The 72,089-nt window shown below is 39.3% G+C and overlaps 5 protein-coding genes across 7 annotated transcripts; 4 read left to right on the forward strand and 1 right to left on the reverse strand.

Moving 5' to 3' along the window:
• The first annotated feature begins 16,070 nt into the window (after nt 1-16,070).
• On the forward strand, nt 16,071-18,899 carry LOC104228312 (protein IQ-DOMAIN 11). Its single transcript, XM_009780752.2, has 5 exons — nt 16,071-16,796; nt 17,067-17,432; nt 17,547-17,762; nt 17,987-18,118; nt 18,210-18,899. The coding sequence occupies exons 1-5, from the start codon at nt 16,722-16,724 to the stop codon at nt 18,807-18,809; spliced, it is 1,389 nt and encodes a 462-aa protein (XP_009779054.1). The 5' UTR covers nt 16,071-16,721; the 3' UTR covers nt 18,810-18,899.
• Nucleotides 18,900-21,509: 2,610 nt separating this feature from the next.
• LOC104228313 (geranylgeranyl diphosphate reductase, chloroplastic-like) lies at nt 21,510-23,370 on the forward strand. The gene has a single exon (XM_009780754.2). The coding sequence runs from the start codon at nt 21,749-21,751 to the stop codon at nt 23,108-23,110; it is 1,362 nt and encodes a 453-aa protein (XP_009779056.1). The 5' UTR covers nt 21,510-21,748; the 3' UTR covers nt 23,111-23,370.
• Nucleotides 23,371-30,396: 7,026 nt separating this feature from the next.
• Nucleotides 30,397-33,941, forward strand: LOC104236597 (uncharacterized). Its single transcript, XM_009790552.2, has 2 exons — nt 30,397-30,692; nt 32,249-33,941. Exons 1-2 carry the CDS (start codon nt 30,593-30,595, stop codon nt 33,445-33,447), a joined length of 1,299 nt encoding a protein of 432 aa, XP_009788854.1. The 5' UTR covers nt 30,397-30,592; the 3' UTR covers nt 33,448-33,941.
• A 777-nt stretch (nt 33,942-34,718) lies between these two features.
• LOC104236599 (pentatricopeptide repeat-containing protein At4g20740) lies at nt 34,719-40,183 on the forward strand. Of its 3 annotated transcripts, XM_070155876.1 has the most exons (6): nt 34,719-35,281; nt 36,234-37,984; nt 38,414-38,529; nt 38,780-38,835; nt 39,487-39,866; nt 39,987-40,183. In XM_070155876.1, exons 1-2 carry the CDS (start codon nt 34,855-34,857, stop codon nt 37,970-37,972), a joined length of 2,166 nt encoding a protein of 721 aa, XP_070011977.1. In that variant the 5' UTR covers nt 34,719-34,854; the 3' UTR covers nt 37,973-37,984; nt 38,414-38,529; nt 38,780-38,835; nt 39,487-39,866; nt 39,987-40,183. The 3 variants fall into 3 exon arrangements, with proteins under 3 accessions (XP_070011977.1, XP_070011975.1, XP_070011976.1); XM_070155874.1 differs by lacking the exon at nt 38,780-38,835 and having other exon boundaries at nt 39,477-39,866; XM_070155875.1 differs by lacking the exon at nt 38,780-38,835.
• Nucleotides 40,184-40,495: 312 nt separating this feature from the next.
• Nucleotides 40,496-49,643, reverse strand: LOC104236598 (uncharacterized). The gene is made up of 2 exons (XM_009790553.2): nt 49,266-49,643; nt 40,496-40,936 (listed from the first exon to the last, which is right to left on the reverse strand). The coding sequence occupies exons 1-2, from the start codon at nt 49,554-49,556 to the stop codon at nt 40,805-40,807; spliced, it is 423 nt and encodes a 140-aa protein (XP_009788855.1). The 5' UTR covers nt 49,557-49,643; the 3' UTR covers nt 40,496-40,804.
• Between the last annotated feature and the right edge of the window lie 22,446 nt (nt 49,644-72,089).

The raw sequence follows: 72,089 nt of genomic DNA on the forward strand, positions 1-72,089 counted from the left end.
ATAGAGGCCCAGGATTCGTAATTGCGAGGCATTTGTTGCATTTTCTACCCTCGCATTTGCGAACCTGGTGTCGCAAATGCAACATCAGAGGGCTGTGTCCAGCATTTAAAAATGTGACTTAGGCCATTTATTTCATTTCACTTCTACACTTGGGCGATTTGGGAGCTTTCAAAGAGGGGATTTCAACCTAGCATTGTGAGATAAGTTATTTCTACTTAATGTGAGTTTAATTCTTGGGTTTGGGGTAGATTAACACATAGAAATTAATGGAAATCCTGGAATTTGAGTAAAACCTAGGGTTTTGATAAAAACAAGAATTAACCACGAAATTTGTTATGGAATGGAGTAAAAATTATATATTCTTGATCTTTAGGTTATAGGTAACAACTTTCTTCAAAAAAAATCGGAATCTGGGCACGTAGGCCCATGGATGAATTTTAGGAATTTTGCATTTAGGGTTGGGAAATTACTCTAATAGCTAGAATATGAACTCTTGAGCTTGTATTGGCTAGTTCTTACCCTATTTGATTAGTTTTGGATCGTTCGGCTCCGAATTGAGGGTTTTGGACATGTTCTTGAGTTTGGAAGTAAGCTTTGGGGAAAGGTGAGTCTCCTTTCTAACCTCGTAAGAGGGAATTAAACCCCTAGGTGAATTAAATAAAAGTATGTAATTGTCTGTGGGGGCTACGTACGTACGTGCTGATGAGAGTCTGTGCGTAGCTACTATTATGCTAATTGTCCGGGTAGCTTAGGACGTGTTAGGAATTGAAACTAAATATACACGAATGTACACATTTACTTGAGAACTGTATGAATTTATTTGGCTATAAATGCGCCTTTATGTGCCTTCTAGAAGATAATTGCTATTTGTGGATCGGGTCGATCGCCTCATTAGAAATACATGCATCTATAGTTCGCGTCATTCGACCCTATGGTAGTGCACAATTATATTTATGTTGGACCGGTCCCTACGACCTCGTCATAATGTGCGCATTTTATTTATGTGGAATTTACCCATGACTTACTCTATTTAAATGCTTTGAAATGCAAATCATTATATGATAGGAGTGAAATTAATTTATTGTTCTTTCCTTGATTCTGAGATTGATGCTATGCTTATGCTATCCATGCTTAGCGAGATCCTTAAATATCATTGATATTGACCCTAGTAAGTGTCAAGTCGATCCCTCGCCACTACCTCTTAGAGATTAGACTGGACACTTGCGGGGTACATGTTGTTTATGTACTCATACTACACTTCTGTACTTAATTGTACAGGATCTGAGGCAGGTGCATCTAGCTATCCGGCCGGCGCGCACCTATGATACTTGATCGAGATTTCACGGTGAGCTGCCCCTTCTGAGCCGTTCAGCAGCATGCCGGAGTCTCTTCTCTTCTTTTTGTTATATTTGTCTATCCTATTCTAGGTAGTAGGGTAGTTACATTCTTTTGTACATTCTACTAGTTGCCCTAGTACTTGTGACACTGATTCCTGGCACATACATTGGTAAACTATTATTTTGGGTTGTATATCTCTTATTATGGATTGAGTAATTTACCTCTTGTTTTAAATATAAATCGAGAACATGTTGGGATTATTTGGTAAAAGTAAATGAGAACTCACTAGTTGAATTTGAGTTGGCTTGCCTGACAACGTTGTCGGGCGCTATCACGACCTATGATGGAATTTGGGTTGTGACAGTTATAGAGGGATAATTTTACCCAAAAAAATATAAGGTTATAAAAATGATTGTTGGTGTTATAGGTAAATAGCCATTATGAATAGGTGAAATATAACGTATAAAATTAATTTAGAAAATAACTTAATTGTATAGTTAAAGATGGTTATAACTTTTAAAGAGGCTTAACTGTATATATTATAACAAAGCAAAACTTATCTATATTAATTAGTCTTCAACCAACGAGGGACAAAGTTCCATATTTTCCTCACTTGCACATTCACTTGAGTTTTACCTCTTTGACTCTATTTCTAACATATTTTAGAGTACTTGGAAAGATTCTTGAATCTAACATGACTGCCTCTAAAGCTTCAAGCTCACGAAAATAAATGATAATACTGCTTATCTTAGTTTTTGGTCTGATGCTACTCCCTCCCTCCTCAAAATCTCTGTCCAACTCTTTGCTTATAAAGCTCAAACATATTTTATAAAGGTGATAATCAGGGGCCGATCTAGTGAAGGAAATACGAGTTCATTCGAACCTAATAACTTTGACATAATCTTTTCTGTGTTTAAAAATTATACTCTTCTCGTCCCAATTTGTCACAACCCAAGTTCTCCATCCGTGAACTATCATGATGGCACCTAATCTCTACAACTAGGTAAGCCTAACAAATTGCGGAAAAAGAAAATGAAATACGAAACTAGCAAGTTACGGGTAAAAACATAATAAAAGAATTTTAAAATGCCGCTCGGCATATACAATACATACTCTCAAAACTGAATCAAAATCCCAAAACCCGGAATCTCATGAAATCACAAGCTATAGAACTACATAGTGTTTTAACTCGAGAATGTCTAATAAAAAGTAAATACAAGAAAGTCTAAAGCTAACTGGAAGAATAGAAAGGGACTACTAGGTCTGCGGACACGGCAGATATACCTCGAAATCTCTGATATCACCCGCCTCACTAATAGAACGGCTAAGCAGAAGAACCTGGATCTGCACACAAAAAACATGTACAAGAAAGGGCACGAGTACACCACAGCGGTACCCAGTAAGTGTCAAGTCTAACCTCGGTCAAGTAGTAACAAGGAAGGTCAGGGCCCTACTGGTTACATATATATAACAAATAAAGCAGTATGAAGTGTGACAGTATAACTAAGATACTAACAGTCGGTAAAAACAAAGTCACAGAGAGAAACAACTCAGAACATAGAGATAGCAACAGGGATCTCCCAGGATATCGTCCCGTAGTCCCAAACGTAAATGTGTAGAGGATTTCTCGGGATATCGTCCCGTAGTCCGAATCATAAATATGCAGGGGAGTCTCCCAGAATACCATTCTGTAGTCCCAAAGTAAATATTCAGTATATGGGAATATCCCGGGATGTCGTCCCGTAGTTCTAAATATAAATGTTCAGGGGGATCTCCCGGATTGCTGATCCGTAGTCACAAAGTAAACATATAAGAGGATCTCCAAGGATATCGTCTCGTAGTCCCAAAGTAAGCACACAACAGTCTCAAGAAAAAATCTACTGTTCTATTCAAGTTCACACCAGAAAAAGTAGAGATTTCTATTCTAAACATGCTGCACATAATTCAAGTAAACAGTTTAAGCAGATAGAACATCTAAGTCACTTAAGCATGCTTTAATAAGCTAAACAGTAGGCTTTAAAATAAAAATAGTGTTCAACAAAAAGGAAACACAGATATTTACTTAATGAAAACGGGGTTTTACAACAATTAGCACATGTACGTACTCGTCACATCACGTGCACGGCATTCATATAACAATAATACCAAATCCTAAGGGGAGTTCCCCCACACAAGGTTAGGCAAGCCACTTACCTCGAACCAGCTCAAAATCAATCCGAAATCACGCTCTTGCCACGAGCATCCAACTCCGAGTGGCCCAAATCTAATCAAATCAATTTCATAATGTAAATATAACTACAATTAACAAATTTATCTAAAGGAATCAAAGCTAGAGTAAGAAAATAGAAAAACGCCCAAAAATCCTCCTCGGACCCACGTCTCGGAATTGGGTAAAAGTCATAAATTATGAACACCCATTCACTCACGAGTCTAACCATACCAAAATCACACAAATTCGATACCAAAATCTCGATCAAAATCCCAAAATTCGGCTTAAGAACTTTTCCCCAATTTTTCCCAATTTTTCATCCAAATTCCGAAATTGAATGATAAAACTTACAATATATCAATGTATTAGAACCAAATTAGAGTTAGGATTAATTACATAATCTTCCTCCTTCAAAATCTCCCCAGAAATCACCCTCCACCGAGCTCCAATTAGATTTTCCAAGTTATGAACTCAAACCCTCGATTTTTCTCTTTTTCTTCCTAGCGAAATCCACTTCTACGAGGGGTTAACCGCACCTATGGTCCTGCTTTTGCGTCCAACACTCCGCACCTGCAGATTTTCATTAAACGACCAAATTCCGCACCTACGTCCACTTACTCGCAGATGTGGTCCGCTTCTGCGGTCCTTGGGCCGCATCTAAGACCAACTTCACTTATGCCTAAGACCGCACCTGCGATTCCCAAACCACTTCTGCGTCGCCGCACCTACGGTCCAAGCTCCGCAGGTGCGAAACCAACAGGTTCAGCAAACTTCAGCAATTTCCTAAGTCCCATTCAACTTCCATTAAGCATTTGAAACTCACCTGAGGCCCCTGGGACCTCAACCAAACATGCCAACCAATCCTAAAACATCATACGAACTTAATTCAACCCTCGGATCACATCAAACAACGCTAAAACCACGATTCACCCTCCAATCCAAGCCTAATGAACTTGAAATCTCAAGAATTCTACAACTAATGCCGAAACCAACCAAACCATGTCCGATTGACCCCAAATTTTGCACACAAGTCACATTCAACACTACGGAGCTATTCCAACTTTCGAAATTGGATTCCGACCCCGATATCAAAATCTCACTATCGATCCGAAAATTTCAAAAATTCAACTTTCGGCATTTTAACCCTAAATAAGCTACGGACCTCCAAAACACAATCCGAACACGCCCCTAATCCCGAAATCATCCAACAAAGCTAACGAAATAGATGGAATTCCATTCTAAGGTTGTCTTCACACTATTCCGACTACGGTCCATATTCTAAAGCTTAAGCTCTCATTTAGGGACTAAGTGTCCCAAAACACTTTGAAACTCAAAATGAATCTTCCCGACAACTCACAATAGCAGAAACAAACACAGGGAAAGCAGTTAATAGGGGATCAGGAAGTTAATTCTCAAAACGAGCGGCCGGGTCGTTACATCATCCCCCTCTTAAAATATTCGTTCGTCCTCGAACGAGCATAGAGACATACCTGAAGTGGTGAAAAAATGAGGGTAACGGCTGCGCATATCCTGCACGGTCTCCCAAGTTGCCTTCTCGACCAGCTGACCCCATCACTGAACCTTCACTGATGCAATATTCTTTGACCTCAGCTTTCGAACCTGCCTGTCCAATATCGTCATTGGCTTCTCAACATAAGATAGATCCTTGTCCAACTGGACTGAACTGAAATCCAACACGTGTGATGGATCACCGTGATACTTTTAGAGCATCAAAACATAAAATACCGGATGAATTCTTGCCAAGCTGGGAGGTAAGGCAAGCTCATAAGTAACCTCCCCAACACGTTGTAATACCTCAAAAGGACCAATAAACCTCGGACTCAATTTCCCCTTCTTCCCAAATCTCATAACGCCCTTCATAGGAGAAACCCGAAGCAAAACCCGCTCTCCAACCATATAAGAAACATCACGAACCTTCCGGTCCGCATAACTCTTCTGTATGGACTGGGCTGTAAGGAGTTTATCCTGAATCACCTTAACCTTCTCCAAAGTGTCCTGAACCAAGTCTATGCCCAATAATCTAGCCTCACCCGGCTCGAACTAGCCCATCGGGGATCTACACCTCCTACCATACAAAGCCTCATACGGTGCCATCTGAATGTTGGACTGATAACTATTGTTGTAGGCAAACTCCGCTAGTGGAAAGAACAGATCCCAAGAACCTCCAAACTCTATCACACACACGGAGCATAACCTCAAGAATCTGAATAGTGCGCTCGGACTGTCTGTCCGTCAGGGGGTGAAATGATGTGCTCAACTCCACCCGAGAACCCAACTCATGCTATACGACCCTCCAAAACCGTGATGTGAACTGAGTACCTCTATCTGAAATGATGAAAATTGGGATACCATGCAGACGAACAATCTCCCGGATATAAATCTCTGTCAACCGCTCAGAAGAATAGGTAGTACATACAAGAATAAAGTATGCGGACTTGGTCAGCCGATCCACAATCACCCAAATGGCATCGAGCTTCCTCAAGGTCCATCAGAGTCTAACTACGAAGTCCATGGTGATACGATCTCACTTCCACTCCGGAATCTCTATCTGCTGAAGCAAACCAGCGGCCTATGGTGCCCATACTTCACCTGCTGACAATTGAGGCACTGAGCTACAAACCCAACTATATCTTTCTACATCCGCCTCCACCAATAATGTTGTCTCAAATTCTGGTACATCTTTGCGGCACACGGATCGATGGAATACCGCGAACTATGGGCCTCACCTAGAATCAACTCCCAAAGCCCATCAACATTGGGTACACATACCCGACCCTGCATCCTCAATACCCCGTCATCACCAATGGTCATATCTCTGGAATCACCATGCAAAACCTTGTCCTTGAGGACAAGCAAATGAGGGTCATCATACTGACGCTATCGGATACAATCGAACAAGGAAGACCGAGAAATCACACAAGATAGAATCCGACTGGGCTCCGAAAGATACAATCTCACGAACTGGCTTGCTAAGGCATGAACATCCATCGCCATGGGCCTCTCCGCTGCTGGTAGATAAGCCAAACTCCCCAAACTCTCCTCTCGGAGACTCAAAGCATCGACCACCACATTGGCCTTGCCCGGGTGATACAAGATAGTGATATCATAATCCTTTAGCAGCTTTAATCGCCTCCTCTGGCGCAAATTTAGGTCCTTCTACTTGAACAGATGTTGCAAACTCCGGTGATCAGTATAAATCTCAAAAAGAACACCGTACAAATAATGATGTCAGATCTTCAAGGCGTGAGCAATAGCAGCTAACTTGAGATCATGGACAGGATAATTCTTCTCATGTACCTTCAACTGTCTGTACGCGTAGGCAATTACCCTACCATCCTGCATCAATACCGCTCCAAGTCCAATCCTCGAGGAATCACAATTGATAGTATAAGACCCCAAACCTATAGATAATATCAATATTGGGGCTTTAGTCAAAGCTGTCTTGAGCTTCTGGAAGCTCTCCTCACACTCCTTTGTCCACTTGAACGGAGCACCCTTCTAGGTCAGTCTCGTCATAGGTGTTGCAATAGATGAAAATCCCTCAACAAATAGACGGTAATAACCTGTCATGCCAAGAAAACTACGGATCTCTGTAGCTGAGGGTGGTCTGATCCAACTCTGCATTGCTTCCACTTTCTTCAGATCCACCTTGATCCCTTCATTCGATACCACGTGACCCAAGAACGCCACGGAATCCAACCAAAACTCACATTTTGAGAACTTCACATATAATTTCTTTTCTCTCAAAGTCTGAAGCATTGTCCTCAGGTGTTGCTCATGGTCTTCCCGACTCCGAGAGTATACCAGAATATCATCAATAAAGACAATGACGAATGAGTCAAGATATAGCTGGAACACGCTGTGCATCAAATGCATAAAGGTTGTTGGGGCATTGGTCAGCCCAAATGACATAACAAGGAACTCGAAATGACCATACCGAGTCCTGAAAACAGTCTTCGGGATATCTGGCTCCCGAATCTTCAACTGATGATAACCTGAACGCAAGTCAATTTTAGATAACACTCTGCACCTTGTAACTGGTCAAACAGATCATCAATACGAGGCAAAGGATACCGGTTCTTCACTGTAACTTTGTTCAACTGGCGATAATCAATGCACATACGCATAAAACCATCCTTTTTCTTTACAAACAAGACAGGAGCACCCCAAGGTGATACACTGGGCCGAATAAAACCTTTGTCAAGCAATTCTTACAACTGCTCCTTCAACTCAGGAGGAGCCATACGATAAGGAAGAATAGAAATGGGATGATTAGCCGGCAACAAATCAATGCCGAAATCAATATCTCTGTTGGGTGGCATACCCGGAAGATCAGCTGGAAACACATCAGGGGAATCTCGTACTACTGGGAATGAATCAACTATAGGGGTATCAATACTGACATATCTCACATAAGCTAGATACGCGTCACACCCCTTCTCAACCACTCGCTGAGCTTTAAGAAATGAAATAACTCTACTGGGAGTGTGATATAAAGTACCCCTCCATCCTACTCACGGTACACATGGCATAGCCAGCATCATAATTTTGGCGTGACAATCAAGAATAGCATAATGGGGTGACAACCAGTCCATGCCCAAGATAACATCAAAATCTACCATACTGAGCAATAATAAATCGGCTCTAGTCTCAAAAACACTAAGAGCAATCAAACACGGCCGATAAACATAGTCCACAACAAAAGAATCTCCCACATAAGTAGAAACATAAACAGGGGAACTCAAGGAATCCCAAGATATGCCCAAATGCGGGGCAAAATAAGAGGACACATAAGAATAAGTGGAGTCTGGATCGAATAAAACCGATGCATCTCTATGACAAACCATGACAATACCTGTGATAATAGAATCAGAGGTGATAGACTTAGTACGGGCAGGAAGGGCATAGTATCTGGTCTAACCTCCCCCTCTAGGGTGACCTCTACCTCCCCGACCTCCACTCTAGCTGGCTAAGCAGGTGGGGTAGCAACTGGTATTGTAATCATAGCTTAGGAACTCTGCGGAGCACATTGTGGCTGAGAAGTCTGTGGAGGTGCACCCCTCCTATGTCTAGGGAAATTCCTCACTATATGGCATGTGTCGCCACTCAAAACAAGCTTTGGGAGGACGTGGCGGGTGTGACTGGCTCGGGCCAGGTCTACTGGATTGACCACTGAAAGCACCTCGTGCAGGAGGCGCACTAGATACTAGAGATGCATAATAAGGCTCCTAAGGTCTACGAGAAGCTGGAATACCACTAGTTGTTGGAAGAGATGAATGAACGGGGTGACTCATATAACCCCTACCATGACGAACTACAGTTGGGGCATGGGCACCAGAATAATAGATCGACTCTCGAGACATCTTGGCCTCCCTCTCCTCTCTATCCCGAGCATGCATACCCTCTACTCTCCTGGCAATGCTCACCACCTGCTGATAAGAAATATCCATCTCCAACTCCCGAGCCATACTAGACCTAATGCTGGGAATGAGTCCTTCAATAAACCGGCGAACTCTCTCACAAACTGTAGAAACCAAGGCCAGTACATGCCTAGCCAAGTCAGTGAAACGGATAGCATACTCTGAAATAGTCATAGTACCCTGGTGCAAATGCTCAAACTTTGCGCGTCATGCGTCCCTGAGGCTCTAAGGCACATACTCCCTTAAAAACATATCGGAAAACTAGGTCCATGTAAGGGAAGCTGCCTCAGTTAGGCTGTCCAACTCATAAGTACGCCACCACTGATAGGCTACTCCTTGAAGTTGAAGGCAGTGAAAGAAACCCCACTCGTGCGGAGGATTTAGTAGCACTCCTCCAAAAATCTCAGAGCATCATTTGATGCTAGACCACTAAATATAGGAGGCTTGTACTTCATGAACCTCTTGAGCCTCCACAGCTCATCCTCTAAAGTTGTGGCCTTGTCCTCAGGCTGAATTAGGGCTACAGGCAGTACCGGTATAACCTCTAGGATCTGATCAACCTGGACCCGCTGCCCTGGGGTGCAGGCGATGGGAGTCTATGCTCCTCCCCCGGCCTGGAATGTTGCTGCAGCAAGAGGGATCAACCCTGCCAGAGCTAGAGTGGTTTACATGCTCACGAACTGTGCAAGGGTCTCCTGAAGAGCTGGAATAGTAGTAGCAATAGGTGTATCAGGTGCCTGGGCTCCGGCTGGAGCTGCTGGTGGCACCTCTGTGGTAGCTCGTGCGGGTGCTCTAGCTGCACCACGTGTGCGTCCTCGGCCTCTACCCCGGCCCCGACCTCTGGCAGCTCTAGCGGGGGGGAGGGGGGTAAGGGTGCCTGGTCATCTCCGGTAGCATGTGTCCTCACCATCTATGAGAGAATAGAAGATAGAGGTTTATAAGTTCTTTTGATATCAAAATCTCGCACAACAAGGAAACTAATTGAAGTGGAATTTTCCTAACAGTTACATAGCCTGTCGAAGATAAGTACAAACATCTCCGTACCGATCCGCGAGACTCTAATAAACCGGTTTGTGATTCATGACTCCTATGAACCTAGAATTCTGATACCAGCTTGTCACGATCCAAGTTCTCCCTCCGTGAACTGTCGTGACGACACCTAGTCTCTACGACTATGTAAACCTAACAAATTGCAGAAAAAGGAAATGAAATACGAAACTGGCAAGTTACGAGTACAAACATAATAAAGGAGTTTAAAAATTTCGCTCGGCATATATAATACATACTCTCAAAATTGAATCAAACTTCCAAAACCCGGAATCTCATGAATTCACAAGCTATAGAAAACTACATAGTTTTCTAACTCTAGAATGTCTGATCAAAAGTAAATACAAGAAAGTCTAAAGCTAACGGGAAGAATAGAGAGAAACTTCTAGGTCTGCGGACGTGGCAGATATACCTCGAAGTCTCTTATATCGCCTGCCTCACTGATAGAATGGTTGAGCAGAAGAACCTAGATCTGCACACGAAAAATATGTGCAGGAAAGGGCATGAGTACACCACAGCGGTACCCAGTAAGTGTCAAGCCTAACCTCGGTCGAGTAGTGATGAGGAAGGTCAGGGCCCTACTGGTTATATATATATATAACAGCTAAAGTAGTATGAAGTGTGACAGTAATAACTAAGATACTAACAGTCGATAAAAACAAAGTCACAGAAAGAAACAACTTAGAACATAGAGATAGCAACAGGGATCTCCCATGATATCGTCCCGTAATCCCAAACGTAAATGTGGAGAGGATCTCTCGGAATATCGTCCCGTAGTCCGAATCATAAATATGCATGGGAATCTCTCGGAATACCAATCCGTAGTCTCAAAGTAAATATCCAATACAGGGGAATCTCCCGGGATGTCGTCCCGTAGTCTCAAATATAAATATGCAGAGGGATCTTCCCGAATTTCGATCCGTAGTCCCAAAGTAAACATACAGGGGATCTCCCGGGATATCGTCCCGTAGTCCTAAAGTAAGCACATAACAGTCTCAAGAAAGAATCTACAGTTCTATTCAAGTTCATACCAGGAAAAGTAGAGATTTCTATTCTAAACATGTTGCACAGAATTCAAGTAAATAGTTTAAGCAGATAGAACAACTAAGTCACTTAAGCATGCTTTCCTAAGCTAAACAGTAGGCTTTAAAATACAAGTAATGTTCAACAAAAAGGAAACAAATATATTTGCTTAATGAAAAGGGGGTTTTCCAACAATTAGCACGTGTACGTACTCGTCACATCACGTGCTCGACATTCATATAACAATAATACCAAATCCTAAGGGGAGTTCCCCCACACAAGGGTAGGCAAGCCACTTACCTCGAACCAGCTCAAAATTAATCTGAAATCACGCTCTTGCCACGAGCATCCAACTCTGAGTGGCCCAAATCTAATCAAATCAATTTCATAATGTAAATATAACTACACTTAAAAAATTTATCTAAAGGAATCAAATCTAGAGTAAGAAAATAGAAAAACGCCCAAAAATCCTCCTCGGGCCCACGTCTTGGAATTGGGTAAAAGTCATAAATTATGAACACCCATTCACTCACGAGTCTAACCATACCAAAATCACTCAAATTCGATACCAAAATCTCGATCAAAATCCCAAAATTCGGCTTAAGAACTTTTCCCCAATTTCTCGTCCAAATTCCGAAATTAAATGATAAAACTAACAATAGATTAGTGTATTAGAACCAAATTAGAGTTATGATTCATTACCCAATCTTCCTCCTTCAAAATCTCTCCAGAAATCGCCCTCCACCGAGCTCCAATTCGATTTTCCAAGTTATGAACTCAAACCCTCGATTTTTCTCTTTTTCTGCCAGCAAAATCCGTTTCTGCGAGGGGTTAACTGCATCTGCGGTCCGGCTTCTACGTCCAACACTCTGCAACTGCGGATTTTCATTAAACGACCAAATTCCGCACTTGTGCCCACTTACTCGCAGATGCGGTCCGCTTCTGCTGTCCTTGAGCTGCATCTCCGACCAACTTCACTTATGCCTCAGACCGCACCTGCGGTTCCCAAACCGCTTCTGCGGCGCCGTACCTGCGGTCCAAGCTCCGTAGGTGCGAAACCAACATGTTCAGCAATTTCCTAAGTCCCATTCAATTTTCGTTAAGCATCTGAAACTCACCCGAGGCCCCTAGGACCTCAACCAAACATGCCAACCAATCTTAAAACATCATACGAACTTAATTCAACCCTCGGATCACATCAAACAACACTAAAACCACCATTCACCCTCCAATCCAAGCCTAATGAACTTGAAATCTCAAGAATTCTACAACTGATGCCGAAACCAATAAAATCATATCCGATTGACCCCAAATTTTGCACACAAGTCACATTCAACACTATGGAGCTATTTTAACTTTCGAAATCGGATTTCGACCCCGATAGCAAAATCTCACTATCGATCCGGAAACTTCAAAAATTCAACTTTCGGCATTTCAAGCCTAAATAAGCTACGGACCTTCAAAACACAATCCAAGCACGCCCCTAAGTCTGAAATTACCCAACAGAGCTAACGGAATCGACGAAATTCCATTCTGAGGTTGTGTTCACATTGTTCCGACTACGGTCTAAATTCTATAGCTTAAGCTCTCATTTAGGGACTAAGTATCCCAAAACACTCCGAAACTCAAAATGAATCTTCTTGGCAACTCACAATAGCAGAAACAAACACGGGGAAAGCAGTTAATAGGAGATCGGAGCATTAATTCTCAAAATGATCGGCCGAGTCGTTACACAATTTATGGGGCATTGCTCGGATTTCAAGAGTCAAATTTCTTAATTTTAACGATAAAGTTAGACATAATATCTTTAAGTTGTTGAAATAAAATTTACATATTTAAAAAAATATAAAAGTATTGTAAATAATAGAAACAAACAATTTAAAGTATTTAAAAAACATATGAAAAAATAACGGCTAAAGAAAAACAAGTTTGACTCTCAGCATCTCAATGGTGCCACATGAATAGAGAAGAAGAGAGTACTAAATAAGTACAAATAGTAAATTTTAAACTCAATAAAGTAGACGGAACGTGGCACGTACCAAATCCAAACTAATAAAATTCAAATCTTAAATTCGCATCTAGAAGGAGAGTCGGTCTTGGAGCAGCGGTAAAAGTTATCTCTGTGTGAGTTATTGGTCACATATTTAAGCGGTGGAAGCAATTTAAGCTATCTACATCATAACCTTTGAGTGAAGCCCTTCCCTGAACCCTGTGTGAATACGCGATGCTTTGTACAATGGACTTCCTTTTTTGCCCCTTTTCCGGAATCTACATTAATACCTGATTCAGTATATTATCTCAAACGGACCCGCCCGATACATATATTAGCACATGTTATCCCCTAAAATATAAACCTTAATGCCCTTATTTATTTATGATTTTTTTAGAAGCCATTAATTTACTGAATTGAGTAGAAGTTGGCATATGTTGGGCAAGACAATGGGGCCAATAACAGGCTGTGTATTCCTTATTACCACTTAAGGCTGCTCTGTTTTCTTCTTCACATTCTCTATCTTGTTGCACATTACCACTACCCTACCACCTTCAATAATGCTTCCAAAAACAAAAGGTGATTGTAATAATAGTTACCTTGAATATAGAAAAAATGCTTTTCATATTCATCAACATCTCTACTCACTAGTACTGTAGTAGGTCACATCTACATGTCAAACTCATGCAACTCACTAGACAAATTCAGTATTTGAAATTTACAAAAACTCATAGCAATCTTAAGTTAATAGTATATAATACTAATAAATAAGTTCACAATCATAGTTGATTACCTAATATATGTAAGGCTTGAGCAAAAAATGATAAATTTATGTGAACTCATAACCTATAATCTACATCTGTCCTATATGCAAGAGGGGACTAGTCATAAACCCCAACCTTCTCTCTTCCTTTGATTTTGGATATCCAAGGAATAATCTTCTCTCAATTAAAATAAGTGTGCAGTACTAGTGGCGTATCATATCTTAAGTAATACTCCTATTAAGGTAGCACTGGCACATCAAAACTACCTTTGCATTAAGGATAGGCAGAACATCAGTGTCACTTATCAGAATCATCATAGTACATCAACAACAACTATGACTCTATTTCAGACTAACTGAGAAATGATCAGAATCATAGTAGTAATTATTCATTTCATGAAAAAGTTATCACAACTCTACCAAACAGGCCTTTACTGCAATTTACAATAAATAATATGAAAAAGGAACTCCAATTCACTCTTCCTCTAAACAAGATTTTGAACATTTAATAAAAATTTATTGCAAATTTTGACATCATCCATGGCTAGTTAATCACAACATTGGAGATATAAAAAAGTGATTATGAACCTATTTGTGACAACTTGGTATGGGCTTAAAAAAAAGTGCATGTAATATGCTCCCAATACAATATCTTTCTTTGTTTGTTTTTATGATGATAGTGTAAAATTGGCTAAGAAAATAATTAGCTGTGACCATTAAATATGTTTCTTTAGCTTGGGGAAGGAAGAAAAAAATGACATTCTTCTAGGCAAGAAATCCCTTCTCATTAATATACCCACTTTCCGTTTTCTCTTCCATTCCTTTCCTCTGCCCACTTCCCAAACAAAGTGAAGAAAAAGTAGCAATTAATTATACTATTATTGTCAGATATCTGAAAATAAGAACATGGTCCATAGTCCATACCACATGTCTTTCTTTATTCCTATATTAACCCCATAAGGTCTTCAAATCTCTTTCAGTAATTCAGTACCCTCATCCTATACTGAAGAAGAAGAAGAAAAGTCAGTCCAGTTAGTGCACAAAATATTTCGCGTTTATGCAGATTTTGGGAAAGAGTCACACTCCAAGGGAGTGTATGTAAACAATTTACCATAATACAAGCATCAACAGTTAATTCACGCAGTGCCGGCTCTAGGGGAGGCCACTAAAGCAATTGTTTTAGGTCCCCTAGCATTGAAGGCCCCAAAATTTTCAAATTGTATACTATTACATATTATAAAATTATTAATAAAAGATACTAGTTAAATTTTACACTTTTTTGTTTGGAATGTGATAGAGGTTATTCAAATGAATAACTTGAGTTAATGAATATGTAATACATGAAAATAAATAATTTGATGACAACTTTGATAATTAAAGAATGAAGTACCTTGTAGTATCTTTTAGAGTTTATTATTTCGTATAAAGAATGGATTATGCCATTTGTTTTTTCAAAATAGACTTTAACTATTTTAAATGTATGAAATTATATTGATATCTATCTATGATACAAAATTGAGATTATTAGATTATGAGAATTTATAAAAATATTATCTTAATTGTCATTATTGTTTCTTATAAAATATTATGCAGGTGTTAATGAGTAGAATTATCAAATATTTGCAATGATAAAAGCTAGCGAAAAATGAATGAATGATCAAAACACGTACAAGATAGTCGGTATATCGTCATTACAAAAAATAAAATTAAAATATTAAATATTCTTATATAAATTTAAGGCCTCTAATTGAGGTTTGGCTTTAGGCCACCAATATCGTTGAGCCGCTCCTAATTCCCCGATTCGAAGTCATGACCCATATATCACACAGATATAATTTTATCGTTGCTTCAAAGCACCCTTCAATACAGAAAAATCCATATGAAAAATAAAACAGAAAAATAACCTCTGTTTTAAAAAAAAGTCCTAGATCTTCCATTTAATATTGTAATGAATGAAGAAACATTTGATCAGGTTTGGTATCTGTACTGTACCCCACTGGCCTAAGTGGTAGTGTCAGGAGGTCCAACAAACATTCGAACATGTCAATTGTAGTTGAAGAAAACAAAATAGCAGCTGGAAAAGAAACTCATACCCCATAACCTCATAAAGATTCTCATAATTCATACTCCATCAGGTTTCCCTCCATCAATGTGAAAGACACCTCCCCCTAACTCCTCTGCACAGTTCTATTACTTAAAAAGGCCCACATGTATTTTCTCTTTTTAATTAAATCACCTGATATATGAAGTCTACTAGTCCGGTTAATTCATAAAAAGAAAAGCAATCTCTATCAGAATATTTACTATTCTTAGGATTCAAACTCGAGATTTTTTATTAGGATTAGGGGTCTCATCCAAACACCCTTAGTGGTGGAACACCACATGTTGAAACAGAAGGAACTCATCTTATCAAGAAGATGAGAAAAGAAATGTGAATTATTGAATAGAGAAAAATGATACCCATGTTGATCATATACACCTTATTCTAAAGTCTTTATTTCCACTGTTTCCATCTGAATCATTGATAACCAGAGCTTCACTTATTTATTATTATTATTTTTTGGTGGGGTACTTATGACTGAGTTCTAGTTCATTATAGTTGCTTACTTCAGAAGATTTTGGATATTTTTAGAAATGAATGAGGAAATCTAGGATATCTCTTGTGTAGGCTGCTTACTAATCTTAGCAAAATCCTCCTGAAAATATGCTTCAATTCCCAAGGGTACTGATACCAATAGATCGTCTATTCTAACAAGGCAACTCACTGAAACTTCCTTTTTTGTATTCTTATGTTTAAATTACTCACAAAAAAATCTTCTTGCTACACCCAAGTGTCATTCTAGGCTTTCCTTTGCTACCCCTTTTTAGTTCAAATGAGCTTTATGAGTTCCACTTGAGGTAATTGTAGCTATGGCAAAGAAGAAGAGCTGGTTCAACTTGCTGAAGCGGATTTTCGTTTCAGAGTCTGAATCAAGATTAGAGAAGGTAAATGATTCTACTTGTGTGATCAACTTTGCTACATTCAATCTCTAGCAGATCCTTAGCAATTTTTAGATATTTGTATGAAGAAACCATACCATTCCTCCCCGTTTCACAAAGGGCAGATTCAGGATTTAATGGTTATGTGTTCAAGGTTCTGACTTTGAACCTTGAACTCATGTCTTAAACTATACATTTGCATCTGAAAGGTGATTTTTGTCAATGTTGAACCTGTATCCAAGTTTTAGTGACATTGCATAGTTACTGTATCAATAGGCAAAGAGGAAGAGATGGGTATTTGCAAGGCTAAAGATCAGGAGATTGGCGGCGGCGTCCTCGGCCTTGTCACCACCAAGGGAAAGGAGACACCAGAAAGCAGAAGAGAAGCAGAGTAAGCCTACTATAAATGTTGATGTTGAAAGAATTGATGAAGCTAAAGCAGCTGCTAAAACACCAGAGGTTGAAGCTGAAATGGCTTCCTTAAAAGAAGGCACTGAATCTATCCATGAGCCCAAAAATGAAACTCTTGGATTGTCAAAATTGACTCTTCATGGCCAAGTGCCACAGTACTTCTACCTCTATGAGAGAAAGATTGAACATCTTGCTGCCATCAAAATTCAGACAGCTTTTCGTGGTTATCTTGTATGTTTTTCTTCCCAATCTTTTGTTTTCCTCAATCTACTAAACCTGACCGTTTCTTCTGTATCTCTGCATTCACAAGGAAATGTTTTATTTAACCAATGAATTCAATTTCAGGCAAGAAAAGCTTTGAGAGCACTAAAGGCACTAGTCAGGCTTCAAGCTATTGTTCGCGGAAGGGCTGTTCGACGTCAGGCTATTGCTACCCTTAAGTCCTTGCAGTCAATTGTAAACATTCAGTCAGAAGTCTGTGCAAAGAGATGTGATCTGGTGAAAACCACGGTACATTGTCAAGAAAACACGTTGCTGGATGTGGGAGAGAAAGATATAAAGGTATCACAAATAACATGGCGATATAATATTTTACAAATATAACTATAATCCGATCACTTTCAGAAATTCTGCAGAAGAAAAAAAAAATGCAGTATAGAACATGCTTATGTTATTGATCCAAGTGTAGAACCAAATCGTTATGGTGATGAGAGTAGTATTTACTAGATAATCATCTCTAACTTAAGGTATAATAACAGCTTAGTCAATTCTTTTACAATTTGCAGATTGATCTAAACAGCCAGAGAAGGTGGGACAATCGATTTTTATCTAAGGAAGAGACAAACAAGTTGTTCTCAAGCAAAAGGGAGGCTGCTATCAAGAGAGAACGTATAAGAGAATACTGGTTAAGCCATCGAGTAAGTATCTTATAGTTTGATTTCTGAAATCCTGATCGCATTTATCACAGACTATGATTTATTTCGCAAGGGGTATTCTTTCTACTTGCAGAGGTCAACAGAGACAGAAATAAATGGAAGACGCCGATACTGGTTAGAACAATGGGTAGATGCTCAGCTGGCCAAAAGAGATGACCTTAAAAACTTGGATACACTTTTCTCAGCAAGAAACAAAGAGGAATGTGAGAGAAAAGATATTAAACCGAGGACTTTACCAAAACAATACCATACAGATCAAGAATTGGTTTCTCCAATATATGTTCCAAGAAGATCATTTCACCACAGAAGACAGCACTCGAGCGGAGATGATAATTCTTTCATGGGCTCTCCTGCTCTTCCAACATACATGGCAGCCACTGAATCTGCAAGAGCAAAAGCAAGATCATTGAGCTCACCAAGGCTAAGACCTCTTAACACCGATGTTTACTCGGAGATTAATTCTCCCTATAAGTACAAGCTATCTCCCATATCTTCTATCAACAGTGATGTTACAGTAGCAAGTAGGATTGGAAGTGTTACTGGGTTCTCACAAAGATCACCATGCTTAAAAGGTACACCTGGTCCGATAAAATCAACCAGGGGAATTAAGGACCACAACTTTGAGTCAGATGGCTCCTTTACAAATTGGGATCGGATCGGTGCCTGCAGATGATTGATTAGAGTGAAAATTATAGATTGTAATAGCTGGGATGCTTTAATTCCACAAGCTAATGTTATATCTATGCTAATAGTTTGTGTGAAATCAGTTTCTCTTGAACATTTTCTCATTGACAACCAAAAGGATCATTTCAATACGAGCAAATCTCAAGGAAGGAAACTTCGATCAATTTGTGGAGGTCACCTCATGTTTAACTAAAGAAATCAACTAATTAGTTACGAGGCAATAACATCTATTTTAATAATCTGATACAAGTAATTAATGACTGATGAACTTTGTACCAATGGAAGTTACATATATATTTGGACCATACATGGTACAACATGCAAGTTGACATAAGAACTGTTATAGTATCCTAAGAATTGTTGGAGAATCACAATAATCATTGAAGCTTGAGGCATGTAAAGCTTGATCAGCATCTACTGATAGAGCTGCTCGCTTCTTATTAATATTTCTGTTCGATAAACTAGCCCGTCTACTAAAAGAAATTCTCACAGCAACTCTTCATATGTGACCCCTCCCCCCCCCCCCCCACATACAAAAAAAAACGGGAAAAAGAAAGAAACAAGGAATTTCTCCGATAACCAGCTACATTTGCTATATAGCATTTTCAAGCCATCAGTGACATAAGAAATGGTGTTTCCATTTCCTGAACTAAACGGGTGCCAGTTGTTAGATCACATAGGGATGAGAAAACATATATGTACAAAGGAACATCATCTGTTCAATGAATGAGTTTTCATGGTATACAATGGTGTGATATCCATGTTCATTTGACATAGTATTGTGTAAAGACACCTATGATACAATTTCATTCATTGGATGTACTTGATTGTTGTAACCTTATGCCTAGTTGTTGATGGCTTTTATTTACTTTTAACTCGCACAATTTTTGAAATTAATGTATAACGTCCAATATATAAGTTAAAATAAAAGGCAGGAACAGTAAATGATAGAATCCCCAATCACAAACCAAAATTTCGCTAAATGGCTTCACATATTCATTCATTTTCAACCCAATTGTCTTGGATATTTCTATAAATACAAATGAGAATCCATCCATGTCCCATCTCATATGGGAGTTGAGTTCTGACTTCTCATTATAAGCAAGCTAGGAGAGCTTCATTGGTTGAATGCAAAAATTTTCTTACAAAGGAAAAGAAGAAAAAGGAGCTAGTAAGTCCAAACCTCAACATTATGGATACTGAATTTTCAAAAGTGAGAATATGGAGGCACCTCTTTTGCTAATGCATTTGATTGTGCATATAGAAAACCTCATATTGGTCTAGAAAGTCCAAACCTCAACATTAATATCCACTGGCTTGATCAATACAAGGAAACTCTAAAGTCTAAATCAAGAACCACCATAGAGAGTTTACAATGAAGAATTAATGGCTTTTTTTTTTAATTAGTGGCTTCCATTGACTAACAACTAACAACATTATTATCGTAGGTCCTGGAAACTCCAGTGTTGTTAAAGGCGCGCTTAAGCCCTGAAGCGAGGCTCAAAACATGTTGAGCGCTTCGCCTCGCTTTGTGGGCGCTTTAGTATCGCATCAAGGCTCCAAGACATACTTTTCCTTGCCAATGAGTGTAATCCTGAAAATGCGACATTAAACAATTGATATTTCACTTTATCATAATTTTTTTTTTCAATTTCTTTGTCCATATACTTGTTAGCTTATAATCTTTAGTCTTAGACTACATACACATATTTTTACTTTTTCTCCAGTTGCGTCTTTTTTCATTAAAGTCCACGCTTTATTTGCGCTTTAAGCTTAAAGCCCCAACGGACATTAGAGTTTTTTTGCGCTTTCGCCTTTGATAACACTGGCAAACTCTAAATGGAAGTTGCTGCAATAGCGTGAAGCTCCACACATTTTTATTATATCATATTTGTTATACCATATTGGTAAAGTCTTACTATTTGCCACTTTCGCTAGTATAAGCCACACTGTTTTATTAACAGTACAGCGCGCAAAATAATCAAATGTATCGACATCAATGCATTTAGCAGAACAAGATTCAGAAGGGAAGCATGATACACAGTAAAAAACTTGAAGGCAATGATCTTACCTCTTCCAAATTTGTTGCTGAAAGCAGCTTCTTCCCGGAAAATTATACTATGTTTTACCAGACAGTGATCTCCTTAATTCTCTCAGAGACCTGAATATGCATTTCTTTTACTGGAAGAGCAAGAGGAGAGGACCATCAAAATCAAAACAGATATTCAAATAAATACATGTGCAATGATCAAGCTACAGAATAAGATTTCCCATAAAAGTCTACTTATAACATCACTAACATACTACAGCAAACAGCATCAAACCCCAAAGCCAAAACTCTACTTCAATATCATTAACATATAAAGCAAAATAACATGTAAACAAAGCCTCTACAACCTATTTGGGAGGACAAAGCAAGAAAGAGAAATCTCATTGTGTAGTACCAAAGCCAGTCACTTTCTTTTAAAAATATCTCTACTTTTTACAAATGAAGGCAGCATGATATTGACATACTAAAAAACTATGAGCAATCAATCCTCGATTGAAGAAGACAGCAACAAGAAGTCCTTATTCTCACTCTATTGAGACATCAGTCACTATCCAACTCTTAAGATTCTACCATTTTCTACTTCACAAACAACAAAAACATTGCAAACATTAATTATAATTCTTCACTGAGTATAAATATAATAAGTACACATATACCAATTGATTTAAATTTTAAACAATCAAACTTGTTTGAGAATTTACAAAATTACCCAACCTTTCCACCAACGACACCTGCTAAACTGCTTTGAACAAAACCCAAAGCATTAAAATAAACCAAAGTTCAGAACTTAGCACTATCTTTACCATCTTTAGCTTAATTATATATAATCTCATTATAACCTACCAAACATTAATCCCTTAAAACCCTTTTAATCAAAAATGGCCGCCCAAACACACCTTCTTCACCCTCTTCACTGTCTTCCAGTTTCACTCAAAACCCAAAACCCACAAAAGCAATACCATTACTTCAAACACAAACCCATAAATCCAGTTGTCTCCAAGCTTCGAGCAGCCGTTATAGGCGGCGGCCCAGCTGGATCTTCAGCTGCAGAAGCTTTAGCCAGCGGAGGAGTCGAAACTTTCCTCTTCGAACGCAGCCCAGCTTCGGCCAAGCCATGCGGCGGCGCCATTCCTCTTTGCATGCTCGACGAGTTCTCACTACCTTATCACCTCATCGATCGCCGCGTCACTCAGATGAGAATCATTTCTCCGTCGAATCTCGTCGTCGATTTCGGCAAAACCCTAAAACCTCACGAGTTCATCGCCATGCTCCGCCGTGAAGTTCTCGACTCGTTCCTCCGCCGCCGCGCCGAGTCTAGCGGCGCCACTCTCATGAAAGCACTCGTCACTAACCTTGTGGTCCCTACATCCTCGCACGAGCCGTATGTGATTCATTACACTATGGATAATTGCCAGCGTCAGCTTGCCGTCGATGTTATCGTCGGCGCCGACGGAGCCAATAGCCGGGTGGCTAAATCGATCAAAGCTGGAAATTACGCTACTGCCATTGCTTTCCAAGAGAGGATTAAATTGCCCGAGGACAAAATGGGGTATTACGAAAATTTGGCTGAGATGTACGTGGGGAATGACGTGTCACCCGATTTTTACGCGTGGGTGTTTCCCAAATGTGACCACGTGGCAGTGGGGACGGGCACGATGTGCTCAAAGTCTAATATCAAGTTATTTCAGCATGGTATCAGAGCCCGAGTCAAATCAAAGATCGACGGCGGACGAGTGATTAAAGTGGAGGCGCATCCAATACCGGAGCATCCGCGCCCGATTCGGGTACGTGGACGAGTTGCTCTAGTAGGAGATGCGGCAGGATACGTGACAAAATGTTCAGGCGAAGGAATATATTTTGCAGCAAAAAGTGGAAGAATTTGTGGGGAAGCAATAGCGAAGGCCTCAGAAGGCGGAGAGAAGATGATTAGTGAAGATGATTTGAAAAGGGAGTATTTAAGAAAGTGGGATGACAAGTATTTCACAACTTTCAAGTTTTTGGATATATTGCAAAAAGTGTTTTATGGTAGCAATGCAGCAAGGGAAGCATTAGTGGAGTTATGTGGAGATGAGTATGTCCAAAGGATGACATTTGATAGCTACTTGTATAAGAAATTAGCTAGTGGCAATAGATTGAATGATGCTAAAATGGTGATGAACACAATTTCAAGTTTGGTTAGGTGTAATATTATGGGACGAGAAGTTGAAGCATCTGCCCAAAAAATTCTCTCACGAGTATAGGTTATCCTAACAGTTAAATATTTCAATTGGTTATGTTTAGTATGTCATTTGTTGTATGTGTAACCAAGTCAACCTCTATGAGCTCTATTTTCATTAGGAATCTCCTCGAAATAATTTCATACCATAGATGTTTGCTTACGACAGTGTGTTTAACTAGTTGGGGGTGGATCTAGCTCCTCTTCCTCCTTTTATTTTGTATCATATTCTTTTGGTATTGGTATAAGTAAGTCTGAATTGAATCATTAGTTCATTCTACTTCAGCATTCTTTATCCCATATGTTATTTCCTTTTTTATTCAATGTGGAAGGAGATAAGGAATATGCCATTATATTTTAGAAAGGCTAACAAATAATATATAACACGAATAATTAAAATAAATAGTAGGAACAAATGTATCAAATTGACGAAACTAAAAATAATGAAAGCATTAATTGAAGTTGAGCTGATCCACAAATTTAGATCTCCAATCACCAAGTTGAGAGACTAAAATTATTGATATCCTGAATTGAGAGGCGGAGTTGTGAGACTTTTAGAGAGAGTATGTGACAGTATTTATGTGAGAAACGTTGGAAATAAAGAGGGGTATTTATAAGTTTAAAAGGGGCATTTGCATCTATACCCGCATATTGGGTCACGTTTTAACTTGTGTCCACTTTGCAAAAAAAAAAAATTGCAAGCGTACCCACTTTTTTTGCGTAACTTCAGCATACGGGGCTAAAGTAGCAAAGACAATCACGCAAAACTTCAGCATTCTAGTAGACGAGACTGAAGTTTTTGTTTTTGTAACTGCCGAACTTCAGCTCTAGAGCTGAAGTTTTTTGTTTTGTAACTAGCAAACTTCAGCTCTGGAGCTGAAGTTTTTATTTTGTAACTTATTTATGGTTTTCATGCTTCCCAAAGACTTAAACTAAACCATCCATCAAAACAGATGATGTTAAGAGATGGCACAAACAAAGGGGTTTTCGTTGTGATTCAAACCAGTTAGTCTCAACATAAACAGATTAAAAATTTGTGCATTTTTTTCTACAACGAAAAGTTTTCAACGCACTTTATACAGATTTATGATAAGCTGATTTATTTATTCAAACCTGTTGGTCTCAGTTAGTTGTTGCTTCTATAGTTTCAGTTAGCTGTGTTGAATTTGACAAAATGTTTGTCCCACATCGGTGGGAAAACAAAAGTTGGGGGAATTTTCCCCCTATAAAAGAAGGCTTAATGTTTAGGTTTTAAACACACCTCTCATTTGCCTTCTCATCTGTTTAAGGCATTTGTATCTTCTCTCTTTAGTATTATTTCACTTGTATTTTTGGAGTGGAATAAAATATTGGTTGTGTCCGAGGAGTAGGCAAAATTAGCCGAACCTCGTAAATTCTGGTGTTCCCTTTATTGTTGCTTTGTTGTCTTATTTATTATTTGGTGGCTGTCATAAATTTTGGTATAGTAGTTGTGACTTATTCACACTCTATACATTTGGCTTCCGCAACAATTGGTATCAGAGCCAAGGTACTGTCTAAGTATGCTCTGTGGTTGCAGCATAGTCTGATCTTCCACATCAGAAAAGATTTATCTTGGTAACTGAGTCAAGGTTCTGTCTGAGTATGCTCTGTAGTTGCAGCTTAGTCTGATCTTCTACATCAGAAAGGAAATAATCTTGATTTGTGTCGTCAGCTATTAAATAATATTTGTGTCAAATATGGGAGATAATAAACAAGAAGAATCTACATCAAGTGTCAACAATACGTCATCATTGGCATCTTCGCTTATGACAAGAATTGTGTCAAATGCGAAATTTGCGGTAGAAATTTTTGACGGGTCCGGGCATTTTGGGATGTGGCAAGGCGAGGTTCTAGATGTCCTTTTTCAACAAGGGCTAGATCTGGCCATTGAAGAAAAGAAACCAGATGTTATTGGAGAAGAAGATTGGAAGATTCTCAACCGTGTTGCTTGCGGTACCATTCGATCCTACCTTGCTAGAGAGCAGAAATATCCATACACAAAGGAAACTTCTGCAAGTAGATTATGGAAAGCACTGGAGGATAAATTTTTGAAGAAAAACAGTCAAAATAAATTGTACATGAAGAAGAGATTGTTTCACTTCACCTATGTTCCTGGTACCACGATGAATGAACATATCACCAGTTTCAATAAGTTGGTTACAGATTTGCAAAATATGGATACAACTTATGATGATGGTGACTTGGCCTTGATGTTGTTGGCGTCACTTCCTGATGAGTACGAGCACCTTGAAACTACTCTACTCCATGGAAATGACGAAGTTTCTCTCAGAGAAGTTTGTTCGGCTTTGTACAGCTATGAACAAAGAAAGCGAGAAAAACAGAAGGGCGGAGAAGGAGAAGCACTATTTGTGAGGGGTCGTCCTCAAAATCAAACGAGGACAAAGAAGGGAAGATCCAAGTCAAGATCTAGACCCAGCAAAGATGAATGTGTCTTTTGTCGAGAAAAAGGGCACTGGAAGAAAGACTGTCCGAAGTTGAAGAATAAGGCCAAATATAATAATGGAAAGGCCATTATGGATTCAAATGTAGCTGATTGTGATGATTCAGACTTCTCATTAGTTACAACAGAGTCATTAACATCATCAGACATATGGTTGATGGACTCGGCTTGTAGCCATCATATGTGTCCCAACAGGGACTGGTTTGTGGAATTTCAAGAAGGAGAATATGGAGTCATCCACACAGCGGATAACAGCCCTCTTACCTCATATGGCATTGGTTCAATACGATTAAGGAACCATGATGGAATGATCAGAACATTGACAGATGTTCGATATGTACCGGATTTGAAGAAGAATCTCATCTCTGTGGGAGCCCTGGAATCAAAAGGGTTCAAAATCATTGCAGAAAATGGAGTGATGAGAGTATGCTCCGGTGCACTAGTGGTAATGAAGGCTAATCGGAAGAATAATAATATGTACCGCTATCGTGGCAGTACAGTTATTGGGACAGCGACAGTGACATCCAGTGACGACAAAGAGGCAGAAGCAACCAAGCTATGGCACATGCGCTTGGGACATGCTGGAGGAAAATCCTTGAAAACTCTATCAGATCAAGGATTGTTAAAAGGAGTAAAGGCTTGCAACTTGGAGTTTTGTGAGCATTGTGTCAAAGGGAAACAGACAAGGGTTAAATTTGGTACAGCGATCCATAATACTAAAGGCATTTTGGATTATGTACACTCTGATGTTTGGGGTCCTTCCAAAACACCTTCATTGGGTGGGAAGCACTATTTTGTAACCTTTGTTGATGATTTTTCCCGAAGAGTATGGGTGTATACAATGAAGAGCAAAGATGAAGTGTTGGGAATTTTTCTCAAATGGAAGACGATGGTGGAGAATCAGACAGGCAGGAGAATCAAGTGTATTCGCACAGACAATGGAGGTGAATACAAAAATGATCATTTCAATAAGGTATGTGAAAATGATGGCATCGTCCGACACTTCACTGTTAGACATACACCACAACAAAATGGAGTGGCAGAACGTATGAACCGGACCTTGCTGGAGAAGGTACGGTGTATGTTGTCCAATGCTGGCTTGGGCAAAGAATTTTGGGCTGAGGCAATTACATATGCATGCCACCTCATTAATCGCTTACCATCTGCTGCTATTGATGGCAAGACACCATTTGAAAAATGGTATGGAAAACCTGCTGTAGATTATAACTCTTTGCACGTGTTTGGCTCAACTGCATATTATCATGTGACGGAGTCAAAATTGGATCCAAGGGCAAAGAAGGCTATTTTTATGGGAATTACTTCTGGAGTCAAAGGATATCGCTTATGGTGTCCTATGACAAAGAAAGTAATATTCAGCAGGGATGTTACCTTTGATGAATCTGCTATGGTAAATAAGGTAACAGAAGATACCAAACAAAATAAAGGTGCTTCTAAGCAGGTGGAGTTTGAGGGAAAATTTATTTTTCCTACACAAGAAGCAGAGGAGGAAACAAATGAAGATTATCCTCTAGAAGGAGAGCCAGTAGAGGAGATTCCAACTCAGGAACCTCAACAACAACTTGAATCAATAGCAACCAGCAGGCCAAAAAGAACAATAACGAAACCTGTTCGTCTCATAGAGACGGTTGCTTGTGCAACCTCAATTGTAGCTGATGATGTTCCTACTACTTATAAAGACGTTGTCCAAAGTTCAGAAGAAGATAAGTGGAGGATTGCCATGAATGATGAAATACAGTCCCTTCATCAGAATCATACATGGAGATTGGCCAATCTCCCGAAGGGAAAGAAAGCAATTGGGTGCAAATGGGTATTTGCAAAGAAGGAAGGATTTCCTAACCAAGTAGATGTTCGCTACAAAGCAAGATTGGTGGCCAAAGGATATGCTCAAAAGGAGGGAATTGATTACAATGAAGTGTTTTCTCCAGTTGTAAAACATTCCTCCATTAGAATTATGTTGGCTTTAGTAGCACAATTGGATTTGGAACTAGTTCAGATGGATGTAAAAACTGCGTTTTTACATGGAAACTTGGAGGAGGAAATCTACATGACTCAGCCAGAAGGATTCAAAGTTGCTGGAAAAGAAAATATGGTGTGCAAACTTGAAAAATCGTTGTACGGATTGAAACAATCTTCTAGACAATGGTACAAGCGATTTGACGAGTTTATGTTGCGGCAAGGGTACAAGAGAAGCAAATACGATCATTGTGTGTATTTGCACAAGCTTAAAGATGGTTCCTTTGTATATCTTCTCCTATATGTTGATGATATGTTGATAGCTTCCAAGAATTTGGAAGAAATTGATAAGTTGAAGATTCAACTGAAGAAGGAGTTCGAGATGAAGGATTTGGGTGAGGCAAAGAAAATTCTTGGCATGGAGATAATTAGAGATAGACGTTCAAAGAAACTCTGTTTATCTCAAAAGGAATATTTGAAGAGAGTACTTCAACGTTTTGGCATAGATGACAAGACTAAGCCAGTTAGTACTCCACTTGCTTCCCATTTTAAGCTAAGTACTACTATGTCGCCAATGGATGAAGTTGAACGAAAGTATATGTCAAAGGTACCATACGCAAATGCTGTTGGTAGCTTGATGTATGCAATGGTTTGCACAAGGCCTGACATTTCACAAGCTGTTGGAGTTATTAGCAGATATATGCACAATCCAGGGAAGGAGCATTGGCAAGCTGTGAAGTGGATTCTACGGTATATTCATAATACTGTAGATGTCGGGTTAGTTTTTGAGCAGGAAGACAATCAGTCTGTAGTTGGATATTGTGACTCAGATTTTGCGGGTGATCTGGACAAACGAAGATCAACTACTGGTTATGTGTTTACTTTTGCAAAGGCACCAGTTAGTTGGAAGTCTACTTTGCAGTCAACAGTTGCTTTGTCTACAACAGAGGCAGAGTACATGGCTATTACAGAGGCTGTGAAAGAGGCAATTTGGCTTCAAGGATTGCTAAAGGAGCTTGGTGTTGAACAAAAAGGTATCACAATTTTTTGTGATAGTCAAAGTGCTATTCAATTAGCGAAGAACCAAGTTTATCATGCAAGGACGAAGCACATTGATGTTCGGTATCATTTCGTACGAGAAATCATAGAAGAAGGTGGAGTCACAGTGAAGAAAATTCATACTACGGAGAATCCTGCTGATATGCTGACAAAGGTGGTGACTGCGGTCAAGTTTCAACATTGTTTGGATTTGATCAACATTGTTGAAAACTGAAGATTGAAGATGAAGACACAATCAAAATTTGTTATTGAGAGAAAATTGAAGATGTGGAATTTTGCCAAGGTGGAGATTTGTTGAATTTGACAAAATGTTTGTCCCACATCGGTGGGAAAACAAAAGTTGGGGGATTTTCCCCCTATAAAAGAAGGCTTAATGTTTAGGATTTAAACACACCTCTCATTTGCCTTCTCATCTGTTTAAGGCATTTGTATCTTCTCTCTTTAGTATTATTTCACTTGTATTTTTGGAGTGGAATAAAATATTGGTTGTGTCCGAGGAGTAGGCAAAATTAGCCGAACCTCGTAAATTCTGGTGTTCCCTTTATTGTTGCTTTGTTGTCTTATTTATTATTTGGTGGCTGTCATAAATTTTGGTATAGTAGTTGTGACTTATTCACACTCTATACATTTGGCTTCCGCAACAATTGGTATCAGAGCCAAGGTACTGTCTAAGTATGCTCTGTGGTTGCAGCATAGTCTGATCTTCCACATCAGAAAAGATTTATCTTGGTAACTGAGTCAAGGTTCTGTCTGAGTATGCTCTGTGGTTGCAGCTTAGTCTGATCTTCCACATTTTTACAGTTTAAAAGATGTAACTAAAAGAACTTTTAAGAAAAGGAAATTTGTGCTTTTATTTCCTCAATCAACGATAAATTCTGATTTTGTAATGTGCATATAACTTCTAGTAATTGAAATGTGACTTTTGATCCCTTCCCTTGTAACTCTTCACAAATTTAACAAATTATTAACCATTTACTATTTAATTACCCATATTATGTTAAATTTCTAATATTATTCCATATATAAGGTAATAAATGTAAAAAAAAAGTCTAAATGTAACATATTTTCTATAATAAAGGACCAAAAAAACATATTTTTATTAATCAAAGGTTATAATCATATCATAAGGACTAAAATTAAAATTTACCGATTAAAGGGATCAAAAGCGCTACTATCCCAAGAAGAAAGGGGGGCGGGGGGCGGGGGGGGGGGGGGGAATATGGGGTGATGTGGCATACTGTTCCAAAAAGAAGCTGTTTACAAAAGGCAATATAGCAACTTCCAACGAAAAAGGACAAAATACAAAATTATAAACTATCACCTGAAACTAATTATATTTGCTTGTCGAAAAGTGTATAAAATATAAATATATTTTTAATATAATACGTATATATAAAAATATATTTGTATCTGTTATTATTTTTTAGAGTGGCTAAAACTTATACATTTCGCAACGAAAAAAGAAGAATTAATCTAAATAGTCGTCAACCCAACTGTTTGAATTAAAAATAGCCGGAAGATGTAATATAAGTATAATTCAAGTACAATATATGTATAACTATGTATAATCTATGTATGCCGGCTATGAAATGTAAACAATAAATATATCGGGTTATTTTTGTAAAGATTCCACGAAACAAGGACCGTTATGAAGCTCTTTTTGGAAAATGTTACCAGTCCCGACTCTCCCATTCTAGTAGCCCTGTAGGCTAAGCCCATAGCCTATCGAGTCGGTTTAGCCCATCAATCCTGTTTCTTGATTACAAACTCATCAAATCAATCACCTATGTCAATTCAAGCATGTAATCTGTGTGCGATAAAGCAAGCAACTCGTCTCGTCTCGTCTTCCCCCATTTATTATCAGTAATGAAGTAAAAAATAAATCTGAGTGTTTCTATCGGCAACCCTTACCGACTTAAAGAAAGAAACTCCTGTTTTTCTTCCAAGTCTTTTTTTTTTTTGGGTGTGTCTAATAAGTGGTTTCAGAAGAAAATGGGAAATTGGAACAGAAGATGGATACCAAGAAAAAAGTACAAGTACGAAGATTTTCCCCCTTCTCCTCCATCCCGTTACAACCAATCTCATTCTCCTGGTACTTTTCTCTCTTTTAATTTTTCCTTTTTTTTAATATACTCATCTTTTGTTTTGGTTACTGTGTCATGCTATTTTTCTGATTAGGCATTTTTTGTGTAATTATTAATGATTGTGATCCTTTTATTGATCCATTTTGGTGGAAATTTCTGCTTTTGTTTTGTTTATTTTTTTCTATTTTTGGTGTTTTGATTATAAATTTGAATTTTAGTGAGATGGTCCCTTGTATATTTTGAGAGGATCCATAAAAGTACCCTCTTTACTGTTTATATGATGATAAATGTCGTGTTTCTTTGATATATTCTTTGCTTACTTATTTGGGTTTTTCTTAATCCCTGATTGTTTTGTATGAAATTTTGAGCGAGTTTAAGACTTTAAGTTTAAAATTACGAAAATAATGACCCCTGATATTTGTAGGCAGAGTCCACTTTGACCTGCTACAATTGGTTTATAGCATGGGAATTTCACTTCAGATAGTAATGTTATAAATGTAGTAAGCTTTTTGTCCCTTTTTGAAAGAAATTTTGATAAAATTGTACATTAATCTGTATCCTATAGGATTAAACTTGTCTTTCTCGAGTCTCTCCAGTTGCAACTAAGAATTTAGAATGACTCGCCCTGCTTAATTGGGACCCCATCCCATGTCAAATGATTAAACTGTTCTATCAGCCTTTTTCTTTGTGAATGAGCTTAGCCTTTCCAGAACGCTCGCTTGTCATCTTATCTTTTGAGATAGTTATTGCTGCAAGGTCTGTCATGCGCCCTTTCCGAACTGTGATTATGCTGGGAAGGTAAATATCTGAATCAGAAGCATTTGAGGTGCACTTCTAGGTGAGCGATATAATATGAAGGAGAATTTCCCAAAGGGACCTAGCTGAATCTGTAAATAGGGAGCCAATGTGTACCTTCTCTGTAAGTAAATTGTTTCATGTTTAGATTTGTCACTGATTTGAGTTGGAACATAACAAGCATTGAACAGCTGTCCCATAATTTAATGTCTTGTACGAGTAGTATTCTTTCCCCAGAGCTTTAGTTCGGGGGAATAGGTAGTACGGCTAGAGATCATGGTAGGCTCAAGTCATGAGTTCGAATCCTATTGGTGAACCAAGTCTGGTGTTTTAAGTGGAGATGGTAGAAGGTCGGTCCCATTATCTACTGATTTTTGAAGCAGGAAATAGCGAATTTCTCCGTTACAAAAAAACAATTTTAATCTGTTGTACTAGGAAACTTCCTTTATCGGAAGAATCTCAGAGTGTTGAAGCCAGCTGCCATGTTGGCTTAGCCCCACTCTCTCCCTAAAATTTTTTGTACCTAGATGTATAAAAGATCGTGGTGGACACGATTGGAATTCACTATTGTGGATGTTTTGTCATTTTAATCAGAGATGTCTCTTCATATATTTCCCTCAGTTTCTTTATTTTTTAAAAATACTAGTTAGTTTTTCTTTGCATAAAAAATTGTCATCTTATGTCCTGTCATCTGCACACCTGCTTGAAGGCTATCAAGTCTTGTATTACCTACAAAATCTGATAACTTCTTCATTTTCACTTTTTAAAGCTATCCAGGAAAATAGTGCTCCATCATGGGAAATAGATTTCTGCAGAGCAGCCGGGATACCTTGGCGCAAGGTTGTGAGTGCAAAAAAATACATTTACTGTTATGATAATGTGGTCAAGTGGGATGACTCTGCAGGTCAAGAAGCATTCAATGATGCAAAAAGGAGATATTGGGCTGTTATAAGTGGTCTTCCTCCTCAGAGTCCTCCTCCCGATCCAGATATGTACATTGATAAAGTTGATTGGGACTCAACTATTGATCCGGAGCTAATACTAGATTTGGATAGAGAATATTTTAATCCTAATGAGGTTGATAACACTGTCAAGTCTGAGAACAACTTAGTTTCTGGATGCACCCTGGTATGGGAGGATAAAGCTGCTGATGATGGTGAAAATCCTTGGGAAAGTGGTAATGTGCAGGGCTCTAAAACTTTTGAGAATGTGGAGCAGACTTGGAATGAATGGGATAACCCTTCAAATATCAAAGATGATGATCCGTGGGAAAGGAGTTGCCCCAAGGCCCAGGAGACGTTGAAGAACTCTACTGCCTGGGGAGGCCGAGGAAATGAGGAGCAGACTTGGAATGAACGGGATAACCCTGTAGACATCAAAGATGATGATCCGTGGGAAAGGAGTTTCCCTAAAAACCAGGGGACCTTAAAGGACACTGCTTGGGGAGGCTGTGGAAATGAGTCGTGGGGTTGGACCACGGGGTTGAATTATGAGAATGGATCTGCTTATGTTGATAACACTTTCAGCAATTTGTGGCATCAAGGTGGTGAAAGTTTTGCTGGTGCTAAAGGAAACGAATGGGTTGATAATAGAACTGGTTCCTGGGGCCGAAACCATTGGAATACTAGGGGGCATGAGCAGTGGAATTCAGACTATGGCTCTCGTTGGAATAGGAACCTTACTCGAGGTGGTGGAACAACCTCAAAAGACAGAAGATGGGGAGAACCTGAGTTCACATCTTGGGATTGGCAGCGATTACCAAGGCAGAGTAATGAGAGAAATATGGATTTTGGAAGACCTAGCAGAGGTGATAAAACCTTTTATACTGGTTCTCGTAAGAGGGAAGGTCCTTCACAACATATGTCGAGGTACAAAAGCTCCAGGTTTCAAGGTGATGAACAGAGGACCACGTACAATTGGAGAGAAGAAAAAACACAGAAGAGGGTTACTTTTAGTTTTAATGAATAGTGACCAACTTCTGGATCTTTTATATCTTATTTAACATCTTTGGATGTTACCACTTACCATGATTCTACAGAGGGTTGGAAGAGAAAGACAGCAGGTTTGGAAGGCAGCTCTCTCGTGCCTATGGAGTTAGATGAATAGGAGATTTTTTTTATGGCATCGGGTGTGACGTGTAACATAAAAAAGCTCTTTTTTCCGTTCTTTTATATATTTTGCTTAAAAAGAAAATACCTGCTGGATAGATAGTTGGGTAGGTTTTTGATAGATGAATGATATGAAGGGCGGCTCCATCCTTAGGCTAGTAAAGCTTTTGCTTTAGGCCCCAATGATTCATCACAGTAAAATATGTGATTCAAGTAACTGTAGTAGTTCTTATTAATGAAGTAAATGAAATAGAATCGAAGGAAAGTGAATGTGGTAGAGATAAAATATGTGATTCAAGTAACTGTATTAGTTGAATTCCAAGTTTTAATGCAAAATTTCACTACTTCATTGAATGTTTTTTTCTTTGTCGCCTGATCCTGAATTGTTGATTGGAAGTTTTAAGCAAGAAGCTCTTTTTTGAAGATATCATTAGAATGTATTGAGCGTGGTGGAAAACTCTACATTTGGCACATCGTTGTGCCTGTGTTAGGATTTTGGTCTTAGCAGATTATCTGGAAACATCTCTAGATTCTCACCTGTGGTCATAACTCATAACTGCCTTTGGACCGCCTAGAGATCCAATGCAGCCATATCGAACATCACTCACGTGTCATATGTACACAAGTCTCGTCAATGTACGAAACAGTAACGCCAACATGAAGCAAATAGATGTCATACATTGTTCCCAATAGCTTGTCAGTAGGGGGTGTTTCATTGATGTTCACTCAAGTTCGACTTGGATTATGTAACTTCTTTGTTAACAAAATTATCTTGATAAATCGCTCAACTAAATAAAATGGCCATGTATGACCACTCATAGGATCAAGAAATATCAATCTATCAATATAATGTATATTACAAAACTAAAATATTTTTCTACTATGTCTTTTAAAATTTTAACTTGTTAAATATTTAAAAAAATTATTTGAATTCCACACGTTGATGCAGTGTTTTTCAGACAAACTCTACTTCCTCTATCATTTTCGTTATTGTTTATATACTAGATATAAATAAAAGATATTGTGAAAAGTCAATGTCCAAAATCAAATCAAAGGGATAAGTAATTTGGTAGTACTCGCTATTTTTAATTTCACTTTTATTCTTTTACATTTGGTTACAGACATAAGCTTTTAACAATTTTAGTGTTACAAAAAAAAAGTTTGCAACTCTAGCACATCAACATGTCTGTGGTAGTTCATTCAAGTTTCGCCGCTTTCAGTTTCTGAAGAAGAAGAAGAAGAAAAAACACTGAACAGAACCTCAAAAATGCCACCCAAATCTGCAGTACTACACAAACCATATTTTTTCTACGGCCACCGTAAACCGACTCAGCATCGGCCTACAGTACAAGGCGGCCTTTTCTCCAATCGCCAAACGATAAACCCCAATCACCCCACCCCCAAAAACTCACCTTCTTCTTCTGCTAATTTTGAGCTTCAAAAATGGGACCCAGATGGAAATTTGGGCCTAAAATCCGAAAAAGACTCATCTCATGAATTTTTCTCTTTGGCTCAACGCTTATCACCAATTGGTAGGTATATAGTTGATTCATTCAGGAAACATAAGAGTTGGGGCCCACCCCTTGTGGCTGACCTTAACCGTCTACGGCGCGTCACTCCTAAGCTTGTAGCTGAAGTTCTCAAGCACCCTAATATTGATCCTAGAATTTCCTCCAAGTTCTTCCACTGGGCTGGTATTAAAAATTCACTCTTTTTTGCCTTTTTGAATTTTGTTACTTTTAATCAATGAGGCTTCTTATTGTTTGTGGTTTTTTTTCTTGTCTGCAAATTTAATGTGCTATGTTGTCACTTTGAAATGGGAAAAGTTTCAACTTTTAATGCTGAGCACTTTGTTGTGTATTTTAATTACATTTTAAAATATATTGAATCTGTATAAAGAAGGGCAGCTTGGTGCACTAACCGCGGGGTTGGAGGAAGGCCGGACCGCGTTGGGTCTGGTCTACCTAGCCTTACCTTGCATTTCTACGAGAGGTTGTTTCTGCCACATGACGGCAACTTTTACTATTGCGCCAAGGCTTCCCTTCGTATTTAATCTGTATGCTACTACTGTTTAAGTGCTTGCTCTTTTTTTGCGAAGAACGTGACATTTGAGCAGCAATTTTATTTTTATGACATTAAAGTTGCATACTTGTAGTAATATTTTTCTACAAGTTGTTGAATATATATGAATTATTTTTCATTTTTTAGTCTAAAAATGGGTCAAGCTGACTCCAAAAAAATGAAAAGGGAATTTTTTTATGGGATATAGAGAGTATGCAGAGCCGAGGGTGTACCGGAAACAACCTATCTACCTGCACAAGGTAGGGGTAAGGTTGCGTACACACTACCCTTCCCAGACCCTACTTATGGGATTACACTAGGTTTGTTGTTATTGTAGAGAGAGTATGTAGATACAATCCTGTAATTTTGAGGCAGTCAACGGCCGCGATTGTCATGGTTTTGATGTTTTGACTGATTGCTATGGCTTAAATCGTTCTACATACAAAAAGAGGAAACCCAAAATTATGCATTTTGTTCTTATTCTCTATGGATGAGAAAAAATGAGTATAAGTAATAGACAAACGAATAATAATCAGCATTTTTCTTGTATGTGTATCTGCTTATTCTTATAGTGTATCTTAACAGGAAAGCAGAAAGGTTATAGGCATGATTTCTCTTGTTACAATGCCTTTGCTTATGGTCTGAATCGGGTGAATCATTTTCGGGCAGCTGATCAGGTTCCTGAGCTGATGCATATGCAAGGAAAGCCGCCTAGTGAGAAACAATTTGAAATCTTGATCAGAATGCACAGTGATGCTAACAGGGGTCTTAGAGTATACTATGTCTATGAGAAAATGAAGAAATTTGGGGTAAAACCAAGAGTTTTTCTGTATAATAGAATAATGGATGCTTTGGTTAAAACCAATCATTTGGACCTGGCTATGTCAGTTTATGATGATTTCAAGAAGGATGGGTTGGTGGAGGATAGTATGACTTTCATGATCTTGATAAAGGGACTATGCAGGTTAGGGCGGATGGATGAAGTGTTTGAGCTTTTGGGTCGGATGAGAGAGAATCTTTGCAAACCTGATGTGTTTGCTTATACAGCAATGGTAAAGATATTGGTTGCAGAGCGGAACTTGGATGGTTGTTCAAAGGTTTGGGAAGAGATGCAGCGGGATGCAGTTGAACCCGATGTTATTGCTTATTCAACTTTTATTAATGGTTTATGTAAAATTAATCAGGTTGAAAAAGGCTATGCGTTGTTTAATGAAATGAAACAAAAGAATTATTTAATAGATAGGGCGATTTATGGATCTTTGATTGAATCGTTTGTAGCAAATGGAAAAGTTGGTTTAGCTTGTGATTTGCTTAAAGATCTGATGGACTCGGGCTACAGAGCTGATTTGGCAATCTATAATTCTCTTATTGAAGGTTTCTGCAATGCAAAACTGATCGATAGGGCCTATAAACTTTTCCAAATCACAGTTCAAGAAGATCTTCAACCTGACTTTACCACTGTAAGGCCCATATTGGTGTCTTATGCAGAGTCAAAGAGAATGGATGAGATTTGCAAATTGCTTGAGGAACTGCGGCGATTGAGCTATTGCATTCGTGATGATTTATCCAAATTCTTTACATTTATGGTAGAGAAGGATGATAGGATTATGATTGCTTTGGAAGTCTTTGAACATTTGAAAGAAAAAGATTATTGTGGTGTTCCAATATATAACATTCTTATGGAAGCTCTCTATAAGAATGGTGAGGTGAACAAGTCACTCACATTGTTCTCTGAATTGCGCGATTCATATTATGAACCTGATTCATCGACTTACAGCAATGCTGTCCAATGTTTTGTAGAGGTCGGAGATGTACAGGAGGCATGTAATTGCTATAACAGAATTAAAGAGATGTCTTTGATTCCGTCGGTTGCTGCGTATCGTTCTCTTGTCAAAGGGCTTTGCAAAATAGGGCAGATAGATCCAGCAATGATGCTAATTCGTGACTGCCTAGGCAATGTGGCGAGTGGCCCTATTGAGTTTAAGTATATTCTCACTATTATTCATGTCTGTAAAACGAATGATGCTGAGAAGGTAATGAAAGTCTTAGATGAAATGCTAGAAGAGGGCTATTCTCCTGATAATGTTGTATATTGCGCTGTAATTTCTGGCATGTGCAAACATGGAACAATTGAAGAAGCACGGAATTTTTTTGCAAATATGAGAAAGCGAAAACATCTTACTGAAGCCGACTTAGTTGTTTATGATGAGGTGCTTATTGACCACATGAAGAAGAAGACTGCAGACTTGGTGTTGTCTGGATTGAAATTTTTTGGTCTGGAATCAAAGTTAAAAGCAAAGGGGTCTACCCTTTTAGCAGGTTGAAAATGAAAATAGGTAATAAATCATAAACTCGTTATTTGTTTGCATCTTTTAACTTGTATGTGATATGAACTGCCAGGAATTGTCGCCCTCTTTTATGTGGCGTCTGAAGTTTTCCAGAACTTGAGTATGCAAACTTGATCTTTGAATTTTTTTTTTTGCCGGGGGGGTGGGGGGGGGTGGGGGAAGGAGGTCTTTGTTTTTTTTTTTGATTTCCAAACTTAAGTTTTCCAATTTTTCAATAATTCAAAAACTAGTTTTTGGAGTTTTTAGGTTTTGAAAAACCAAGTTTGGAAATCTAAAAAAACTTTTTGCAAAAACAGGAGGAAACAAACACTTTCCAAAATCTCTTTGAGTTCACAACCTTAGTTTTTGGAAAATTTCAAACAAAAACCACTTTAGATTTCTCACTGTTTCCCACATGTTACTACTTCAACTTTGCAGGTAACTTGTTAAACAGATTCTGTCTGTAGTTGTTGGAGGGGCCAATCTATCCACCGGAGGATTATAAGTGCATATTCTCTTTGAGCGTTGAAAGACTACTCTGATGCTTTTTGAAGGTAATTTTACTCAACTGGAGATTGAGCAATTCATTGGTAACTGAATCAAACTTTTCGGCCCAAAAAGAAAATAAAGAAACTAACCCTTTGTCTAGAGACTAAAGGAAAGAAGGGAAATGTACCTAAATTTCCCTTCGTCTTTTTTTGGTTCAGATAGATACATTTTTATTTTAGAGTCCTCTAGTTTCTCTCCGATTTTCCCTATTATTTTCCACTCTTGTGCTCTCTTTTCTTACATCGGTGTTATCAGGTCAGCTTGACTAATCCACCAGGCTCTTGTCCAGCTAACAAACACAAGTTGCCAAGGTAATCTTGTTCATCAAGGCTGGAGCTGGAGTAACACAAAATGTTGTAGTTGAGATTCAAACTTGGGATCTCCAGGTTATTACTCCCATACCTCAAGCACTAGGCCATCCTCTTAGGGACTCCATACTTGTGCCAGTCTCTTTGCTTTCCGTCTTTCCCTAGCTTCCTGACATAGGAAAATGGAAATGTTGATTTGGCAGTGAGCTGGATTATGACCCTGCTATGAAGGCCCATCTAGCAGCGGCATTGATGACTTCTGCCAATGTAGCACAGCCTAATAACCGGTTTACTAATTGCCTTTTGGTTATAAATTATAAAGGAGTGAAATTGTTTGATTAGTAGCCGAGCACAGCTGTCAGTTTATTTCATTTGTAAAATGTGAAGGCTTGAGGTGTTTACTCTCTGCTGAAAGGTTGGCCTGAGAATCACTAGGATTAGGGGGAAATACCAGATGAGTAAAAGAACTTGCATAAGTTTATCATGTCTTTGTGTGCTTACAGGCCATAGACTATCGCAATAAGGTTTACATCCAAATGCACAGCTAAGGGATAGATCTCATAGTTGTCTTGGCGAGAGCTAAATTCTTCTATCCAATTATTTGCTTCTTATAAAGACAAGATATCCATTTGACTTTGCTGCAGGATTTTGCAGAAAAGATGATCATTCTCAAACATTTTTGGTGGATTAACTGCCAGGGGTTCGTCAGCTCCTCTTGGAGCATTTCTCCACACAGAGACATGTTCAGTGAAAAATGTTCTAGTTGGGAGTCATCTGTTGATTTGTGAACAGATCTTTTTAGTTGCAACTTGAAGTTGGAAAGTGAGGTTATGCAAAAACTGACTGCATGTTGAAGTATATGTTTGGCCGGATGAAAGCATTGACATGGAAGTATTTGGCTTCTCTCTCTGTGTGTGTTGCTGCGGGTACGAGAGAGAGGGGGGAGGGGGAGAGAGTGAAAGTGAAAGGGACCGTCTTGTTGTTTGGTGATGTGGAATGGTTTAACAGTGTCTAATCGCAAGCTGAATGATTTGGTAAGAGAAGATTGGCAAGCATTTGTTTGTTTTTTTGTTATTTTCATGGTTTGGAGGTTTAAATGTTCACTTGTGCCCTTGATTTTCTCGAGAACAATAATTGACCTTTGGTTTTGACAGATTATAGGAAATGGATCATGCTTCAAGAACAGCATCATGGACGATGCTACTAACTGTTACGAGAAGGAATGTATATGTGCAATTGCAGAAAGATCTGTTGGTTCAATCCGATATGTAATAAATATTCTTTTCTAAACTTCTTAACGACGAGACAAATATATTACCATACAAAATAAAAACAATACATCTTAGCTGAACGTCTTAAGATGATATTGTTCATCTTGTGATAATGCAAATGCTGATTTTGCTAACTTTTGATTGATACTGTATAACTCGCAAAGCAGCACACAGACTGCTTAAGATGGTTTTTCAATGATACATTTGAAAATTGTGTTCTGAAAACTTGTTAACTGATGGGGCGTAGTTTCTGCTCACTCCTTTTGTATAGCAGGTTTTCTCACATCTCATGCACTCCTTTTCGATATGTAAATGAAGTTAAGCGCTCATGAGCAAGAAAAGGAAATCAAAAGAAAGACAAAGTAAAGCAACAGTACTAAAGGAGCCGTCCATAAAAAACCAAAGCGCAATCAAGGGTAAAGCAGATCCAGTAGAAATTTACATTTTAGTTGGTGCTATATGAATCATTTCACCTTTTGCTTTTCAGTAACCAAAAGGGATACTTTTATAATTTGGTAAAGAAATAGCAGGAGGAAACATAGCGCTTCATGCACATATATACTGTAATATTTTGAATTAGATAGCTTGAGTTCGGCTGAATAAAGACATTTTTGTAGTCAATGATGATATAGTGGTGCAGTGCTAAATTGGACCAAGAAGCTACTCTGTAGATCATATTTTTTCCACCTTAACAAATTGGCCTACTTAGATGAAGGTTCAACTTCCCGTTTGGGTCGGTTACGTGTACGAGGAGTTGCAGGTATTTCCTCTAACGGAGTAACCACAATGCCATCATCTTCCTCGCCTTCCATTATTGCTTGATTTACTGCAAGCTGTCCATTCAACAAGAGAAGTCAAATACAGTCCTCATACACTCAAAAGCAAATTTTATAATGTGCACACAACAATTTGCTGAGAAAGAATCTGAAAATACAAACTACTTCAAAATAGACCCTTCTTTCTCTTAACTGTTGAGCTAATAGAAGTTAAAAGGCCAAAAAATAAAATCCGGAAGTTTGACACCCCAGCAACCCAAAAAAAGAAAAGGGTGGCAATGGAATTAAATTTGAAATATAGTGCTTGAAAAATACAACTATGATCATTATGATCACTGCAATTACTCCAAAATGCAAACTAATAATGACCAATGTAGGGCACAAATAACTGAAAAACAACTTTCTCATCAAACGATATGATCAAAATTCACAAGGGAACATTTTATTAGTATATATTTTTCTCTTGTAGCTTATAATGGGCATGCATGTGCGAGCGTGTGTGCGTATGCATGTGTACATGCCCTGGCAAAGCCACCTTTTGCTAAGAGTGATAATATTACAAAAAAATTACACTGTATATATAAGTAAAATATTAAATTTTAGATGTATGTAACATACATCGAACACCCTTTGTGGGGAATTTTTTTTACTTTTCTCAAGTCCGAACACCTTAGGGAAATTTCTGGTTTCACCACTGTGTACATTTGACATGAATTTGATCCGGTTAAAGGACATGAACACCATTTGAGTTTCTTCTAATGATTGAGAGATTTTTTTCTTTTTTTTCTTCCACTTCCAACTTATACTCAATTGGATCTGTAATTCTGATGCCCCAGTTTAAATCACATGCTGTACATATGCCAAAGACATGCATCTTGTGATTATGGGAAACCACCAATTTCTAAGTGTCCAACATATATCATTGGACAACATAGATCTTTGGCAGAGTTTGTACTTCATAAAGACATTAAGTGTATGATAGGTCTAAACATTGTATATTTGACCTCTTATCAACCAGAAAATCAGGGTATGCACTGGGATCTTCAATGCAGTGGCTGATGTATTGTCTAGGGAGAGTACAAGCATAAATACATTATTTTTCCAATGTGAAATAAGTTAGTGTTGCGGAAGCCGAATATATAGAGAGGGATTAAATCACAATTACTATATCTAATGGTAGCTAATAAATAAATAGTAAATGAGACAATAATAAAAAAAGAACACCAAAAGTTTACGGGGCTCGGCAAAATTTTATTTTCTGTGTAGTCCTCGGACACAATCAACTCAAACTTTATTTCACTCCAAAAATACAAGTGAAATACTACAAGAGAGAAAGAAGACTCAAATGCTTTAGGAGATAAGAAGGCAAGTGAGAGGTGTTTACAAATGAACAAAACCCTTGTTATTTATAGAAGGGAAATAGCCTTAATAATTTCATGCATGACATCACATAAAGTATGATCATGCAATGTAAATGCATGAAAAATGCATTTACCAATTTCTTCCTAAAAGGAGACTTCCAAATGTTCACACTAGTTCACATGAATCTTGTCAAATTTAACAAATCTCCACCTTGGCAAGATTCCACACTTTCAATTTTCTCTCACCTATAATTTTGATTGTGTCTTCAACTTCAATCTTCAAAGTTCAACAATGTTGATCAAGTTCAAACAATGTTGAAACTTGATCGCAGTCACTACTTTTGTTAGCTTATCGGCAGGATTGTCTGTAGTTTAAATTTCATGCACCATGATTCTACATTCTTCTATAATATCTCACACAAAATGATATCGAACATCAATGTGCTTCGTCCTTGCATGAGAAACTTGGTTCTTTGCTAATTGGATAGCACGTTGACTATCACAGAATAGTGTGATACTTTCTTGATCAATACCAAGCTCTCTAAGCAACCCTTGAAGCCAACCTCTTTTACAGCCTCCGTAATTGTCATGTACTCTGCCTCAGTAGTAGACAAAGCAACCGTTGACTGCAACATAGACTTCCAACTAACTGGTGCATTTGGAAAAATGAAAACATAACTAGTAGTTGATCTACGCTTGTCCAAATCACCCGCACAATCTGAGTCACAATATCCAACCAGATACTGACTATCTTCCTGCTAAAAAATCAATCCAACATCTACAATATTACGAATATACCGTAGAATCCATTTTACAGCTTGCCAATACTCCTTTCCTGGATCACGCATATACTTGCTTACAACTCCGATAATATGTGAAATATCAGGTCTTGTGCAAATCATTGCATACATCAAGCTACCAGTGGCATTCGCATATAGTACTCTTGACATATACTCTCGTTCAGCTTCATTCTTCGGCGACATAGTAGCACTAAGCTTAAAGTGAGGAGCAAGCGGAATGCTAACCGACTTCGTGTTCTCATTCATGCCAAATCGATCTATTACTCTATTCAAGTATTCTTTCTGACATAGACACAGTTTCTTCGAATGACTATCTCTTTTTATCTTCATGCCAAGAATTTTCTTCACCTCACCCAAATCTTTCATTTCAAACTCCTTTTTTAGTTGAATCTTCAACTTCTCAATTTCCTCTTGACTTTTTGAAGCTATCAACATATCATCAATGCATAAGAGAAGATATATGAAAAATCCATCTTCAAGCTTGCGCATATACACAGAATGATCGTATTTTCTTCTTATGTACTTCTGCCGCAACATAAACGTGTCAAATCGTTTGTACCATTGTCTAGAAGATTGTTTCAATCCGTACAACGATTTTTCAAGTTTGCACACCATATTTTCCTTTCCAACAACTTTGTATCCTTCTGGCTGAGTCATTTAGATTTTCTCTTCCAAGTCTCCATGTGAAAATGCAATTTTTACATCTAAGTGAACTAGTTCCAAATTCAACTGTGCTACCAAAGCCAATAAAAATCTAATGGAGGAGTGTTTTACGACCGGAGAAAACACCTCATTATTATCAATTCCCTCCTTTTGAGCATATCCTTTGGCTACCAATCTTGCTTTGTAGCGAACATTTCTTGGTTAGGAAATCCTTCTTTCTTTGCAAATACACATTTGCACCCAAATGCTTCCTTTCCCTTCGGGAGATTGGCCAATTTCCATGTGCGATTCTGATGAAGGGAATACATTTCTTTATTTATGGCAATCCTCCACTTATCTTCTTCTGAACTTTGGACTGCGTCTTTATAAGTGGTAGGAATACCATCAGCTACAATTGAGGTTGCACAAGCGACCATATTTATGAGACGAGCAAGTTTCTTTATTGTTCTTTTTGGCTTGCTGGTTGCTATTGATTCAAGTTGTTGTTAAGGTTCCTGAGTTGGAATCTCCCTTTCCACCGACTCTTCTTCTAGAGGAAAATCTTCTATTATTTCCTTGTTTTCTCCCTGTGTTGGAAAAATTAATTTTCCCTCGAACTCCACCTGCTTTGAAGCACCACCAGTTTGTTTGACATCTTCGACTGTCACTTTATATGTTATGACAGATTCATCAAAGGTAACATCTCCGCAGAATATAATTTTTCTTGTCTCTAGACACCATAAACGGTATCCTTTGACTCCAGAAGTAATCCCCATAAATATAGCTTTCTTTGCTCTCGGATCCAATTTTGACTCTTTCACATGATAGTATGCAATTGAGCCAAATACTTACAAAAAACTATATTCTTCAGCAGGTTTTCCATACCATTTTTCAAATGGTATCTTGCCACCAATAGCGGCAGATGGTAGACGATTAATGAGGTGACATGCATATGTTATTAGCTCAACCCAAAATTCTTTGCTCAAACCAGCATTGGACAACATACAACGAACCTTCTCTAGCAAATTCCGGTTCATACCTTCATAACACTATTTTGTAACCTTTATTGATGACTTCTCCCGGAAAGTGTGAGTGTATTCGATAAAACTAAAGATGAGGTATTGGGAACTTTTTTCAAATGGAAGACGATGATAGAGACTCAAACATGCAGAAAGATAAAGTGTCTTAGCACAGACAACGGTAGAGAACACAAAAATTATCTTTTCAATATTATTTGTGAAGATGATGGCATTGCGAGACATTTCACCGTCAGAAATACATCACAACTGAATGGAGTGACAGAATGTATGAGCCGGACTTTGGTGGAGAGTGTTCGATGTATATTGTGTGCGCAGATACACACAATGATCGTATTTGCTTCTTCGGTACTTCTGTCGCAACATAAACTGTCAAATCGTTTATACCATTGTCTAGAAGATTGCTTCAATCCGTATAATGATTTTTCAAGTTTGCACACCATACTTTCCTTTCCAGCAACTTTGAACCTTACTAGCTGAGTCATATAGCTCTAATACCAGATTTGTTAAATTTGATAAGATTCATGTGAACTAGTGTATTGGAAGCCTCCTTTTAGGAAGAAATTGGTAGATGCATTTTTCATGCATTTACATTGCATGATCACACTTTATGCGATGTCATGCATGACATTATTAAGGTCATTTCCCTTCCATAGATAGCAAGGATTTTGTTCATTTGTGAACACCTCTTACTTGCCTTCTTATCTATTAAGGCATTCGAGTCTTCTTTCTCTATTGTAGTATTTTTGGAGTGAAATAAAGTTTGAGTTGATTGCGTCCGAGGACTAGGCAGAAAATTAGATCTTGTCGAACCTCGTAAACTTCTGGTGTTCTTCTTTTATTATTATCTCATTTACTATTTATTAGCTATCATTAGATATAGTAGTTGTGATTTAATCTCTCTATATCTATTCGACTTCCGCAACAATTGGTATTAGAACCAAGGTTCTATATGAGTATGCTCTGTGGTTGCACCATAGTCAGAACTTCCATGTCAAAAAAGAATTACTTTGGTATTCTGTAGTGTCGGCAAATAAATAGTATCTGTAGCAAAAATGGGAGACAAGAAAAATGAAGAGTCCACATTGAGTGTCAGTAATACATCGTTGGCATCTTCGCTTATAACAAAAATTATGTCAAATGCGAAATTTAAAGTTGAAATTTTTGACGGGGCAAGGCATTTCAGGATGTGGCCTGCTGAGGTTCTTGATGTCCTTTTCAACAAGGGCTAGATACTGACATAGAAGAAAAGAAACCAGACAATATAGGAGAAGAAGATTGGTAGATTATCAACCGCATTGCTTGTGCTACCATTCGATCTTACCTTGCAAGAGAACAGAAGTATCCATACATAAAAGAAACTTCTGCAAGTAAATAGTGAAATGCATTGGAGAATAAATTCTTGAAGAAAAACCGTCAAAATAAACTTTACATGAAAAAGACTGTTACGCTTCACATATGTTCTTGGTACTACAATGAATGATCATATCACCAAGCTTTAATAAGTTTTGACAGATTTGCAGAATATGGACGTGACTTTTAGTGATGAAGATATGGCCTTAATGTTATTAAGTTCACTTCCCGATGAGTACGAGCACCTCGAAACTACTCTACTTAATGGAATGATGAAGTATCTCTCAAAGAAGTTTGTTCTGCCTTATACAACTGTGAACAAAGAAAGAGAGAAAAACAAAAGAGTGGAGAAGGAGAAGCAGTGGTCGTGAGAGGTCGTTCTCAAAACCAAATGAGAACGAAGAAAGGAAGATCGAAGTCAAGATCCATACCCAGCAAAGATGAATGCGCCTTTTGCCGAGAAAAGGGGCACTGGAAGAAAGACTGTCCAAAGTTGAAAAATAACAGCAAACTAACAATGGGAAGGCTATCATGGATGTGAGGCGCAAAGGAGTGATTATATAGCCAAGGCATATGGGTAACAATACCGGTGCTATTGTCCCCCTTATTTGTACTGTTCCTAATTGTTGTATTTTTCTTTTCTTTTATTAATAAAAAATTAGCCCTAGGTGCTTGCCTAGCGGATTGCCAAAAAAAAAAAAGGCTATCATGGATTCAAATGTAGTTGATTGTGACGACTCTGATTTCTCACTAGTTACAACTGAGCCATTCAAACCATCTGCCATATGGCTGATGGATTCAGCTTGTAGCTATCATATATGTCCCAATCGAGACTGATTCGTTGAATTTCAAGAAGGAGAATGTGGAGTTATTCACACCGCAAATAACAATCTTCTTACCGCATATGGTATTGGTTCAATCCGATTAAGGAACAATGATGGATTGACCAGAACATTAACAGATGTTCGATACGTACGGGAATTGAAGAAAAATCTCATTTTTATAGGAGCCGTAGAGTGAAAGGGGGTTCAAAGTCATTGCATAAAATGAGGTAATAAGAATATGCTCCGGTGCACTAGTGGTAATGAAGGGATACGGAGAAACAATAGCATGTACCACTATCACGGTAGTACAGTTATTGGGACAACAACAATTACATCCAATGATGACAAGGAGGCAGAAGTGACCAAGCTATGGCACATGCTCCTGGACATGCTGGAGGAAAATTGTTGAAAGTTTTATGAGATCAAGGATTACTAAAAGGAGTAAAGACTTGCGATTTGGAGTTTTCTGAGCATTGTGTCAAGAGGAAACAAACAAGGGATAAATTTTGAATAGATATCCATAATACTAAAGGTATTTTGGATTATGTTCACTCTGATGTTTGGGGTGCTTCCAAAAAACCTTCATTAGGTGGGAAATACTATTTTGTAACCTTTATTGATAACTTTTCCCGGAGAATGTAGGTGTTGGGAACTTTTTTCAAATGGTAAGCGATGATAGAAACTCAGACACGCAAAAAGATAAAGTGTCTTCGCATAGACAACGGTGGAGAGTACAAAATGATCTTTTTAATATGATTTGTGAAGATGATGGCATTGTGAGACATTTCACTGTCAGTTAGTCCACTCATGAACATTCTTCATCTAGTTTTGCACAAACTGGCTACTCCTTAAAAAGCTCAAAAATCAAATTGCAAAATAGGTGCAAAATGCATGAAACTCTGCCATCTATACATCTAGTCGTCTCATTTTCCAGCAAATATATGTTCAATTGTTCTTGGTTTCCTCCCAGCAGATATTCTCCAAAAAATTGAAGACACACATCAAGCGATGCTCACTTCGCGCTCTATAAACATTTTCCTAGCATGATCGCTCAATTCAGTGGAATTTACAGTTACACTTCTAATCAGAGCCAAATAGAACTGTCTTTTTTCCTTGTCAAAGCAATGATTGATGCATTGGTACTTCACAGACCTATGCTAACAAGTTTGCACTCTTCTCACCATTTCCAATTGTGGGGGAAAATACTATACGCCATTCCCATTCCAATCAAGTAGCATATCCACACTAGAACTGAAAAAGTTTGACAATGAAAAGACTACAGACACAGAAGATAGCGTATATCAGCACACGTAAACCAAGAATTGCTGATTCAAGTCTTAGATGGCAATTTTTTAAAATTTGCAAAAACTAAGTCTGCAAACTCAGTTTTTTGCAACTCTGAAACAAAACCCACCTAAGTCTGTCGAGTAGCATTTGCATTGTCATGCAAAAAAACACCCCCCATTTAGCTATAAGGGAGATGGCACTGACTCGAGCATTAGCATCTTCCCTGGCTATAGATTCATAACCTTATCTAATAAGCTCCTTTGTCCGAGCCCTCACTTCTACTCTATATTGTCAGATCCTCCAAATAGGTTGCCACACCCGCGTCAGATCCTCCAAAATGCACTAAATTTCAAGGATCTGACACGGGCATAGCAGCATCTTCTGAAGGGTCTGAGCAACATAGCTTTTATCCACTTCCCTCCTGTCTCCCCTTCTCCAAACACCCCCCCCCCCCCCCCCGCCCAAATACGCACACACACACCCCACAGACCTTACGTGTCTCGCCAGCAAAAGAAAATAAAGAAGTATAGATTTCCTCCAGCACATTATAGTACAATAGTTATTGTCTAATGTTAATATAAATGTTTTAAATATGGCAAGTAATGCAAATCTAACATGTCAGTAAAAAAAAAAAAAGCGGATAAAATTTCAGGTAAACTTCAAATTTCATCAAGCCCCTCCCTCCACGCAGGAAATAATTCAAAACCAACAAATGCGGATGTTAGTAACTAAATCTGAACACTAAAACAATAATCAGATAACATAATAAGTGTAAATATAACTGGATGCAGATACAATTACTCTTGGTAATTTTCCTTTACGTCACTTCCAAAGAATTTTAAGTAACCTAAAAAATGGAAGACGAACCTAATTTAACACAGGCTACTATGAGACAGACTGACACATTTTAATATAAGGAAATCAATAACCTTTTAATACGTTTATAAACATCTAAATTTATATATAAAAAAGTGAAGTGAATTAAGTTAAAATTTGTCGAATTGAGTCTCAAAACAGAGTAGGGACAAAAATTAAGGGACGGAGGGGAGAAAAAAAAAAAAAGTAGTATATGGAAGTATTACCTCTTCGAGGAATTTCTTGTCGAGATTATCAGCAATACGGGCAGAAGTAAAGATGGTGATAGCAAGCAGAGAAAGTGGGAAAATCAAAGCAAATATATAGCTGGTGCTACTTATTCCTCCTCCTGCACGCGTCACCACTGATAAGCCTCTACTCTTCTTCAATTTCCGGCTATGCAATTGAGGAAACGGCGGCGTATTTCGTGAAGAAGAACCCAAAGAGAGCTGCTGCGGTTGGGGCTCATTGAATCGGAGGAAAGTAGTAGAAGAGGAGAGCGAGTTGGAGAGTATCATACTCGCCTTCACTGGTTGGTTTTCAGTTCGTTATCGTTAAAGTATTTGCTTCCTGACATTTCTATGCCTCTTTTTTTAATCTTCTTCTCTTTTTGCCCCTCTACTTAGGCAAAAAGATGAATAAAGAAGGGTCAAATAACAAATTAAAATCCAACCCATCCAACATAATTCTACCTCCCGTTCTTTTCTATTTTATTTATTTGGAAAAAAATATGAACGGTTATATAATTTTAATTTTTTAAATTATTTAACTTAAATTCTTTTAATTTTATATAATTTTCAATCTTCAAATTTTATATTTAGAATTGAATTACGTCGAACTCCAATATCTTGACATAATAGTTTGATGGGTCATTTTAAATTCAATTTGTTGGTCAAATATACAAATAAGGAAAATCCAATCCATTTACACTTGACAAGTTACTAAAAACATGTGTTAGATTTTGCCACATCTACCATACTCATTTAGGAATTAGTCATCTCGGTAGCGAAGCCAGAAATTTCTTCAAGGGTGTTTAACTTGAATTAAGTGGAAAAAAATTCCAATAAAGGATATTCAATATATATTATATACCTTTAAAATTTAATATTTTACACACATATATATATATATATATATGTATGTATGTATGTATATACAGTATAACTTTCGGTGAAGGGCGGTCAATTAACCACCCTTAAGGGAATGTAGCTTTGCCCATGCATCTGACCACATGCCAAACATGTACTTAAGATCGTTGACAGTTACACGTTAGTTATGCAAGAATTATTGTAATAACCCGATTGGTCGTTTTGAGCAACTACGTCCGGTTTGGCAGTAAGAGGTCACGAGTAGCTTCACACAGTGTATTATGACTTGCATGCATTAGTGGCTCGAGTTTTTGAGGAGTTCGGAAAGGATTTTTAGAAATGACTTTATTTGAGAAGCTTGAAGTTTAAAGAATTGACCAATATTTGACTTTTGAGTATTTGACCTCGGATTGGAGTTTTGATGGTTCTTATAGGCTCGGGTGGTGATTTTGGACTTAGGCGTGCGTCTGGAATTGGATTTGAAAGTCCGTGGGTTGAATTGAAGCAATTCGGCGAAAGTTGAAAAAGTTGAAATTTGGAAGATAGAAGAGTTTGACCAATAGTTGACTTTTGTGATATCAGGATCGGAATGCGATTTTGAGAGTTGGAACAACTCCGTTATGTCATTTGGGACTTGTCTGCAAAATTTGACTTCATTCCGGGTTGGTTTGATGGGTTTCGGCACGAGTTTTAGAAGTTGAAAGATTGGAAAGTTCATAAGTGTGATTCTTGGTGTGATTCATCATTTCGGCGTTGTTTGATGTGATTTGAGATCTTGAGCGATTCCGTGTTAGGTTATAGGACTTGTTTGTGTGTTTAAACAGGGTCCCGGGGGTCTCGGATGTGTTCCGAGCGGGCTACGGGTCATTTTACCTTATTTTTGAACTGTTGTTTTCTGCCTTCTGGTATTCTTCTTCGTGATCGCAAATAGCCTTCGCGTTCGCGATTATCCACCCCCGTTCGTGTAGGCCCCATTTCTTGTTCTTCGCATTCACACTCTTTCCCTCGCGTTCGCGAAGGGTTCTTTCTGGATAGCCTCACTATTCTCTTCGCGTTCGCGAAGCACAACTGGGTAGCTTCCACTCTTTTTTTTTGCGAACGCGATCCTTTCTCCGTGTTCGTGATGCACAAAGGCCTGGGCAGAATATATATCTTCTAAATCGAAGTTTAGGCCATTTTTATCATATTTTGACTTGTAGAGCTCGGTTTTGAGCGATTCTTGTGGCGTTTTCAAGCAATTCGATTGGGTAAGTGTTCATCACCTGGTATTTAATGTATTCCATGATTTTATCTTCATATTATCATTTAATTTGTATTTTGGGTATAGGGAAATATTGGTTTTTGAAGAAAATTTCTAAAATGAAAAATCATGATTTGAGGGACCAAATGGTATCAGAATTAAAATGACTGCCAGGACGCTGAGGGGGAAAATGCTCTCCCTTCTCTCTTCTTTCTCTCTCTAGATTTTGTTCTTGAGCTTGGCAGCCATGGCTGCTCCAATCTCTCCCCAGCCTTTGGTTGTGGGAGAGGTGAACCAATCAGCTCATGAAACAACAATGAATAACAATCCAAAACTGTTGTACGCAGATCAACTACGTCCAAAACAGTCTAACGCAGTTCTGTCCAAAGCAGAATTATTTCCAGTAACGTTTGTGCATGGTGAGCCAACAGTAGATTTTTCAATAGATGATGTTAATCAATTCACAAGAGAGGAAGGTTTACATCAGGCTGTTATCATGAAGTTTTCATATAGTAAGCCTGATCTGCAAGAATTTAGAAAAGTATTCTCGTCGCATTTCGATATTAAAGGTCGTTGTAACATAGGATTGCTGGAATTTCGGCATGTTTTAGTAAGATTTGATCTATACAACGATTTTGTTCAGTGTATATCAAAATCAACTGGTTATGTCAAGGCAAAGGGTGAAGATTTCTTTTTTCGAACTTTCCCATGGACGATAGGATTCAATCCTAAAGAAGAAATGTCCATGGCAGTGGTGTGGATCTCTTTCCCAGGTTTGCCGCCCAATTTTTTCGCTAAGAGATCCTTGATGTCTATTGCATCAGCTGTAGGTAAACCAATTGCTGTGGACAAAGAAACTCAGGACAGAACAAGGCCAAGTGCTGCCCGGGTGAAGGTCATTCTTGATCTACTGGAAAAACATCCGAAGAAGATTAAAATTGTGATCTTTGACAGAGTTTCAGGTAAATCAATCGACCAGTATCAGGAAGTGGTGTATGATAATCTTCCAAAGTATTGCACATATTGCAAGCATCAAGGGCATTATGATGAAGCATGTAGATTGTGGAAACAAAAAGGATCAGAGGAGATGGCTACAATAAGTGCTCCATTTGAGAGTAATCTACCAGTTATTGATGTATCCATGACTGACAAGCTTCAAGGGGATGCTAGAAATTTGCTTAATCAAGTTGATGCAAGGCAGGCTGCCGTTGTTCAACTGGGAGCTGAAGTAAAAAAACAAAATGACAAGGCAAAGGGAGTTACTGAAGTAATTGATCCTTTGGGTGAGTTAACAACAGCTGGCGAGGGAAAAAAAGGGAACAAAGAAGCGTGCCTTTTGGGTCGTGTGACTGGAAAGGAATCAACAAAAGATCAAGGAAACGTGAGCTCTAGTGGGAAAGCTTCTCGTTTGGAAGAGAAAGATGACAAGCATGCGGGCCATCCAAGTCTTTTGAATAAGCAGCAAAATGCCAAGGAAAAGAAAAATGCACATGTAAAGGCTTTACCTTTTACTGTGGGGCCATCATTCAAGGACATGGATGCGACCAATTTTGGCCTTGAGAGTTCAAGTGTGAATGGGAATCCAATGGCCTTTAATAATAAACTAGTTGAGGGCCATGGTAACATGGAAAGGAAAAAGGTTATGGCCGAAATTGAACAAAAAGTAGACCATGCGGGCCATGACAGTGGACAAAAAGATGGGAATAAAGGCTTGCAACAATTAAATAACAAGACAATGGGCCATTTATGTTTAGAGATACCAATGCCCATAATGAAAGCTGGCGACAATGTTAAAGTGCATCCAATGTCCACAAATAATAAAATACTTGATGATGGAATTGTGGGGAAGGCTGCGGGCCATGATAATACTACTTTAGGAATAAAATATATTGCTTTCAATTGTGAAAACACTCGGACATTAGCTGGAAAGGAACCACAAAAAGCTGATGCACTAGTTCAACATCATTCACTGCTCCAACAATTTTCGAGCAGCTACGCGGGGGAATTAAAGTCTACTATTGCGTTACACGCTGCTGATCGTGCTATTGATGGAGAAATCTCAGCAGATCGTGCTACTGATGGAGAAATCTCAGCTGATCGTGAACAAGCTGCTGATCGTGAAATCTCAGCAGCAACTATTGCTGATCGTGCAAATGATGGACAAAATCTGGAACTTTCAGTTTCTCCTGATCGAGCATCTATTGATGCACATGTTCGTGTGCAATTTGTTCGACCAACAAGATCAAGAGCAACTGGAGATCGAGCAGTGCAAGCTGATCGAGCAACAGGAGATCGAACATCTTCTGATGCACATGTTCATGTGCAAGAAGATCGAGCAACACGAGCAACAGACGATCGAGCATCTTCTGATACACATGCTATTAGGGAGAATGAATCACATCCAAAGGGACAATTGATGTTGGCTGAGATATCCAGTGCAATCATCTCAGCAGAGGAAAGAAAACTATTGGATTCTATGGAAGGAAACAATGTGGTGTCTCGAGACGATAGAGGTTACGAAAGTAATGAAGAATTGAGCACACCGGAGGAAGTAGGATCCAGTAGTAACCTTAATGTCACAAATAATGTTTTTATCCCTTACTCTAGGCAGCTACTCATCAATTCTGGGCAGAAACAAATGAGATTGAGCAGTACACCAGATTTGTTATCTCATGATAGACAACTGTTGGATGCAATGCTAAATGCAGATCCTTTTGACATTTTGGGTCGTGATCCTTATAGCGCTAACCGCGGGAATAGGAGCAGGAATGAGGTATATAGACAACAACAAAGCAAGCCAAGCTATGTTAAATCACAAGATGAACCAAACTTGGATGCACAAGGTGTTTTAGACATGCCAAATCAACGGACAGCAGACAACGATATAGTTGTAGAAGGTGAAGTAATTGAAGGGCTGCCACAAAGCGTCGAAACAGTCCCAATTAATGCTACAGAGGAACAAAAGTCACATACAAAGGAAAAAAGCAGGGACGACAATGTTAGGCGACCTCCAATGAGAAATGCCAAGCTTAAGCAGGCCGCCCCAACTACATCAACAAAGTCCAAACGATCTAAAAAGAAATCATGAATTTTGAATACTTCTTGAAGAATTGGGACGTTGTTGATAAAGACTTACAAATTGAAAAAATTACCAGGATCGACAAAAAGGGACATCATTTTAACTCTTTCATCATTTTAATATGCCACTTTATTAGTATCCTCATATGTAATCTCATCACAGAGTATGTTATAAACACTGTGATGATCATAACTTATTTGGTCCTTTCAAGTTCTTATTTTTTACATGCTTGCTAGTAATGAGGTTTAGAAGACTCAATAGGATTAGTACGGTAAGGTTAGCCCGGTTTTTTGTTATATGGGTAACAACTCCGGTGCTATTGTTCCCCTTATTTGTTTTTCTCCTAATTGTTGTAATTTTCTTTTCTGCTATTAATAAAAAACTAGCCCTAGGCTATGCCTAGTGGATTGCCAAAAAAAAAATGGTATCGGAATTTGATAAATTTTGTATGATTGAACTCATATCGGAATAGGTATTCGGTTTTTGTAAAATTTGTCGGATTCCAAGGTGCGGTCCCGGGGGTCAACTTTTGAACCGATTTTTAGAATTTGATAAGGTCATCAAGACTTTATGATCCGAAATAGTTTCATTTGAGTTTTATTTGTGCTTTGAAGTTATTTTAGTTAGATTTGAGCCGTCCGGAGGTCTTTTCACCCGAGAAGTTCATTTTAAAGTACCGGTTTGTCTTCTTTGAGGTAAGTATCTTGCCTAACCTTCCGTGGGGGATTTCCCCTTAGGATTTGAGTCTTCTATGCTAATTGTAGTCCGTGTACGCGAGGTGACGAGTGCATGCTCGAACTTATTTTTGAAAAATTTGCCTTTTAGGGCTCTTAGGTCCTTAAATTCACTAAGTAGGAAGTTGTTCTGATGTGATTGAGTTTCTTATTTGCTAGTTTCACCTTTACATACTCTATACGATGTTATTAGCACTTCTTTACCTCTTACTTGTTATTTGACCCTTATTTGCCTTAACTGAAGTGATTGCCTTCCTTATTGTTTTTGTTACTTCGTAATTGTGAGTTCCTCTATGACTTTGTGCATATATAGTACATGTCCAAATTGTTGTGGTTGCCTCTGTAGTTATCATGTACCTTATATGTCTTGTTATTTTTGTGAAGGTTGTTGTATTCCTTTGATTTTTACGTAATTCTCTTGTTGCCGTGTACTCATACTCTTGGTGGTAGAAATTCTTGTAATTGAGTTGTTAATTTGTTGCTGTAGATTTAAATTATGAACGATGGGATCGGGTTGCACGCCGCAACATGATGAATAAGGGTGATATATTGAGGAGGAATAAGGGTGAATTGATATTATATCGTGGGATCAGGTTGCACGCCGTAACAGGAGGAATAAAGATGAATTGATAGTATATGGTGGTATCGGGTTGCGTGCCACATTATCTTATATTTATTATTATGATATTGATATTGTACGGTGGGATCGAGTTGCAAGCCGCAACAGGAGGAATAAGAGTGATATATTGAGGAGGAATAAGGGTGAATTGATATTGTATGGTGGGATCGGGTTGCACGCCGCAACAGGAGGAATAAGGGTGATATATTATGGAGGAATAAGGGTGATATATTGAGGAGGAATAAGGGTGAGTTGATATTATATGGTGGGATCGGGTTGCACGCCGCAACATATATTTTATTTTGGTATCTTATGTTTTATTGTATTGACTTTCATTCCTCCATGCAAGACTTTGATAACTTGTATTTCTGATTTTCACTGATTTTTGAGGATCGAGTTGTTGTCATTATTTATTGACTTGCCGTCATTGCCTGAGTTCTTTTTCTAATACTATTATTCTGGTGAATTAATTTTCAAAGTAAATTTACTACGTTGAGTCATTTCCTCCTGCCCTGTTGAGTCGTTCGTAATATCGTGATTTAAAATGAAGGAATTAATATCATGTTTCTTGTATGTCTTTAAGTTAGAATTCGCTGTATATTTTAGTATATACTATTTCTAATAATTGTCATATTTTATTTCAACTGGTTTCTCAACTGAATCCTGTTTGAGGTTATATTTTTCTTAAAAGGAATTTCTGTTAAGTTTTAATTTAATGAATCGTATATTAAAGGCGATAGCTTGTCCGATGTTGTATTTCTATTTGAAAAATGCTATTTTTTTTCACCGAAATAATTTCTAAAAATAACTTCCTCTTTTCTCACTGGTTTTCCTATTTGGTCCAGGAACTGTACATTTACTTTATGATATATAAATGGAACTTCTTGAACATCTTAATTAGCGTTTGTCACGGATATTATGTACTGAGTAGCACGTGGATCTTTGACGTGCAAAGTGAAAGGGAAATATGTGGCACAAAGTGTCATGCGTGTTAAAGGTTTGGAAGTTGTGATTGTGATATGAGACTTCGAGGATTGGGATGGTCGGAATTGTGTATTAGGAATGATGCGATTGGTTGAGTTAACATCGTTTCCTTATTTGAGCACATTTTTACTAGTCTGTATCCTAGCTATGTAGGTGTTAATTTACTTGTTTACTTTTCCGTACCATCCGCGTTTTCCCCTTATCGTCTCTATTGTTTGTAATTTGATTTCTTCCTGCTATTGACGTTACTTTGTTATCTTTATCTTGTTAGTTTATTATCATATCCTTTCAGCTTATTAGACCAGTAGGTGTCTTGACTGTTCCTCGTCACTACTCCACCGAGGTTAGTCTTGATACTTACTGGGCACCTCTGTGGTGTGCTCATACTATATTTCTGTACATTTTTGTATAGATCCAGTATTTAATTGTTAGTGGTTGTGCAGATCGTTGTTGTGGAGACTAAAGGTAAACCTGCTGCAGCGTTCGCAGGCCTCTGAGTCACCTTCTATTGTACTTATTTCCATTGTTTCCTTTTGTTCTGGAACAATGATGTATTCATTTTGTATAACTACTCCTAGAAAAGCTTATGACTTGTACTACCGATTTTTGAAATTATAAATTGTTCAGAGACATCTAATTCGAAGTTACTGAATGTTATGGTTATTTCTATTAATGTTAGGCTTACCTAGTTTTAGAGACTAGGTACCATCACGGCCCTTTCGGAGGGATTTGGGGTTGTGACAAGTTGGTATCAGAGCTCTAGGTTCATAGGTGCTACGAGTCATAAGCAGGTCTAGTAGAGTCTTGTGGATCGGTACAGAGACGTCGTTACTTATCTTCGAGAGGCTACCAAAACTATTATGAAATTACACCTCTTTCATTCCCTATCATGCGACATTGGTTCAACTCGAAGCATATAACTTATGTTCCTTTACATCCACTCGTGTGTGATATTGCGTTCTCAATGTCCGCTATGCGCTAGTGGTTTGTGATGCTACAAATGGGCTACGAGCGAGCTAGGGATGCTCAAACATTGTCTCAAGGTGTCGTCTAGATTGAAGATACAGAGGTATTGAAAGACTATCCAGTTGTTCACATGGAGGTGCAGCGGGTTCCAGCATCTGGTGGATAAGTAAGAGCTTGTGAAGGTTTAATTGGTTGACTAGTCGTCGAGATTGTGGTGGGGTCACGAGGTGGATGTTGATTGAGGATAGATGGTGGTAATGGAGACTATGTGGGTTGTAGGGGATTTCTACTCAGTGAAAGGTACATATTGTTATTCAAGGCACTGGAGAAAGCGAGTTTGACTTTTACGAGGATGAACATGCGCTCAGTAGATGACTTGGAGTACCTAGTGATCGGTGTTGTATGAGCTATGAAGGTTAGTTTTGCGGATCATCAGATGTTGTTTTCTATGGCTTCGTGCCAAGTGAGTGTCACGACCCGGATTTTCCACCCTCGGGGGTCGTGATGGCGCCTACTAATGTAAGCTAGGCAAGCCGACTGTTTGAACCAATTTTATATTCCTTAACAATTATAAAGCAATAACGTGTAGACATCGGAAATTTACAATAAGCGGAAGAAATACAGTAAACTATCTGAAATATGTGTCTAATACAACTGTTTAAGCCTCAACTACCCAGAACTAGTGTAACAGTTTCACAGACGATCTGAGGATACTACATACAAAGTCTGAAAGATAAAAGATACACTATTTCTAAACTAAATAAATGAAACAGGAGTAAAGTGATAGAGGGAGATGCCAGGGCCTGCGGACACCTAATCTACGGTCTAAAAGCTGCTCCTCTAGGATCTACACACAGTGCAGAGTGTAGTACCAGCACAGCCGACCCTATGTGCTGGTAAGTGCCTAGCCTAACCTTGGCGAAGTAGTGATGAGGCTAGGACTAGACTACCAAATAAACCTGTGCAATTTAACTATATACAGCGGAAAAGAAAAACAGTAATATACAGTCAAGTATGGGAGGGGTAACATGCTACGGGGAAACTATTAATTTAGAATAGAAGGACAACAGGTAACTGAAAGAAATAACATATCTCAGATATCAACAAAGAATCAGAAATCAATAAGTGCACGACATCACCCTTTGTGCTGTTACTCTCGTCCTCACTAAAGCAATCAAGTAATGAAAATGTACACGACATCACCCTTCGTGCTTTTACTCTCGTACTCACCATATAATCAAAATAATTGATACGGAATGGTACATCGTGCGACACAGCATCACCCTTCGTGCTTTACACTCTGTCCTCACAAATCATACGGCATCACCCTTCGTTCTTTAACACTCTCTCACCAAAACAATACATGACATCACCTTTCGTGCTTTAACGCTCTTTCTCACCCAAACAACAATCACAAACAATAGGGCAAGGGAATAAATAAAATTACGATAAGAATCCCGGCAATGGAACAATAGTTCAACAATCAAGTCCCGGTAAGGGAACAACATCAACAAAAACATCAACATCCCGGCAAGGGAGATAACATTAAAAGCAACAATATCCCGGCAAGGGAGATAATATAATGATTCTCTTCTCTTTTTCCACTTTTGCTTCACAACTCACTTCATAACTTTGAGCCAATGCTCTAAAAGATTCAATTACCACTTATACTTTCACATTTCATTGTACAACTTGAGCCAACGCTCCTCAATGTTCAAATGTCACAATTACTTCCACAAACTTTGCCCAACAATAGAAATCATCATCAAAGCATGAATAATACAACGAAGTCATGATAATCACAATATAAGACTCACAGGCATGCTTGACACCAATGTATAGATACTCGTCACCATGCCTATACGTCGTACTCGACAAATACCGCATAGCAAATAGGACTCGACTCCTAATCCCTCAAGCTAAGGTTAGACCAAACACTTATCTCGATGCCACGGACACAATTCAAGTCTCTACTATCTTTATCTCTTAATTCCACCACCAATTCGCTCGTATCTAGCCACAAGTTACTTAATTACATCAATAAATGCTAAACGAATCAATTCTAATGCATGAAAGTAAGTTTTCCAAAGTTTTACCCAAAAGTCAAAAATCGCCCCCGGGCCCACATGGTCAAAACTCGATTACCCATTCCCCCACGAACCCAAATATATAATTTGTTTTAAAATCAAACCTTAAATCGAGGTCCAAATCCCCAATTTTTGAAAAACCTAGGTTCTACCCAAAACACCAATTTCCCCCATGAAAATCATTGATTTTGAGTTGAAATCATGTAAAAAAATGTTAATGATCGAAGAAAACTAGTTAGAAATCACTTACAATCGATTAGGAAGAGAAGTTGCCTTTGAAAAATCGCCCTAGAGAGTTTATGTTTTGAGAAGATGTGAAAAATGGTTGAAAATGCGTCTAAGTAATGAACTTACAGGTTGCAGGTATCGCAATTGCGATCAGGGTTCGCAATTGCGAACCCAAGCTCTGCTAAGCTCGCATTTGCGAAGTCGGAATTGCAAACAAATAGTCGCATTTGCGATGACAGGCCCAAATAGGGAGCATCACATTTGCGAAGGAAAATCTCACATTTGCGAGGAGGGGCTAGCCTGGGCTGTTTCGCATTTGCGACTCAGCCTTCGCATTTGTGAACTCGCATTCCTTCAATGAAACATCTAAAGTCTGCAACTTTCCAAGTCCAAAATCCACCTCATGGCCTATCCAAAACTCACCCGAGCCCTCGAGGCTCCAAACCCAACATGCACACCAACCTAAAAACATCATACGGACTCACTCGTGCATTCAAGTCACTAAAATAACATCAACAACTATGAATTTAGCATCAAAATCATGAAATTTCTTAAAAATTTCAAATTTTCCAATTTTCTCAAATGCGATCCGATTCACGTCATTTCAAGTCCGTTTCTTACCAAATTTCACAGACTTATCTTAAATCACATATAAGACCTGTACCGGGCGCCGGAACCAAAATACGGGCCCGATACCATCAAGTTCTAAACACGTATCATTTCCAAAAACTCAATAATATTCCAAAAAATAATTTTCTTTAAGAAATTCATTTCTCGGGCTTAGGACCTCGGAATTCGATTTCGGGCATACCGCCCAAGTCCCATATTGTTCTACGGACCCTCCGGGACCGTCAAATGACGTGTCCAGGTCCGTTTACCCAAAATGTTGACCGAAGTCAACTTAATTCATTTTAAAGTCAAAATTTATCATTTTTCCCAGATTTTCACATCATGGCTTTCCGGCTATGCAAACTACGCATGCAAATCAAGGTGATGCTGAAAGAGGTTTTTAAGGCCTCGGAACACAGATTCATTTCTAAAACAAGTGATGACCTTTTGGGTCATCACATTCCCCACCTCTAAAACAACTGTTCGTCCTTGAACGGACATAAGAAGGAAGTACCTGAGTCGGGGAAAAGATGGGGATAACGGCTTCGCATATCAGACTCGGACTCCTAGGTCGATGCCTCACCGGGCTGACCTCTCCACTGAACACGAATAAAAGGAAAACTCTTTGATCTCAACTGACGAACCTGCCGATCTAAAATAGCTACCGGCTCCTCCTTATAAGACAAGTCCTTGTCCAACTGGACAATGCTGAAATCTAACACGTGGGATGGATTGCAGTGATATCTCCGAAGCATGGACACATGAAACACTGGATGCTCGGCTGATAAGCTCGGCGGCAACGCAAGTCTGTAAGCCACCTCTCCCACTCGATCAAGAATCTCAAACGCGCCAATAAACCTAGGGCTAAGCTTGCCCTTCTTCCCAAATCGCCCTTCATAGGCGACACTCGAAGCAATACTCGCTCACCGACCATGAATGCCAAATCACGAACCTTGCGGTCGGCATAACTCTTTTGCCTGGACTGAGCTGTACGAAGCCTATCCTGAATAATCATAACATTGTCCAAGGCATCTTGAACCAGATCCGTACCCAACAACCGAGCCTCTCCCGGCTCAAACCATCCAATTGGCAATCGGCACCGCCTACCATACAAAGCCTCATAAGGAGCCATCTAGATACTCGACTGGTAGCTGTTGTTGTAGGCAAACTCTGCTAAAGGCAAAAACTGATCCCATGAGCCTCCAATGTCAATGACACAATCCCGGAGCATATCCTCCAAAATTTGAATGGTCCGCTCGGACTGCCCGTCCGTCTGAGGATGAAATGTTGTGCTCAACTCAACCCGTGTGCCCAACTCTCGCTGGACCGCTCTCCAAAAATGTGAGGTAAACTACGTACCTCGATCCGAAATGATAGAATCAGGCACACCATGAAGACAAACAATCTCCCAAATATAGATCTCAGCTAACCTCTCAGAAGAATAGGAGACTGCCATAGGAATGAAATGTGCTGACTTGGTCAGCCTGTCAACTATAACCCACGCTGCATCGAACTTCCTCTAAGTCTGTGGGAGTCCAACAACGAAGTCCATGGTGATATGCTCCCACTTCCACTTAGGAATCTCAATCTTCTAGAACAAACCACCAGGTCTCTGATGCTCGTACTTAACCTGCTGACAATTCAAACACCGATCCACATATGCCACTATATCCTTCTTCATTCTTCTCCACCAATAATGCTGCCACAAATCCTAATACATCTTCGCGGCACCCTGGATGAATAGAGTACCGGGAACTATGGGCCTCCTCTAAAATCAACCCTCGAAGCCCATCCACATTAAGCACACAAACTCGACCCTACAATCTCAAAACTCCATCATCTCCTAAGGTAACCTGCTTGGCACCTCCGTGCTGCACCGTGTCTCTAAGGACACACAAATGAGGATCATTATACTGCCGATCTCGGATACGCTCCAATAAAGAAGAACGAGCGACTGTGCAAGCTAACACACGGCTGGGCTTCGAAATATCCAACCTCAAGAACTGATTGGCCAAAGCCTGAACATCCAAAGCAAGCAGTTTCTCACCGATCGGAATATAAGCAAGACTGCCGATACTGGCTGACTTCCTACTCAAAGCATCGGCTACCACATTGGCCTTTTCCGGGTGATATAAGATGGTGATATCATAGTCCTTTAATAGCTCCAACCACCTTCTCTACCTCAAATTTAGCTCCTTCTGCTTGAACAAATACTGCAGACTCTTGTGATTCTGTGAACACCTCACATGCCACGCCATACAGATAATGCCTCCAAATCTTCAACACGTGAACAATAGCTGCCAACTCCAAATCATGAACCAGATAGTTCTTCTCATGAATCTTCAACTGCCGTGAAGCATAGGCAATGACCTTGCCATCCTGCATTAACACCGCACCAAGTCCAATACGAGATGCATCACAATAAACTGTATAAGGCCCTGAACCTGTGGGCAAAACCAACACCGGTGCCGTAGTCAGAGCTGTATTGAGCTTCTAAAAGCTCGCGTCACACTTGTCCGACCATCTGAACTGGGCACTCTTCTGGGTCAACCTGGTCATTGGGGCTGTGATAGATGAGAACCCCTCCACGAACCGACAATAGTAGCCTACCAATACCAAGAAACTCCAGAAATCTATAGCTGATGTTGGTCTAGGCCAGTTCTTAACTGCCTCAATCTTCTTCGGATCAACCTGAATACCTTTTGCGGATACAACATGACCCAGGAATGCAACTGAACTCAACCAAAACTCACACTTCAAAAACTTAGCATACAACTGACTATCCCTCAAAGGCTGAAGAACCACTCCAAAATGCTGTTCGTGCTCCTGCCAGCTACGGGAATAGATCAAAATATCATTAATGAAGACTATCACGAACAAATCCAAGTAAGGCCTGAACACTCGGTTCATCAAATCCATAAAAGTTGCTGGGGCATTTGTCAACCCGAATGACATCACCAAGAACTCATAATGCCCGTACCGAGTGCGGAAAGCTGTCTTAGGGACATCGAATGCCCTAATCCTCAAATGATGGTAGCCAGATCTCAAGTCAATCTTCGAGAATACCTTGGCACCCTAAAGCTAATCAAACAAATCATCAATCCTCGGCAATGGATACTTATTCTTGATTGTAACCTTGTTCAACTGCTGGTAATCAATATACATCCTCATCGGTCTGTCCTTCTTCTTATCAAACAACACCGGCGCACCCCAAGGAAAAACACTAGGTCTAATGAAACCTTTCTCAAGCAAGTCTTGCAACTGCTCTTTCAACTCTTCAACTCAGGTGGGGCCATACGATACGATAGGATAGAAATGGGCTGAGTGCCTAGAGCCAAATCAATGCAAAAGTCAATATCCTTGTCGGGTGGCATATCCGACAGGTCTGAAGGGAATACCTCAGGAAACTCACAAACAACGGGCACAAAATCAATAGAAGGAACCTCGGCATTAGAATCACGAACATAGGCCAAATAGGCCAAATACCCCTTCTCGACCATACGTCGAGCCTTCATATATGAAATAACACTACGGGTAGAATGACCAGGAGTCCTTCTCCACTCTAAATGAGGTAAACCCGGCAAGGCTAAGGTCACAGTCTAGGCATGACAGTCCAAGATAGTGTGGTAAGGTGATAACCAGTCCATGCCCAATATGACATCGAAAACAACCATGTCCAGAAGAAGCAAATCTACACGAGTCTCAAGACCCCCAATCACAACTACACATGAACGATGGACTCGATCTACCATAGTAAAATCACCCACCGGTGTAGACATATAAACAGGAGCACTCAAGAATCACTAAGCATGACCAGATACAGTGCAAAATAAGATGACACATAGGAGTACGTAGATCCCGGATAAAATAAAATTGAAGCATCTCTGCTACAAACTAGAATAGTACCTATGATAACCGCATCGGAAGCCTCAGCCTCGGGCCTGGCTGGAAGAGCATAGCATCGGGGCTGGGCCCCACCACCCAAAACTATATCTTTTTGGGACGGCCTGTTGCTAGTTGGCCTCCACCTCTAGCGGCTTGAGCTCCACCTCTAACACCTCTACCTCCACTTCTAGCACCTCTAGCTAGCTGGGTGGGCTGTGGAACATTCGGTGCCTGAACCATGGCACGGGAACCCTGATGCTGAGAGCTACTCGGTGCTCGAGGGCAAAACCTAGCAATATGACCCATATCACCACAAGTGTAACAAGCCCTCGGCTGCTGAGACTGCTGACCCTAATGACCTGAATGACCACTCCAAAAACTCTAAAGCAGTGGTGCACTGATAGGAGCTGGTGGTGGACTATAGGATTGCTGATCAGAATACTGCATATAGGAACCACGACTACCTGAAGCACCGTGAAAAACCTGAAGTGCTGACTGGAAATGCCTAGGTAGATGGCCTCTACCATACGAATCTCTACCTCCAGACGAGGTACCACTGAATCGGCCTGAATGACGAGGCCTCTTTTTAGACCCCTAGCCACCTCTCTGCGATAGAACCATCTCAACTCTTCTGGCCACATTGGCCGCCTCCTGGAAAGAAATCTCGCTCCTAGTCTCCTTGGCCATCTGAAGTTGAATTGGATGAATAAGTCCCTCAATGAACCTCTTCACCCTCTCTCTCTCGGTGGGAAGTATGATAAGAGCATGACGGGCCAAGTCGATGAATCTAGTCTTATACTGAGTAACAGTCATAGAACCCTGCTGGACACGCTCAAACTGCCTCCGATAGATCTCTCTTTGAGTAATAGGGAGAAACTTCTCTAGAAATAGCTGAGTGAACTGCTCCCAAGTCAAAGCTGGTGATCCAACTGGTCTAGCCAAACAATAATCTCTCCACCAAGTCTTGGCGGATCCGAACAAGCAAAAAGTAGCAAAATCGACCCCATTGGTCTCCACTATCCCCATGTTCCTGAGAACCTCACGGCAGCTCTCTAGATAATCCTGGGGATCCTCAGAAGATGCACCGTTGAAAGTAGTAATGAAGAGCTTGGTGAACCTGTCCAATCTCCACAAGGCATCGGCAGACATAGCTGCTCCATCACCCGTCTGAGATACCACACCCGGTTATACTGCTCTAACTGGCTGAACTGCTAGAGTCTGGAACTGGGGAGCTACCTGCTCCGGGGTGCGAGTAGCAGGAGTCTGAGCTCCTCCTCCAGCCTGAGAGTTGGCTGGGGCTACAGGAAGCAAGCCTGCCCGGATAACACTCTCCATAAGGCCCACTAGACGGACCAGATCATCTTGGAGTATAGGGGTAGCAATAAACCCGTCTGGGACCTGAGCTGGGCCCACCAGAACTGCTGGGGAACCTCATCATCAAAGTCAACCTGAGGCTCCACTGCTGCTGCTGCTACTCTAGGCTGAGCTCTGCCCCTACCTCGGCCTCTAGCACGGCCTCGACCTCACCTTCTGCCCCTTGTGGGAGCTACTGTTAGGGGTTCGGGCTGTTGGTCAATGGATGAGGAAGCGCGTGTTCTCGCCATCTGCGAAAGAATAGAGTATAAATTCAATTAGCATTGAGAAACCAAATCGCACGACAGGAAAGAATAAATGTGAAGTTTCTCCTAACTCTATAGGCTCTGAAGGATAAATACAGACGTCTTCATACCGATCCCTCAGACTCTACTAAGCTTGTCTATGAACTATGAGACGCATGTAACCTAGAGCTCTGATACCAACTTGTCACGACCCGGATTTCCCACACTCGGGGGTCGTGATGACGCCTACTAATGTGAGCTAGGCAAGCCGACTGTTTGAACCAATTTTATATTCCTTAACAATTATAAAGTAATAACGTGTAGACAACGGAAATTTACAATAAGTGGAAGAAATACAGTAAACTATCTGAAATATGTGTCTAATACAACTGTTCGAGCCTCAACCACCTAGAACTGGTGTCACAGTTTCACAGACGATCTAAAGATACTACATACAAAGTCTGAAAGATAAAAGATACACTATTTCTGAACTAAATAAGTGAAACAGGAGTAAAGGGATAGAGGGAGACGCCAGGGCCTGCGGACGCCTGCAGGACTACCTTGGATCTCCGCGTGGACTGAAGGTAGCCACCCAATCTACGGTCCAAAAGCTACTGCTCCGAGATCAGCACATAGTGCAGAGTATAGTATTAGTACAACCGACCCCATATGCTGGTAAGTGCCTAGCCTAACCTCGGCAAAGTAGTGACGAGGCTAGGACCAGACTACCAACTTGTGCAATTTAACTATATACAGCGGAAAAGAAGAACATTAATATACAGTCAAGTATGGGAGGGGTAACATGCAGCGGGGGAACTATCAATTTAGAATAGAAGGACAATAGGTAACTGAAAGAAACAACATATCTCAGATATCAACAAAGAATCAGAAATTAATAAGTGTACGACATCACCCTTCGTACTTTTACTCTCGTCCTCACCAAAGCAATCAAGCAATGAAAATGTGCACGACATCACCTTTCGTGCTTTTACTCTCATCCTCACCATATAATCAATATAATCAGCACGGAATGGTACATCGTGCGGCACCGAATCACCCTTCGTGCTTTACACTCTTTCATCACAAATTATACACAGCATCACCCTTCGTGCTTTAACACTCTCTCACCAAAACAAAACACGGCATCACCCTTCGTGCTTTAACACTCTTACTTACCCAAACAATAATCACAAACAATAGGGAAAGAGAATAAATAAAATTACGATAAGAATCCCGTCATGGGAACAATAGTTCAACAATCAAGTCCCGGCAAGGGAACAACATCAAAAGAAACATCAACATCCCGGCAAGGGAGATAATATTAAAAGCAACAATATCCCGGCAAGGGAGATAATATAATAATTCTCTTCTCTTTTTCCACTTTTACTTCACAACTAACTTCACAACTTTGAGCCAATGCTCTAAAAGATTCAATTACCACTTAAACTTTTACATTTCATTGTATAACTTGAGCCAATGCTCCTTAAGTTCAAATGTCACAATTACTTCCACAAACTTTTCCCAACAATAGAAATCATCACCAAAGCATGAATAATACAGCGAAGCTATGATAATCACAATATAAGACTCAGGGGCATGCTTGACACCAACGTATAGATACTCGTCACCATGCCTATACGTCATACTCGACAAATACCACATAGCAAATAGGACTCGACTCCTAATCCCTCAAGCTAAGGTTAGACCAAACACTTATATCGATGCCATGAACACAATTCAAGTCTCTATTATTGCTTTACCTCTTGATTCTACCACCAATTCACTCGTATCTAGCCACAAGTTACTTAATTACATAAATAAATTCTAAATGAATCAATTCTAATGCATGAAAGTAAGTTTTCCAAAGTTTTACCCAAAAAGTCAAAAATCGCCCCGAGACCACATGGTTAAAACCCGAGGTTCGAACCAAAACCCGATTACCTATTCCCCCACGAACCCAAATATATAATTTGTTTTGAAATCGAACCTCAAATCGATGTCCAAATCCCCAATTTTTGAAAAACCTAGGTTCTACCCAAAACACCCAATTTTCCCTATGAAAATCATTGATTTTGAGTTTAAATCATGTAAAAAGATGTTAATGATCGAAGAAAACTAGTTAGAAATTACTTACAATCGATTAGGAAGAGAAGTTGCCTATGAAAAATCGTACTAGAGAGTTTATGTTTTGAGAAGATGTGAAAAATGGTTGAAAATGCGTCTAAGTTATGAACTTACAGGTTGAAGGTATCGCAATTGCGATCAGTGTTCGCAATTGCGAACCCAGGCTCTACTAAGCTTGCATTAGCGAAGTTGGAATTGCGAACAAACAATCACATTTGCGATGACAGGCCCAAATGGGGAGCATCGCATTTGCGAAGAAAAATCTTGCATCTGCGAGGAGGGGTTGTCCTGGGCTGTTTCGCATTTTTGACTCAGCCTTTGCATTTGCGAACTCGCATTTGCGAGCCAGGCTTCGCAAATGCGAAGCCTGCAATGAAACAGCTGAAGTCTGCAACTTTCCAAGTTCAAAATCCACCCTGTGGCCTATCCAAAACTCACCCGAGCCCACAGGGCTCCAAACCAAACATGCACACCAACCTAATAACATCATATGGACTCTCTCGTGCATTCAAATCACTAAAATAACATCAACAACTATGAATGTAGCATCAAAATCATGAAATTTCTTTAAAACTTCAAATTTTCCAATTTTCTCAAATCCGATCCAATTCACGTCATTTCAAGTCTGTTTCTTACCAAATTTTACAAACTTATCTTAAATCACATATAAGACCTGTACCGGGCGCCGGAACCAAAATACGGGCCTGATACCATCATGTTTTAAACACGTATCATTTCCAAAAACTCAATAATATTCCAGAAAATAATTTTCTTTAAAAAATTTATTTCTCGGGCTTGGGACCTCGGAATTCGATTCTGGGCATACGCCCAAGTCCCATATTTTCCTACGGACCCTCCGGGACCGTCAAATCACGGGTCCGGGTCCGTTTACCCATAATATTGACCGAAGTCAATTTAATTCATTTTAAAGTCAAAATTTATCATTTTTCACAGATTTTCACATAATGGCTTTCCAGCTACGTGCCCGGACTACGCACGCAAATTGAGGTGATGCTGAAAGAAATTTGTAAGGCCTCAGAATGTAGAATTCATTTCTAAAACATGTGATGACCTTTTGGGTCATCATAGTGAGGGAGTCTACTAGTGGCATTTAGATTGTAGAGTCAGATCTACATCAGTTTTGGCCTGAGGTATGTATATATGTGGTATTGGAAGGTTTTCGAAATTTGTATATGACTAAGGTATGAGATCTTCCATGGGATGTTATTGGGGCTTATGGTGTTTCTGCATCATTAATGAATCTACATTTCAGTATCAAGGGGAGTCAGAGAAACAACTTCAAATTCACAGAAGGTTTATTCAACATGGGCATCATGGTTGCGGCAGGACAGGGTGCTTAAGAGGAAATGCCGTGGTTTATGAGCTTCTGGGCTATGTGGTTCGTGCTAGGATTATCTACATTTGGGGTTTTGATTTGGATCATTGCATGCCGACTATCCGAAGAAATGGGTCAGCTCTATGGTGTTGGGTCAGCATAGTAATGAAAGTAATTAGTCCTTTTGAATAGGAAAGCTCTATTGGCAATTATGGCAGTACTCTTGGATTGGACGGTTTGTGTGACTCGATTTAGTTGGGAGATGCAGTCCCAATGGCTTAGTTGCGTGCGGGCGGATCTCAGAGAAGTTCTCGATAGTTTCAGCAATGGCTTGAGTCGGCTGTCTACTATGGCCATAAGGAATATGTTGTACATTATGGTTTTCTCATGGATGGATATCAGAAGTTAATAGGAGGTTGGTATTATTGGATATAATATGTGAAGAACGTGCATTTTAGGAAAGACCCTTGAGTTTTGGTTTGCGGGTGCATGGCTAGTGGCATGGTGATTACTGGGTTTTGAGGGTTTTGAGGTTCATACTTTGTTACACGGACGGAAAATCTATATGGGTGCTTCAGTAAGATGATGGGATGTGAGTGATATATCAACCATTCGATTAGCGTAGTTGAGTTCGGGTATGGAAATTTTGGTATTCCTGAGGCTTTGGGCTAGATGTCCCCATATACGGGCTATTTCTTGTTACGGATTGTGAAGGCATGTTGAGAATGGGATAACTGATAGCATACATTATCGATAGGTTGCTATGGACTTTTGGGAGGATATTTACCTATTTGGGAATGATTAGGATTTGGGTTGGGGGCTATTTGAAAGCTTAATGAGAATATGTATTTTATATCAGGTCAATTTTGTGTGCTCTTGTGAGATTTTTCGCACGACTATGTTACCGGGCAGAATGGATATTATTTGTGCCCCTGGTCTATGTTATGTGATGCTCTCCTATGTTGTGATGGGCTATGAGGTTGTATGATTATTTTCCACGCATGTTGTAATTCCATTCAAGCCTTATGGCGATGTGGGCGAGGTAGCCCTCGTGATGTTAATTTGTTCATTGCACCTTAGTTGTGCTTGCTTTCTTCCCTATTTTATTATCTCTATTCATTTTCCCACAGTTATACTTGTGCACTCTACTGTGTTTGATATTAGTATTCATATGATCAGTGAACCCGATCACTTTGGCTTGATAGGTATTTGGGAGCGGGCTGCACGCCATAGCAGATGTCATGTGGGATACCCTTTCCTTGTGTTTATTTGGTATTTTGTTTTCCCTCTGTGGGATGATTTAATGAAACTGTACTTTTGTTGTTATACATGTTGTATTTGTTAGATAATCCTTATACCTTGCTTTCCTTCTATTTGTACTGCATAACTGAGTTATTGCTGGGTTAGTGTATGAGCTATGTGGTGTGAGAATCCGTGAGGTTCCGTGATGAGTTGTTAGTTGCGCTGCTTGTATTGGCTAAGATGAGGTCCTTAGACCTGAGATTAGCACTATCGCATTGGCGGGCGAAAGAGCTTCTTGACTTTTTGACTTCGTGGGTGGTTATGAGTTACCGCATGTTTCTTTATCATGGGCAGCGTTGTGGAGGTCCGAAACAAGGTTCTATTCAAGGTGAAGTGTATAGCCAACATCCATAATATTATTTGCGCAGCTATGGTGGTTAGGAGTTATTGCTACGGGCATCTGGGTTGTGTGGAACATCATGTAAATTTACCCTGGTTTGGAATTATGGCTCGACTCGGCTTGTTCAGGTTATACAGTGTGAAGATTCAAGATTCAAGTCCTATGATGAATTTCAGATGTTGAGATTTGGGTTCTGTCTCAAGGTTATGAAGTAAGGATGAAGTGAGATATTCAGTTAAATTGCGTTGTGAGTTCTACATAGGTTTGGGTGATAGGGAATCACCCCTGCGTGTATGTATGGTGAGCTCATGCAGTGGTTTTATGGCTTTGGAGTGACTCCGGGCATGTTCGAGGACGAGCGTATGTTTATGTGAGGGAGGATGTAACGACCGAACTGGTCGTTTTGAGCAATTGCATCCGGTTTGGTAGTTTGAGGTCACGAGTAGCTTCACACTGTGTATTATGACTTTCGTGCATCAATGGTTCGGCTTTTGAGAAGTTCGGAAAGGAATTTTAGACGTGACTTTCATTCAAGAAGCTTGAAGTTTAAAGAATTGATCAAGATTTGACTTTTGAGTATTTGACTTCGTATTGGAGTTTCGATGGTTCTAATAGGCTCGAGTGGTGATTTTCGACTTAGGTGCGCGTCCGGAATTGGATTTAAAAGTCCGTGGGTTGAATTGAAGTAATTCGGCGAAAGTTGAAAAAGTTGAAGTTTGGAGGATGGAAGAGTTTGACCAATAGTTGGGTTTTGTGATATCGGGGTCGAAATGCAATTCCGAGAGTTGGAATAGCTCCGTTATGTCATTTGGGACTTGTCTGCAAAATTTGA

This window comes from Nicotiana sylvestris, chromosome 9 (assembly GCF_000393655.2).
Source record: "Nicotiana sylvestris chromosome 9, ASM39365v2, whole genome shotgun sequence".
NCBI lineage: Eukaryota > Viridiplantae > Streptophyta > Magnoliopsida > Solanales > Solanaceae > Nicotiana > Nicotiana sylvestris.

Bases quoted from the DNA above. Each gene is read 5' to 3' on its own strand.
- LOC104236599 (XM_070155876.1), top strand. From the start codon at position 34,855: ATGCCACCCAAATCTGCAGTACTACACAAACCATATTTTTTCTACGGC. The intron at 35,282-36,233 runs GTATTAAAAATT...GTATCTTAACAG, and splicing joins CAAGTTCTTCCACTGGGCTG to GAAAGCAGAAAGGTTATAGG.
- LOC104228313 (XM_009780754.2), top strand. From the start codon at position 21,749: ATGGCCGCCCAAACACACCTTCTTCACCCTCTTCACTGTCTTCCAGTT.
- LOC104236598 (XM_009790553.2), bottom strand. From the start codon at position 49,556: ATGATACTCTCCAACTCGCTCTCCTCTTCTACTACTTTCCTCCGATTC. The intron at 40,937-49,265 runs GTAATACTTCCA...TTGAATGGACAG, and splicing joins ACAAGAAATTCCTCGAAGAG to CTTGCAGTAAATCAAGCAAT.
- LOC104228312 (XM_009780752.2), top strand. From the start codon at position 16,722: ATGGCAAAGAAGAAGAGCTGGTTCAACTTGCTGAAGCGGATTTTCGTT. The intron at 17,763-17,986 runs GTATCACAAATA...TACAATTTGCAG, and splicing joins TGGGAGAGAAAGATATAAAG to ATTGATCTAAACAGCCAGAG. The intron at 18,119-18,209 runs GTAAGTATCTTA...TTCTACTTGCAG, and splicing joins AATACTGGTTAAGCCATCGA to AGGTCAACAGAGACAGAAAT.
- LOC104236597 (XM_009790552.2), top strand. From the start codon at position 30,593: ATGGGAAATTGGAACAGAAGATGGATACCAAGAAAAAAGTACAAGTAC. The intron at 30,693-32,248 runs GTACTTTTCTCT...CACTTTTTAAAG, and splicing joins CAACCAATCTCATTCTCCTG to CTATCCAGGAAAATAGTGCT.